This window comes from Cornus florida, unplaced genomic scaffold (genome assembly GCF_030987335.1).
Source record: "Cornus florida cultivar Cherokee Brave unplaced genomic scaffold, ASM3098733v1 CherokeeBrave_3.0.0_Hap2_Chr06, whole genome shotgun sequence".
NCBI lineage: Eukaryota > Viridiplantae > Streptophyta > Magnoliopsida > Cornales > Cornaceae > Cornus > Cornus florida.
In genome coordinates, this window is record NW_026775576.1 from 53,562,741 (window position 1) to 53,633,861 (window position 71,121).

Sequence of the window (71,121 nt, forward strand, 5' to 3'; positions counted from 1 at the left end):
TGAAGTGAGTTTGCAGAGAGTTATATGTGTAGACAAATAAAATTGCAATAAAACATTCACAGTAGGGAGCTTAGTTCAAATCGAAACCCTATTAAAACACAAAATCAAGCCAAAATAGATACACAAGTAATAAAACTCATAAAAAAATAAACCTCTATTTTCAGAACTAGTCTCCAGATGGAATAAAAAATTAAGATTGAAAACAGTAGGAAACTCAGTTCAAATAGAAACCAAGGGTTGTTATTTTGAACTGATATCAACACAAACAAGATCCCAAAATTATACACAACTTAAAAAAAAAAAATACTTATCAAAAAAACAAACCTGTATTTTCAGAACTAAGGTTTCCAAATCGAAAAAGAAATTAAGATTAAATAGGAAATCACGACCATCCAGAGGAAGAATTGTAAGGGTTGTCATTTTGAATTGATATGAACACAAAAATCAACCCAAAATTATACACAACATAAAAATCAGCTCATTGAAGTAACAAAACTGTAATTTTATAACTAGGGTTTCCAAATTGAAGACAAAAATAAACCCAAAATTATACACAACATAAAAAACAAAAAAATAAAAACAAACCTCTTCGAAGTAACAAAACTATAATTTCAGAAGTAGGTTTCCAGATCGAAGCATAAAATTCAACCAAAAATTATACACAACATAAAAATTAACTCATCAAAGTTACAAAACTGTAATTTCAGAACTAGGGTTTTCGGATCGAAGTACAAAAATCAACCCGAAATAGGAAAACAAGACCATCCAGAGGAAGAAGAATAGTAACGAAACATAAAAAATAAAAATAAATAAAAAATAAAAGGGATAAATTACAGTAACACCCCTAAGGTTTGCCAAAAGGACACTCAAAGAAAAGTTTGCCTATTTTTAGACAATGACACCCCCTAAAGTTTGATACATCTGCCAAAGACATCCCAATGGTAATAAATTAACATTTTTACCCTTTGACCTTTATAATGACTAATTTAAATGCAGAAATGACTTTTCTAACCTCATACCCATAACAAATTATTTCCTTCTCTCCACTCTATTTTCTCTTCCTCAACCCCCCAACACCAACACACACTATCACACATATACACACATACTGTCACACAAATGATGCATTCATACTTATTTGATAAATAATACATCAATTACTTGATATTTTTTTCGGTTAATAAATCTAATTAATTTGATGTGTTCTTTCAGTAGAACCAAGTTTTAACTTTTGTCCATGGTTATTAAATTCTCCAAATAACTTGGTGGGTTTATTTGATGATGCAATTTATTTTGAAATTTTCATTATTTTTATAGATGTAATTTTTCTGACTTTGGTTTTAAATTTTTCAATGTTTATGTCCAATCCCTCCAATCTACAGTGTTTGTCAAATTATGTGAAACCAGAAAAATTATATCTACAAAATATGGATTTTGTTTGTTGGATGTATTAGGACATCTGATATGATTTAGCCCTAGTAATATTTAAATACTTCACTTTCATTTTTTATGCGCGTGTGTGTGTGTATGTGTGACAGTATGTGTGTGTATGTGTGACAGTGTGTGTTGGTGTTGGAAGCTGAGAAAGACAAAATAAAGAGGAGAAAAGGAAAGAAATTGTTATGGGTATGAGGATAAAAAGGTCATTTTAGCATTTAAATTAGTCAATATAAAATTCAAAGGCTAAAAATGTCAATTTATTACCATTGGGGTGTCTTTGGTAAATGTATCAAACTTCAGGGGGTGTCATTGTCCCAAAATAGGCAAACTTTCCTCTGAGTGTCCTTTTGACAAACCTCAGGGGGTGTTACTGTACTTTACCAAAAAAAAAAATACACATCGAAGTAACAAAACTGATATTTTCAGAACTAGGGTTTCAGATTGAAGCACAAAAATTAACCCGAAATAGGAAAACAAGACCATCCAGAGGAAGAAGAATGGTAACGAAACATAATGAAATTAGTTTTACCGATCGTCAGCTGCAAGAAGGTCGTCTATAGTGGGAGGATGGTTATCATAGTGAATCGCCTCCGAATTGCCTCTAGGGTTCAAGCTTTCTCCTTCAAGATTTGTGGCAATATGTGGCGATATGTTTGCAGATATTGGGCCCAAATGCTTCCACTTAATGGGCTACAGTAAAAGCAATTTACGGCTACAATGATGAAAGCAACAAGAAGCATCAAAATGATGCTTCTGAAATTTGGCCCAATTTTTGAAGTGTTTCAATACTGTTTGAAAGCCTAGCCCAAATTACCAAACATGCTCTGGCCCAAAATTCTGCTACAGTAGCAAAGCAAAAAACAAGTAGCAAAAGTATCCACCGAGACCTAAATAAGACTCATAAGTTCTTTCAACATGTATGAACCAAACAATGCATATTAGATCAACGAATTTTTCTAACAAATAACAAAAATATACTAGGAGAGATATATTTTATATTTCATATTTAAATAAAATAGAATCATAACTTATTTCAACATATATCATGTGTGAATTGCATATTACATCAACATATTTTCCTAACACGTAACAAAAATATACTAGGAAATCGAGGTAAATTTTATATTTGATGTTAAAATCAATTAGAATCACAACTTCTTTCGGCATGTATCATGTATGAATTGCATATTGTAATGACCTGGTCATTTACCTTCCTTTCCTTTTTTCTTGAAATTTTACGAATAAATTTTTTCCATTTAATTTTCTTTTCTGAGTTCTATTTCTTATCGTTTAGTGTCATCTCGAGTGCTTGGAAATGGTTTCCGAGACTCTTTTGTTCGAATTGACAACTTCCTTTGAGAACCAAGTCATTTCCGCATTTTCACTTTTCGAGACACTATTCACTTTGGTCATTTTCCTATTTCGTCCTTTTCCCTATTCTGTCTTTTCCCTGTTTGTCACTTTGTTGGCAAAACCTCACTTTTCATGCTCGGAGTTGGTTTTTGACTTCACGTGTCTTCATCTTCAGTGGTTTCCTCGAAATACATATTTTTACTTTTGCAAGAAAGTACTCTGGTTACTCCCAGTGTCCATAGGGGCATGGATGCACAATTCTTTAGAATCTTTTTCTTTTCTTGGGGTATTTTTCATAAATATCTTTTGAAGATATTTTATTTCAGGGGTATCTAAGAAAATATCTTTTTTAATTCTGGGGCAGTTTCGCAGTTCACCCTGATTTGTAGGGGCCATTATGCAATTAACGAAAGTTATTGCAAAATGTCTCGTCTGGAGCCTGGATCCTTATACGGGATTCATTTTCACATTTCGTCGAGTCGTGGACTCTTAGAATTTCCTTCTGGTCATTTTGTTCCAGTTTCAGAGTTTCTGGACCGGGTTACCGCCTAACTTGTTCGGGGCATATCTCTCTGCTCGGGACTCAGTTTTTAATGCCGTTTCTTCCGTTGTTCATATTTTATCATTTTGAATCTTTTTTGTTCACGGAGTTTTGCTATTTGAGCGCGTTTGCTCAAATTTTACTTTTTCGGACTCGACGGGGCCCTTTCGGGGCACTTTTTGAGACTTACTATAAATAGGGGACTTAAAGAAGAAAATTTAGATTTTCTTCATCTTCTCCACCATCTTGGCCTGCAGCCATGGGAGCTCCTTGGCTGCCACCCTTTCTCCTTCTCCTCCACTTGATTTCCTTGGTAGAAATTCTTCGACCTTTACATTTATTGTTCCCCTCGACGTGCTCTACCATTCCCCCTTATTAGAATCAATTTCTGACCATTTCTTGAGTTTGGGTTTGAGGTCAAGTTGTGATTTTCATGGGGCTTCCTTCGGATTCATGTAGATCGTGTAGCTCATAAAAGCTGTTTAAGGCAACACAAGAAGGATTCTAGGTCAACACACCTATCCAAATCCTGAAACTATCATCCTAAGAAAATAAAACACGAGAACCTTGCCCTGAGGCTCACAAGGTAACTCCCGACTCCTCAAGGAAGGATTCGAGTCAATCCTAACTCATCATCCCATGACACTAGAAACAAAGATCTCAATGACATCAATGACGTCAAGACCATCATGAAGTCCTAAGAGATGACACTGACACCTCAAACACCACCATGACTACATCACGAAAAGACAAAAGAAAATGAGACAAAACGATGCCTCCGTGGCCTACGTCTCATCTCGCCAGACGGATACTACAACACTACGCTCACCTGATCCCTAACGAGAAGACTCTCCGTAAGTCAAGACTGTGACGCTATATGCGTAAAAAGGAAACGAGATTAATAATAACACGAGTTATTATGATCGAATGCAACTCGCTCAATAAAGGCATCAAATAATTTTCACGTCAATGTATGCAACATACAGTCATGCATAAGTAGATAAGCATATACAACACGCTAAACAGATAATGAAAAACTCCTAGGTACTTAAACACATAAACAAGTATCAACTATGATGCTTTTAAACACATAAGCATATAAGAGCAGAAAACATGTCATCACACCGAGCATGTTATCAAAGGGCACGTAAATATGTTATCAAAAGCATGTGAACATATCAAAGTACATCAACAAAAGCATGATATGCACCCAAAGCCCGTCGTCCAAGGTATTTAAACCCGGACGCTCTGATACCACCTGTGACGACCCTGGATTTTTCAACCCAGTGTGTCCTATGATGACCCGAGACGGATCCAAAATGCGGAAGCAAAAGAGGGAAGGTGACCTCTAGAGATGTACGTCATCCTTAAGGCACCAAAATGACTCTATATGAAGCTATAGAACTCAAATGAGCCAAGCAATGAAACAAGAATGCCAAACCCGAAAAGAAATGAACCAAGGGCAAAATGATCATTTCACACTAAAAAGGGTGCCACCGTGCACGCCATTGGAAAGACAACAAAAAATTAACAAGAATAGACTCAAGAATCACATGATTCAGAGTCCGAATGACAAAGATATCAAGTTCTGAAGTCGAAGGAAGGGAAACCCTATCCCGGTTCGAACCAAAAATCGACACTACCTTACTAAAACTTGAATACATAGAGCTACAAAAAGAATCTAAAGCTCTAATTGGTACCATTGGAAATCTTATTTCAACGCAATCAATTTAAACTCATGAACGGACCAATTCGGAGTTAAAACAAAGAAGATATGATAGATTGAAGTCGGAGGTGCAGTGCTGAACCAAGACACAAACACACACACACATGAACAGTACCTCAAGCACTCGTGCAAGGGCTTTGAGCGCTCGAATGGCACACGCCCAAGGGCCAAAACTCTCTACCCCATATTCGAGTGCTCATGCGACATCTTCAAGCGCTCGTTCTGCTAAAGGCTTAGCAGAAAACTAAGTTTGAAATATGATTTTGAGGACTTTCTTGGCCTTTTTTGGAAAAAAGTTGTAAAGTAACCCGCCTTAAAATCATGATTTCTAACCAACCATGCAAAAGAAAACTTTATTTTTCATGTGAAAACCCCAAAATGCCCTTATGCTCAGTTTAGGCTCAAAACGGCAAAAATGTGAATTTGCACCAAGCATACATTTGACCCCAAATGCACTTCTAGGCTGAAATGAATATGCACGCAAACGTAATAAGTGATTTTGAGCACATGGGAATGGTCCGCGGCTCTCGGAAACGACCGATGCAAAATCTGACCCCCCGACAGCCAAAAAGGCAAAAATGAATTTGAAATGGAAATTTTGAAAACCAAAATTAACAAATGATTGGAAATTACCGTTTGGCCTTTGGCCACACTTCATACATGATTAATGAATTCTAATGGATGAATCTCATACATATTGCACACTCCGGTGCAATATAACATACTAAAATGTAAAATTTCCATATATTCTCATTAAAGGAAAAATTTAACATCCATGACATATATGTGATTCCGAAAAAAGTTTGGCCATTGGCCTCATGACATATACATAAAATGAGAATCAAAAAGTGTGCTTAGGCGCACATTACAAGTTTAGAACTAAATATACACATTTGACATATAAGGTTACAAATGGCTTTTCAAGCCAACCTTCACAAGAATTGAACCCTTCAAGTCCTCAAATCATCCAAAGCATAATAAGAGCCTCTAACCTTGAATCCTGTACCTGAAATATGCCCCAGTAACTTTGGGGTGAGCAACATAAAGCTACTCGTACGAAATGAGCATGCATCGACCTAACATTTTACAATTTTATCACCTTAAGGTGAAATATATCAAAGGGGCTCATGCCACCTAACGTCTATGTCAAGATGAGACTCAGGGAGCATCCTAAACTACCCTAGATCGTTTCTAGCACAAATCACATTATCCATGCAATTCAAACCACATAGGAGCATGCTATACAAAGCAACAAGGTATAGATTCTCAAAGTTATCAACTTGAAATATAAAATGCGAAAACAACCAAAGTGGGTCATGCCACCTAATGTCTATATTCCAAATGAATCTATAGGATCATTCCTAAGTTACATTTGAACAATATAGCACAATTCACCATATCTATGCAATTTAACCAACATAGATGCATGCTATACAAAGCAACAAGACATAGATTCTCAAAGTTATCAACTTGAAATCTAAAAGTGCAAAATCAACTAAATATAACAATTTAGTATAATTAGAATTTCTAATACCACACATCAAGACATAGATTCTCTAGATTATCAACTAGAAATCTAAAATACGAGATCAACTAAATATAGCAATTTAATATAATTAGAATATCTAACACCACACATCAAGACATAGATTCTCTAGGTTATCAACTAGAAATCCAAAAGTGCGAAATCAATTAGTGGAAGACTTGGACATCACGCTCGGAATTCTGCCGAGACCTCAACGGCTATTCCGGGCAATAACCCGCAGGGAAGACCACCCTAAGTGCGCACTATCTCAATTGGGGAGAACTCATACCTCCCGCACTAGAGCCAAACTCTAGCCATAACATAGTAACCATGTCCCAAGTGACTCCAAAAATAAATAAGTTAACAACTTATATACGCATTAAATAATACACGAAACTACCTTTATGCACAAGTAGGTTGAAGCCACACAAGACATGCTCTAAATCCAAAACTACTATAGGATGACAAATGTCGAATCTTCAAAGCGCGATTCGTTACGCACTATAATAACATCACATGTCAAATCTTCAGTGTGTGATTCGTTACACGCTACAACAATATAATTCAATATTGAAACATAATCACATAAGTCTATTACAAGTCTAAAATTATGCTTCAAACATGATATTAATGTTAAACACATGATTTAATCAATAATGTAATAGAAACAGAAATTAATCAAATAACTAATTAATTTCCCTAGGTTTCAAATCTCAATCAAATGGCCCGCAATTTATACTTGTTAAACAACATAGCATGGTATCCACACACATTCACTAAAATCTCAAGTAGGCCAATGGTACAACAAGGTAGAATTTAATTATATCATGATAATTAAACTTTTAAATTTCAAAGCAACTTCAAATGGTCCATATTCAATATATACTAGTATACAAGTCCTAGTCATCATGATTACCAAGTTAAAAACTTAATTAGGCCAAGGGAATCATTAAATAGATTTTAATTAGTCATTTAATTTAAAATCTCTAGATTTTCATACTTGTCCAAATGCTCTCAAATTAAAGTATGTTAACAAGCATGCTAAGGCTTAATTTAAAAGCATGTCACAACTTAATTTCATGCAAGGTACGGCCATGGGAATTAATCTTTCACAAAGAAAAATATTAAATAAAAAGTGCAATTCTTATTCAATAAATCTCAATTTAATATATATTAACAAACATATTAAAACTAAACTTTCTAGCATGCCACAATTTAAATCTAAGTTATACATCATCATGTGAATTAAATCTTATATAAAGAAATAATTATTACTAACTTTCTAGATTTAATACAAGGCAAACATATAAGTTGTATAATCATGGGAAATACTCAATACAACACATAGATAGTCCTAAAACATCCCCTACCTCACTAGAGAAGTGTCTCCCTAGAATCCAAGGTAAACAAGCTCAAAATGATAAACCCTTCTGACGAGGTCGCTTGTAATACGCCAAACTGAATGTAGTGAATGTGTGGTTCAAGAAAAGCCTTTTATATCAAATTTAAATTTATAAAAACCACTACCAACACTACTACTAACGTAGCAAGAGTGAGTAGGGATCGTCCCAAGGGATTATACGTGTTGGAATTTCAACTTCAACTCTAGCGTACCAAATGATTGCAAAAGAGAATTGGGTTGGTTGATTACTTCTAGAAAAGAATTAATTAAAATGCAATAAGATAAAGAGTAAGTAAGAAGGAAAGGTCTTGGGGTGTAGAGATCACCACCAAACAATACTATTCCAAACTATAATCAAGTGACTAATGAGGGAAATGAATGTGTTGCGACAATGTTGTTTGTGTAAAAGACATTCAATTGGTAAGGGTGACTCAACAAGTGCAAATTGTCTCAATCAACATATGTGAGGCCACAATACATCTATTGGTAGAGGAATATATTGTCTAGACATCATGTGAAGAGAACAAAATATCAAATCAAGTCATTGAACCTTTCATTAAGCTCATAGTCCAAGCAATCCATAAGGATGACTTAGTTAAACATGCATTATCTAAACATCATGTGAGAGGCCACAATTTATCTATTGGGAGAGGAATAAATTGTCTAAACACATGTGAAAGATACAACATATCATAACTAGTCATTAATCCTTCATTAAGCTCACAATCCATATACAACACAATATTAGAGGAATATGCCATTTGGACTCACAAGCATGGAACATCAAACATCAAGAGTAGATTGTCCTCCCATCTAACATTATACTACCACTACACTAAATCTACACTACTAGTATGAAAATAAAGCTATCTAGACTAGGGGAGAGGCACAAACCATCAAGAATAGGCATAAACCATCAAATGAACCAAAATAGCATTCATTAAGCATATCATCTTGATAATCTCTAGATCTATAACATCAATACACATAGACATGCATAAAAAACACTAAATCTAGAGATAAGCACATGAATATCCTACTCTAGCATACATAGACATATGGATAGAATAGAATAGTCAATTGGAAGCATTAAACCATACAAACCATGAAATAATCAAGATTTATATATACATGAATATCAAGATGTATCATACAACACTAATCCCTCAATAATACACAAGATTAGAGTATAGAAAGCATGATTGGGGCTAACTCTAGCCCCAAGAGGATGTCTAGACACTCATAGTAGTGATGATCCAACCCTCAAGGGCTAACTCCATGGCTGCTCCTTGTTGGTGAAGATCTCCTCCAATGGTGCTCTAGCTTCCTCCCTTCTTCCTCTCCAAGAATAGCCTCCAAGATGATTTTCAATGTGTGACAAGAGACTCTAGACTCCCCTCCAAAAAGTGTATCATATTCCTTATATAAGTAGGTCAAATACACCCTATGATGAGCTGTGGTCGTGCAAGGCATATTCTCCAATGATTGGGTGAAGGACAGAATAAATGAGCTGGACTTTAACTTTTTCTCGCTGGAGGAAGTTCAATCGATCGAACCTTAACTTGGATCGATCGAAGATGGGTTCGATCGATCGAAGTGCATCTTGGATCGATCGAAGTGGTCTGACTCCTCCGGATAAGGATAAGGCTGAGATATTTCGAAGATATTTATGGGGAAAAGGACAAAAGTGGTTGGTAGGCGTACAGCTGTGGATAAAATCAATCATTTGAATAGGACAAAATAGGGTTCGATTGATCGAAGGTGATGTTGGATCGATCGAACTTGGAATTTCAGCAAAGGCCAAGGTTGGATCTATCGAGAAGTACTGTGATCGATCATAGATGTTCGATCGATCGAACTCTAAGTTGGATCGATCGAACTTTTCAGCTGCACAACTTTGATTCCTTTTTGCTCCTTTCTTTCTCCACTTTGCTCCCTCCTTTGGTTTATCTCAAGATTGCTTCAATTAAGCTCTTATTTGGCTGAGTTAGCTCAATTTTGGGATTAGTGCCTGAAAATATAAATAACACGTAATAAGTCTAAAGCGGCAAAGTAAGATAGATAAAGGTACTAGAATGCTTAAGCTTAACGGGTTTAAATGCGCACTTTTCAGTGCTCATCACCTTCTGGGGTTATGTAGAGGAGGATGAGGGGAATAAAAAGTGTTTCAAGTTTCAAGGTCTAAGATGAGTGGAAGGCCATCAAAAATCAAGGTCAAGGCCTAAGGTTTCAAGCTCCATCCATGAAGGCTAGGGTTTTCTTGTAAGGAATAAAATGACATAATGTGAAAATGAGTGAGTGGAGGAAATAGAAATCCTCCACTCACTATGTAATCCTACACCATGGTCAACACACACATCTATGGTCAATTGTATAAAAACTCCTCCTTAAAACCATAATCCTAAAGTGGCCCAAAAACAATTGCAAGACTTAATTTGGTGTATACACTTGTCACCAATCCATGGCTCCTTCCTAGGTTTAATCCTAAGCCTACAATTGTCAACCATCCAAGCCAACAAGTGCACCAATCTTAGGCCAACAAGTGGGTGAATCTCCACCCTCCACATGTCATCATCCAAGGCATTAAAGTGTCTCCACACAAATGTCAACAAGGGGACAATGAGAGTGTGACACTTGTCACACTTTTTGAAAATTGCAAAAAGGTCATTTTTGAAAATATCTTCCAAATTAAATTGCAAAATGGTCCCTAAGACGAAAAATAATTACTTTACAATAATTACACAAAAACACCAAAAGTTAAGAAAATTACAAAAAGGTTATGTGTCTATACCATTTACAAAAAAAGTAAGCATTTAGCATGCTTTTCTACAAAAGTGAAAATACACGTAGTATGGAATTTAAATATCATGGATGCATGCAAAACCGGAATCAAATCCGAACATGAAAAGTGAGGTTATTCCAACAAAGTGATAACCGAGAAAAAGACGAAAAATGAATAGTGTCGAAAAATAAAAAAATGTGAAAATGACTCGGTCCTTAGAGGAAGTTGTCAATCCAAAGAAAAGAGTCTCAGAAATCATTCCAAAGCACTCGAGATGACACTAAGTGATGAAAAACTGAACTCAGAAAGGGAAGGAACAACGGAAAAAAAATATCCGTGAAAATCGGAGAAAAGGAAAGGAAGGAAAATGACCGGGTCATTACAAAATTGCATAGATTTTATGCTTTGTTCTTGATTCTATGTATAATTCATATCTTGTAAGTTAGAATGCTCCAATCATATTAAGTTGCATAGATTTTATGCCTTGCTCTTGGTTTCGTGTATTATTTCCGTCGTGTTAATTGGTATGTACTAATCATGTTAATTGCATCGATAATGTAATTCTTGTTAACTTGTATTTAAGTATCCTCCTTATCGTGTTATACAGATTATAGTAAACCTTGTTTAATTACATTAATAGCGTGATTCATGTTAACTGTAAACTTGTTGTATTCATTGGATTGTTCCATTCTTAATTCATTTCATATATGTATATGTATCATGATTCTTGTTGATATTGCTCCATGGTAGCTTATGATGCTCCCTGAGTCTAACCTTTGACATAGACGTTACGTGGCATGATCCCTTTTGAACTATATCATGTTAGTCCTAAAAATCTCTAAAGAAATCGAGTCTATGCATGCTTATTCTCTACGAGTAAACTTGTTTACTCACCCCGAAGTTACTGGGGGATTTGATCGGGTACGAAGATTTGGTTCGTGATGCTTGCTGTTCAGTGGGATGGTTTCTAGCTTTTCAGTTTCTATTTCATGCAAGTGTTAGCATGAAAATGCCATTGTCATAGCCTTATGTATAAAACTTGTATTCTTTGATTCCATATATGTAAAGTGTGCATAAGCACACTCTTTTCATTGTATTCAACATGTATAAAATGAGGCCGGAGGCCAATATCATGTATTATGTATTCTATGCACTTTTATTTTCAAAGTCATTGTGAAAACATTGAAAATTTACAAGTCTTTACCTCATAACTTTTGCATCGGGTGTGGGAATTCCATTCTTTATTTTTCATAGGGTTTCTATGATCATGCATGAGGTGTGGCCAAGGGCCAAACACCATTTCATTCTAGGTTTTGCATTTGGTTTCATTTATAGTGTTTATAGGCATTTTTGGCCGTTGAGAGGTCATATTTTGCATTCTTGACATTTTGAAGTCGCGGACCATTGGGACGCGTCTTAAATGTCTTTTTACGTCCGCACGTATGTCCACATTTCACAAAACCCTTGAGTTTTAACTTTGACCTATTTTTGGGTGATTTTATGAATTTTCATGGAAAATTCATCCATGAGGTGTCATCTTAGGTTCCTCTTGGCTTTGGCATGTTTTGGAGGCTTGCATGACGCTAAGGAATGTTTTGAAATATGTCTTGATCGTATAGAAAGCATAGAAAGCCTTAGAATCGAACCTAGCATCACATACACCATTGCAACAACTTTTCATAGCAGCAGCAGAAGTTTCGGTCGGCTGATGAAGCTTCATCGGCCGGCTGACGATTCCCTCGAGACCATTCCAGTAGGCTTTTTAGGAAAAACCCTGTTTCAGCCGGCTGACGATTGGGGTTCGACCGACCGACCGACGGTTAAGTTTCAGCTAGTTGATGGTTGCATTTTGGTTGACCGATCCTCCCTGGGAACTTCTCCTTCCAGTTTCCTTGGACAGTTTTGTTACATTGACTTTAGAAGGTCATAACTCTTTCATTTCAGATCCAAATCAGCTAATTCTTGAACCTAACTTCAAGAGCATAAAGTTAGCTTTCCAATGGTATCAACCACTCATCAAAACTCCACCTATAGTGTGAGTTATTTCAGTTTTAGTAAGATAAGTTCGTGGTAACCCTTAAACGGCGAATGCCACTTTATTTTACATCATATCTTTTCCGTTCGGGCTCAGAATCAGGCGATTCTTGAGTCTAACTTTGTTCATTCTTCATTGTCTTTCTAATGGTGTGCACGGTGGCACCCATTTCAGTGCGAATGACCATTTTGCCCTTGGTTCATTTCTTTTCGGGTTAGGCATTCTTGCTTCATTTGCTTGGCTCAGTTGTGGTTAGTGGCTTTATGGGGAGTCACTTTGGCGTTTTAGAGATAACGTACATCTCTAGAGGCCCTTTTTACTTCTTTTGCTTTCGCATCTTGGATCCGATTCGAGTCATCACAAAACACACTGGGTTGAAAAAAATCTAGAGTCGTCACACATATAGCATCAGAAATTTTCCCTAACATGTAACAAAAATATACTAAGAGAGTTAAATTTTATATTTCATATTTAAATAAATTAGAATCACAACTTATTTCAACATGTATCGTATATGAATTGCATATTGCATCAACATATTTTTCTAACATGTTACAAAAATATATTAGGAGAGGTAACATTTATATTTCATGTTTAAATAAATTAGAATTATAATTTATATCAACATGTATCATGTGTGAATTGCAAATTGCATCAACATATTTTCCTAACACGTTACAAAAATTTATTTTGACAAGTCAATTTTACAATTCATATATTAATAAATAAGAAACACATTTTCTTTCAACACATATGTAAGAATAATTTCATATTGCGGCACATAATTTTCCAACACGAAATAATAAAATAGTTGGACAAATCAAATTTAGAACATTAAAACTAAACAACTACATAATTTTAGCATAATCTATATAATTATTCAATTCTTTCAAAACCCTTAAACCTCAAATAAATTTAAATTTGGATACTGAACTGGATGAAAATAAATTAATATAAATGCATTTCTAAAACAGAATTAATGTTTACCTATACATGGAGAAGACTGTAATACCCCTAATTTTAAAATGATAGTTTTGATATTTTAATTAAGTATTTTGTTGCGTTTTTTTAATTGTTTAATTATTTTATTTATGTGATATTTGAATTAATTGAATTTTTTTATTTTGTTTACTTGAATAAATGGACTAATTTGTAATTATTTGAATTGTTTGCGTTAATTATATTATTGGATTGAAATTTTTGTAATTAAGTTACGCTAGTTTTTTTTAAATACATTAATTTACTTACGGTTCTTTTGGACGTCACCTAAGTGTAGCCAACATAAATTTTAAACGTAGGTTTTGTTATATGGGCCGACTAGGATTAAAATTAGGGCTCTGTCTCTAATATTACAAGGATTAGGATTTTAGAGTTAAGCCTATAAATACAACCATTATGCTTTAGCCTAGGGTTTACGATCATAACTCATAGCACATAAACGTAAAGTTAGGTCCGTAAAAACAGAGGGTAGAAGGAACAGAGCACTGTAAGGGTTGTCAAGGAGAAGAACAGAGAGGACCAAGGTGGGGTTGTGGTGGATTATCCTGGAGCACTAGGAGGCATGACAGTAGTTCAGTGTTGCCGGAACATTGGACACGACGCCGGGATTTCATAACTGAAATCACAGGCAAGTTCTTTTCTTCCTCATTCCCTTTGGCTTGTGTTCTATGCACCTAGATAGTCTCTAGGAGATTAATTGGCCATTAACTGAACCATGCATGATTTGTATATGTTTACTTGATCATCTTTTATCTGTGAAAACTTATCAACAAAACAATTCTAGCATGTATGTTTTTATCGTCTCTGTTTTAGCATAAAACGTCGCCACTGTTTTCATTTTGTTTTGAATCTTACTGCAATAAATCAAGGCCTGAATTAATAGTAGATGTGATTAAGACCTTTAAGTTCAATATAGAGGAAGAACAGTAAGGTTGGAATGGCCGGAGACAGAGTGGATGGGCTGAAACTGAGCAAAACGGGGTTGAAAGCTCTCAGAAGAGGTAAGAGCCGGCTCCATGGAAGTGGGAGCCGGCTCCCACACTCACAGAGCCAGCTCCAAGGTCCTTGAAGCCGGCCCAAGCAATAAGAGTCCGCTCCCAAAGTCATGGAGCAGGCTCTCTTCAATTTAAACATTCTGATATTTTTTTTTTACGAATTGTTGTTACTGTTGGAGCATAGGAACTATTCTGATGGTTCTGGGGTTTTTACAGAGGGATTAGGAAGTTGGTTTTGGGTGTTATTAAGACCTTAAATTGATTAAAGTTGACCTCTGAGTTAGTGGGACAAACAGTATAAAATTAATGAACTTTTTATGTTGTTAACGGACGGAAGATAGATTAATTGCTTAATTAAATTTTAGCGATTTAATGGGATTTTGTATGTTTATAAAACTTATTTTAAATGCATGATAGGGTCATTCATTTAGTAGTTTTGATCTATGCATGCTCTGAATGCTAATTGTTGAAATACTAAATCTTTTTCTGCAATTACATGGATTGTTGTTTAGATTTCAATTGCTAGAATATTAAACATCTTTCTGCAATTATTTGAATAATAGTTTGGGTTGTAAATTACTTAACTATTATTTATGTGTTGTAATTTACATGGATATGGAGGATTGTATGCACCGGTATGGGACGGTGGCATACTAGGGATGGTTTAGCTCAAAACACTAACATAACCTACCGAATTAAAGGAATGGATTGTAAAATATGAATCCTATTTGTGTTTAAGTCAGATTAACTGACTAAGTTGAGTGACTTTATGGATTAGTTGGTTGTAGATAAGTCATATCGGCTGAATAAGTTGAGTGACTAATTGGACTGTGTTTTGTATGTCACATCAATGAATAATTGAATGACATACTCTGGTTTCGGACGGATTTTAGATATATGATTATAGTACCACGAGATGAGCTTGAGTCTCAGGCTTGTTGGTTAGGGTGCATATATGCAGTGGATGCGTAACTGGCTATAGTAAGTTGAGGTGTACCCTGTTAGGTCTAGGTACTCATGCCCACCTTTGGGTGCGTTTTCGCATGTTGCCTTCTATTCAGGTTGAGACCCCTATTATGGTCCAGTGAATGTCCCTTAGTGTGGATATATATATGTATGGACTAAATAGATATTGTGAGGTATCTAGGGTGTATCTGCGTATCGGGTCACTGTATGGACTGCACTTAGATTAGAACTTGTTCGTAAGCCTGACCCACTCTTTTATTCTTTTCAGGTACAGGACGGTTCTAGCCTCAGAGCTTGATCGTGCTTGTCGAGGACAGTCTCTTATTCATCTGCTTAAGTAGGACTTCTCTCGATGTTCTAGTTTAGTTTTATTTTTAGTTATTCAGTTCAGTTGGGATTTTATTTAGGGGTCCACGAGATGGATTCCCAAGTTGTATTTTTGGAGGTTTTGGAGAATGGGAGTTTTATTATTCAGTTTTATTTGGAGGATTTTATATTTCTTAATTCTTTCAGATTTGTAATTTAAATTCTTAAATCTTTATATTCTGTGTTCGCTTTAAAATACTTTAATTGTTCGATATTTCCCTCGGGTTTGGGCCTGGGCCTGGGCCTGATCAACCCGTGTCTCGGATTCGAGGGGTATCACAGTTGGTATCAGAGCACTCCAGGTTCAAGTGTCTCTAGGATGTTTCGTATTAAGACTTCTGCATAGCGTTTTCTCTTGATTAGAGCTTAAGATTAGGATTCGTTGTATTCCTTTACGGTTCGGTTGGAAAGTACTGATGTCAATCTTATTTTGTAATTGCAGAATGTTTGGCACTAGGAAAAGGATGTGGTCCGCAATGAAAGCAAAGAAAGACCCACGGAAGAAGAAGGTTACTCCAACGATTCCCCTACGAAGGCCAACCAAGAAGGCAGAATTGGAGACTAAGGAGTTGATTCCAATAGGTGTTGCTTAGGAGTACAAGTCAAGGAAGGTTTTAAGTGTGCGAGATTGGCCACCATACTGTGGACCTAACATAACTTCGGTAGTGCTTAAAGCTGAGCCAAGCGGGGAGGAAGACCCCGAAGAAGAATAGGATGGAGGATATACCTGAGCATCCGAGATGGAGTGCACCGGTGTTCAAAGATGAATGATTTTCTAAGAGTAATTTTAATTACTAGGAGTAGATGAGGTATTAGTAAAAGTGTAGTACGGATTTAATTACGTACACTAGTATTTCGTTAAGGAATATCTTACAATTATTCGTTTAACAGTTTATGGTTTGGAAAAGTTCTTAATAAAGTGAATTAGCGGTTTGGCTATCGTTGAATTGTATTTTGTGATAGCATTCTTTTGGTGATATATACACATATGGTTTTATTAAACTATATTGGAATGTGTATGTTGCGATAATAGATGATTATCACAGTGGAGTGATTGGGGTTTATGGAACAGGCAAACAAATAATTGCTTGTAAATACATGGGGTGGAGACAGGTTGATTACCAAGGAGGTTATAAGAAAACTTGTGTAAATCATTATGGTAGGTTTGGTTTAGAAGGAGGAATTCCCAGGATAGAACAATAATCTAAAAATGGGACGATTACGAAGCATTTCGTTTTACCTTATGTGTTTTGCTCTACGGAGTATTTAGAAACAGGGGATTTTCATAGATTGGTTGGTGACACACATATGCAATAGACCTCAGGATATTTTCTACCCCGTTGGGCAATACTGCCATTTCTCATGAGAATGATGGGCCTGTGACACTAGATACTGGTAGACTTGGATTTCTAGCCAATCTTTTTGTCCTGGATAGGCACACTTATGATGTGATACTTGAGATGGGTTGGTTATCACTACCATGCTCAAGTTATTTGTTTTGGATAGGTCTATTGTGTTCACCATACCTGGACAGGATATGTACGTCATTGCTATGCCACATTCTAACGGGGTAACTAATACTTATTTGTTTCATATGGAGGAGGAAACGGAAGAAGGGATTACTGTATCTTTGGATAGCATACCAATCGTATAGGATTTTTTGGATGTATTTCAGGAGATTCCAGGGTTACCACCTAGTCGCGAGATCGACTTTGTGATAGACTTAGCTCCAGCCACTACGCCTATTGTTAAGGCACCGTATAGGATGGCATCAGTAGAGATGCGAGAGCTGAGGGATCAGATTCAGCAGCTACTCAGCTAGGGTTTTATTCGCAAGAGTACTTCACCCTGGGGAGCACCGGTTTTGTTTATGAAGAAGAAGGATGGTTCACTTCGGCTGTGTATAGATTACAGGGAATTGAACAAGGTTACTATTCATAACAAGTCTCCGTTACCTAGGATTGATGATCTTTTTGATCAGTTAAAAGAAGCTACGTACTTCTCTAAGATTGATCTGCGGTCTAGAGATCATCAACTTCGGGTTAGGGAGCAGAATGTTCCGAGGACAGCGTTTCTCACTAGATATGGATCTTATGAGTTTCGAGTGATGCCGTTCGGTTTGACTAATGCACCAGCGGTTTTCATGGATTTAATGAATAGAGTCTTCAGGGCTTACTTGGATCAATTTGTCATTGTCTTCATAGATGACATTTTGATTTACTTGAGGTCAGAGGACGATCATGCTAGACATCTACGGATAATCTTGCAGACTCTTCGTGAGCACCAGTTGTATGCCAAGTTTGAGAAGTGTGAATTTTGGCAGCGGGAAGTGAAGTTTCTGGATCACGTGGTGTCAGAAAGGGGAATAGCGGTGGATCCAGCCAAAGTTTCAGCGATAGTTGAGTGGGGATGGCCTACTTCACCTACCGAGCTTCGGAGTTTTCTCGGTTTGGCGGGATACTATCGTAGGTTCATCCAAGGGTTCTCCAAAATAGCGGGACCACTCACTCATTTGATTAAGAGGGGTTACGGTTAGTGTGGGATGAACATTGTCAGAAAGCTTTTGATGAGCTGAAGACTAAGTTGACCTCTGCACCAGTTTTGTCTACCTCACAGAGCGGAATAGAGTATCTTGTCTACACGGATTCTTTTTTGCAGGGTCTTGGATGTGTTTTGATGCAGGAGGAGCGACCGATTTCGTATGGATCTCGTAAGCTTAAGTCTCACGAGCTTAATTATCCAACGCATGATTTGGAGTTGGCAGCTGTGGTTTTTGCCTTACGCATTTGGAGGCATTATCTGTTGGGTGAGTCCTTCAGATTATTTAGCGATTACAAGAGTCTGCAGTACTTATTCACTCAGCGGGAGTTGAATATGAGACAACGCAGATGGTTGGAGTTTGTGAAAGACTATCACTTCTCTATACAGTACCATCCAGGGAAAGCGAATATGGTGGCAGATGCACTCAGTCGCCAATCCGTTGCTAGTCTTTCTGTTCTATTCACAACTGAGTGAAATGCTTTGAAGACAGTGGATAAGCTGTCGGATGCTTTCATGGCTTGCATGGTAGTTACACATTTTATCATTCACAAGGCTTTGAATGCACAACTAACGGATCAGCAGTGCATTGACAAAACTGCAGAGATAGCTTCCGGAGAGGTTCCATTTTACTATGTTGGGGCTGATGGAGGTTTGAGGTACAAGGGCCGGTTGGTGGCACCTGCTGCTGACGAGTTGAAGAAAGATGTGATGACTGAGACTCACCATTCTGAGTTTTTTGTTCATCCGGGAGGAGACAAAATGTATCAGGATATGAAGCGCAGTTTTGATGGGCAGGTATCAAAAAGGACATTGCTATATTTGTCTCGCAATGTAGTACTTGTCAGATGGTCAAGATTGATCATCAGCGGCCGCCAGGAGCTCTACAGCCACTACCGATACTGGAGTGGAAATAGGAGAGCATTTCTATGGATTTTGTGGAAGGATTGCCAAATTCCTTCAAGGATCACAATTCCATTTGGGTCATCATGGACAGATTGACTAAATCAGCTCATTTCTTGCCTATTCGCACTGATTTCACTTCGGAGCAGTTGGCGAGACTTTACATTGCAGAGATTGTGAAGTTACATGGTATTCCGTTGTCTATTATATCAGACAAGGATTTGAGCTTTGTGTCAGGATTCTGGAAGAGTTTTCAGCAGGCTTTGGGTTCAGAGTTGCATCTTAGCATTGCTTATCATCCTCAGACTGATGGACAGACTGAGAGAGTTAATCAAATTATGAAGGATATGCTTCAGTCGTGTGTTCTTGATTTCAAGGGTGGGAGGATTATTTGCCACTGGTGGAGTTTGCATATAACAATAGGTTCCAGAAGACTATTGGGATAGCACCATTTGAGGCGTTATACGGCCGACCGTATCGATCGCTTGTTTGTTGGATGAAGGTTGGAGAGAGCAGATTTTTGGGTCCTGAGTTCGTTAAGGATACTTCTGAGAAGATTGCTCTTATTAGAGATCGCATGCACACTGTGCAGAGTTGGCAGAAGCGTTACGCCGATCGTCACATACGTGCTTTGGAGTTTCCGGTTGGGGATCAGGTGCTACTCAAAGTATCGCCTATAAAGGGTGTAATGCGCTTTGGGAAGAAAGGGAAGTTGTCACCGCTATTTGTCGGTCCATTCATGATTACAGATCGAGTTGGAGCTGTCGCTTATCGGTTGGCACTTTCGGATAATTTGGATTGCATCCACAATGTATTTCATATTTCCATGTTGCAGAATTTCTACGAGATGAGGATCGGTATCAGCATATTGATGTTGGGGAGATTGAGTTGCAGCCGAATGCAACTTATTTAGAGCCACCATGTTATATTGTCAACCGTCGGGATCAAGTCCTTCGAAGTACGGTTATCCCTTTGGTGCGTGTTCAGTGGAGTCATCACAATGAGGCTGAGTCTACTTGGGAACCGGAGGATGTCATTCGCTCGCAGTTTCCTGAAATATTGGAAGAAGGTGAGAGCGAATTCCGAGAATGGAATTCCTTTCGTTAGGGGGGGAAAATGTAATACCCTAATTTTAAAAGGATAGTTTTGGTATTTTAAATAAGTATTTTGTTGCGTTTTTTTAATTATTTAATTATTTTATTTGTGTGATATTTGAATTAATTGAATTTTTTTATTTTGTTAACTTGAATAAATGGACTCATTTGTAATTATTTGAATTCTTTGCATTAATTATATTATTGGATTGAAATTATTATAATTAAGTTACGTTAGTTTTTTTTAAATACATTAATTTACTTACGGTTCTTTTGGTTGTCACCTTAATGTAGCTGACATAGATTTTAAACGTAGGTTTTGTTATCTGGGCCGACTAGGATTAAGAGTAGGGCTCTATCTCTAATATTACAAGGATTATGGTTTTAGAGTTAAGCCTATAAATACAACCATTATGCTTTAGCCTAGGGTTTACAATCATAACTCATAGCACATAAACGTGAAGTTAGTTTTGTAAAAACAGAGGGTAAAAGGAACAGAGCACTGTAAGGGTTGTCAAGGAGAAGAACAGAGAGGACCAAGGTGGGGTTGTGGTGGATTATCCCGGAGCACTAGGAGGCTTGACAATAGTTCAGTGTTGTCGGAACAGTGGACACGATGCCGGGATTTCATAACTGAAATCACAGGCAAGTTCTTTTCTTCCTCCTTCCCTTTGGCTTGTGTTTAGTGCACCTAGATAGTCTCTAGGAGATTAATTGGCCATTAACTGAACCATGCATGATTTGTATATGTTTACTTGATCGTCTTTTATCTGTGAAAACTTATCTGCAAAACAATTCTAACATGTATGTTTTTATCGTCTCTGTTTTAGCATAAAACGTTGCCACTATTTTAATTTTGTTTTGAATCTTACTGCAATAAATCAAGGCCTGAATTAATACTAGATGTGATTAAGACCTTTAAGTTCAATATAGAGGAAGAACAGTAAGGTTGGAATGGCCAGAGACGGAGTGGATGGGCTGAAACAGAGCAAAACGGGGTTAAAAGCTCTCAGAGGAGGTGAGAGCCGGCTCCATGGAAGTAGGAGCCGGCTCCCACACTCACAGAGCCAGCTCCAAGGTCCTTGGAGCCAGCTCCCAAGCAATAAGAGCCTGCTCCCAAAGTCATGGAGCAGGCTCTCTTCAATTTAGACATTTTGATATTTTTTTTTTTACGGATTGTTGTTACTGTTGGAGCATGGGAACTGTTCTGATGGTTCTGGGGTTTTTACAGAGGGATTAGGAAATTGGTTTTGAGTGTTATTAAGACCTTAAATTGATTAAAGTTGACCTCTAAGTCAATGGGACAAACAGTATAAAATTAATGAACTTTCTTTGCTGTTAACGGACGGAAGACAGATTAATTGCTTAATTAAATTTTGGCGATTTAATGGGATTCTGTATGTTTATAAAACTTATTTTAAATGCATGATAGGGTCATTCATTTATTAGTTTTGATCTATGCATGCTTTGGATGCTAATTGTTGAAATACTAAATTTTTTTCTGCAATTATATGGATTGTTGTTTGGATTGCAATTGCTAGAATATTAAACATCTTTTTGCAATTATTTGGATAATAGTTTGGGTTGTAAATTACTTAACTATTATTTATGTGTTGTAATTTACATGGATATGGAGGATTGTATGCACCAGTATGGGACGGTGGCATACTAGGGATGGTTTAGCTCAAAACGCTAACCTAACCTACCGAATTAAAGGAATGGATTGTAAAATATTGAATCATATTTGTGTTTAAGTCAGATCAACTGACTAAGTTAAGTGACTTTATGGATTAGTTGGTTGTAAATAAGTTATATCAGCTGAATAAGTTGAGTGACTAATTGGACTGTGTTTTGTATGTCACCTCAATGAATAATTGAATGACATACTCTAGTTTCGGACGGATTTTAAATATATGATTATGGTACCACGAGATGAGCTTGAGTCTCAGGCTCGTTGGTTAAGATGCGTATATGCAGTGGATGCGTAGCTGGCTATAGTAGGTTGAGGTGTACCCTGTTAGGTCTAGGTAGTCATGCCCACCTTTGGGTGCGTTTTCACATGTTGTCTTCTGTTTAGGTTAAGACCCCTACTATGGTCCAGTGAATGTCCCTTAGTGTGGATATATATATATATATATATATATATGGACTAAATAGATATTGTGAGGTATCTGGGGAGTATCTGTGTATCGGGTCATTGTACGGATTGCAATTAGATTAGAACTTGTTCGTGGGCCTGACCCACTCTTTTATTCTTTTCAGGTACAGGACGGTTCCAGCCTCAGAGCTTGATCGTGCTTGTCGAGGACAGTCTCTTATTCATCTGCTTACGTAGGACTTCTCTCGATGTTTTAGTTTAGTTTTATTTTCAGTTATTCAGTTCAGCTGGGATTTTATTTAGGGGTCCAAGAGATGGATTCCTAAGTTGTACTTTTGGAGGTTTTGGAGAATGGGAGTTTTATTATTCAGTTTTATTCGGAGGATTTTATATTTCTTAATTCTTTCAGCTTTGTAATTTAAATTCTTAAATCTTTATATTCTGTGTTCACTTTAAAATACTTTAATTATTTGATATTTCCCTCGGGTTTGGGCCTGGGCCTGATCAACCAGTGTCTCGAATCCGAGGGGTATCACAAAGACTGTAGAAGGCGGGTTAACCAAATCCTCCTTACCACCTAAAACACCAACACTGGTTTCTTCTTCCTCATTATCGTTTTCTGTTCTTGCGACATTGCTAGAGATTGACTTCATACTTGTTTTAAGTACCGATTACGTTTTCAATTTCTTATTCGCTATAGTTTTGTTCTAGCCATTAAAATTTGAATTTTTTTCCAAATGTAAAAAATCCTTCTTAAACCAGAGCAAGAGATGATACAGCAGTTTCGATGGAATAAGAAGAGACAACAAGAACCAGAGCAAAAATATATATATATATCGAAAAGAAGACGTATTACACATTTTGACAAGAACCACAACAAAATATACCAGATAGGAAGGAAGCAGAATAGAGCATAACAACCAAAACAAAAATGAAGCAGAGGAGAAGATGAACAAGTTAATACGGTTTGTGATTTCTCTGAAAAGGTAAAGGTGAAGTATAATGGAATAAAATAATATTTAAATGATATATTGTATAACGTATAAGTAAATTTTGTATAAGGTTGTACGTGAGGTAAAAAAAAGTGTAGGTAACTTTATTACTTAACTCGCTGATTAGGCGCTGAGATGGAGTTAAGTTGGCGTTGATAAGGCAAGAGAGCTGAGGTGGCTTTCATCTTAGCCATTGGATGCTCATTCGACAGCTTCCAGTGAGAGGTACACTGGAGAATATTCTTTTCTTTTTTTTTGAATAATTTATCTTCGAACTATATTTGAGTTGGCCCAATTGATTCATTGGGCTCCAACTCTTTTTACCAATCCAAGTGTTCTTAAACTATTTTTATATAGATGACTAATCTAAATGGATTGTTTGGACATAGTTGTGTATGTGTGTGTGTGTGTGTATATATATATATGTGATGACCGTGTCATCTTTTTTCTTTTTCTTTTTCCAATTTCATTTCATTCTTTTCTTTTTTGTCTTCGCGTCATATGGGCACAAGACCAAGTTAAGTGTTCGGGGATGACTTTCGACTCTTCATTCATTTCATACTTGCATGTTTTGCCATCGTATCGTCATGGATGTATATTGCACTTGTATTCACTTCCATGCATTTATGACTTTTGTCTTGTAGGGGTACTTATGCAATTATCTATTGTAGATATTTTATTTTGGGGCAAAAATGCAATTATGTTTTGGAAATATTTATATTTTGGGGTCTTTATGTAATTCTTGGATCTTAGAAGGGCTACTTTGCAATTTAGGATTCTTATAAGAAATTGTAGGCTACATATAACCTATCTTCTTCTTCTTCCTCATTTTGTTTCTCTCTCTCCCTTTCTTTTTCTTGCTCTATTTTTGCTTTTATTTTTCTTCTTCATTCTCTCTTCATTTTGGCTACCATCCTTTCATCTTTTGGTGCCTCCATAGAAGGGAGAAAGATCGGGGACATCATTTGTAACAAAACCTTCGTTTTGTTTTAGCTTTGGAACATCTTCATTCTTGAATCTTCTAGGTTGCTATCATAGAGTAAGGTAGGGGGTGTAGTATTATTCTAACCTAAATTTTTCATTGTGCTTTGGAGTCTACTATGAGATATGTAGGTACTGTGTGAGTTGTGAGTGTTTTACTATGTTTTTTGTGACTTGAGTACTCATTGATATCATTTGTATGATTTACGTATTCTTCCATGATACTTGTATGCTTAGGCCTTAGGATGTTTATTCAAGAATCGTAATGGATTGTTATTATTTGGAGTAATAGGTGTTAGCATGCTTAGAATCTATGGTCACTTTACAAATGCCTTATTTTCTCATCTTCTTGTAATTCATGACATGTATATAGGGCATGGATTACTTGATTTCACCCCTTATATGCGCATGAAAGATGGATTATGTTGCATTGTTACATGGATTATTTTGCAGATTGGTTATTGATTTTTGGGAGATGCTTGGGACATTGTTACTTGAGAATGCTAGGGCTTGGCTCTAATGAGGGAGACACGAGTTTCTCCAAATGTATAATGGCCATTAGGTTTTGTCGCCCACGGTTTAGTAAATCGGGAATGACAGTTTGGCTAGTTCGTGCAGTAGGTATGCTTAGTAGTATCTGTGCGTCCAAGTCATCCCTATTATGTGATTTCATATTTTGATTTTCATGTTGACATCTATATGTATTTTGGTTTCATTGTATTGTTTTGAGCTTGGAATTATTTCATTGAGAATGTCGTATTTTATTCTATTGCTAGTTTTAGGATAATCCCTTAGTTTCACCCTTGATCTTTACGACTAGGAGGCATGTTCCACATTTGCATAGCTTATGCTATTCTTGCAGGACGAATGAAAACATAGTTTATTCTTATATGCATTTCCTACGGAGTAATGTCAATTGCTCACCCTCGTTGATTTAACATTTTTCAGTAAAGAAGTGTTCTTTATAGATGCTATCATATATTAGCTTGGATATGCTTTCGTCGTAGTTGTTTTGTACTCGTTTTGGAAAATGTGTTGCATGCAATATGTTAAACATGCTTGATGTAATCTCTTTTGGATATGTTGTATTGTGATTATGTATTATATTTGAAGAAGGGAAATGGTTCGGGAACTTATTCTCATCTTTTGAAGTTTCCGGATGATTTCCATTTCTCTCCTTCACACTTGTTGCCATTCATATGGACTTATGGATGTATGATCCTTAATCAATGCATGTGGGATTCCAATTTACAGTTATCATTTAATCTTGTCAAGGTTGCATGCTTTAGATATCGTTAAGCTAACACATATTGTTGTCGGACTCATTTTGATGTTGGGATGATACCTCATGGACGTATTGTGCATGTATTCTTCCTTCGTGGTTCACATTCTGGACTTGATGCGTCGGGACTAGGCTGGGATACTTTCTCTCAAGCTAATTTTGCTCCAGGGGTCCATCTGATCGGTTAGATGGGTCCATCTAACCGGTTAAATAAACCTGGCAGAATGTTGTTTTTGGTTTCCCCAGCCATCTGAATGGTTAGATGAACCGGTTAGATGATGCCATCTGATCGGTTAGATGAACCTAGGTAGTGCTTCCTTATCCTGGATCAACCATCTAATTGGTTAGATCATGGGATATAACCGATTAGATGGCCTTCCACTTTTCATTTTTGCCTCAGTTGTTTCTTCAAACCTCATTAATGACACAGGCCTTTACCATATCACTTGTACTCGTGTAAAACGACTGTTTTGCCCTTGACATTCCCTTAATGACCATTTTACCCTCAATAACCATACTTTCACTCTTTTTATCTATGCTTCTGCACTATGTTAATCGGGTTGTCGGGTCAGATTATGTCCTTTGGATTGATGAACCGAATCATGGGATTTGAGACGTCACAATATATATATATACACACACACACACCCCCTATTAAATGTAGGTAGATTTTTTAATACATTATTAATATTTTATATTATGTAAAATAGAAACAAAGTTACATCTTTACATTAAACAAGAATTACTTAATATTACTAATTATTTAAGAAAATATTATAAAAATATTAAATTCACTAAAGATTGTAGTCTAATGACACTCTCTCACATTATATAATAGAACTCTGAGAGTTCAAGTTCCCATGGGACAAAATGGATGTGTGAGTCTCAAAAAAAATAATAATAAATAAATAAAAGATAATATAAAAGTTTTATTTTTTAATTAACAGAAATTAAAGGAGTTAAGAATTTTAATCAGAATATACTCCATTTGTTTTCAAACCATTTACGTAGTAATATTTTAGAGTTAATTAGGATTCCTATGCGTTGTGCATAGATGGTAAAATGATAATATTATCAAAAAGGTAATGTTTAATGTAAGTTTTTTTTTAACTAAATTTAAATTAAAGGGGTACTCGGATTATTATCAACTAGACAATACTAAATTTGAAATTTGAGAAATATTAAAAAAAAATTAAACATATTTCAATGCGATATTATTATTTTGCCCTTAAAATATTTGCTGTGAAAATAATCACACTATCGTTTGATTCCAAGTAGACATTATTATCCAATTTCCTGTATATAGCATTTGGAAAACTAAACATCACAAAAGTTTGATTTTCACGAGCATTGTGTCATTGAGTTACATTTTAATTAAAACACTTATTTTAATATAGTGTATTTAAAATTTAAATGTGTATATGTTTTTTGTATGAAGCTTATTTCTTTAGCAATTAGCATAAAAATATTAGGTTATTGTTCATTGAAGAATTTAACGTTTTTAGAAAATTAATTTATAATTTTATTACAAATTAAATTATTAGTCACATGCCAAGATTGAAAGAAAAGAGTCACACAATTGACGTGTTTTTCTCTATCTTCTTCATTGAATCACACAATTATATTAAATTATTTTTATTCTTTACACATGAAAAGATGTCTCTGTGTTTCAGATATACATAAATGCATATAAATAAATTATTTATTGTGTTCATTGACTAAAGATGCTCTTTTTTTAATTGGTTGGTCACTTAGAAGTTTGTGAAAATTTGTAGATACAATGGTGTCATTTGAGTTGTCTTTTTTAAAACACGTACTGTATTTAATTGTGCAATTTAAAGTGTATCACTTATATATGTTTAATAATTAATACTGGTATAAGATTACGTTTACTATGTAGTTTTTATATTATTATTATTGTTTAATTATACTAAAAATTATTATGATGATTTATTTTTTGTTAAATTTTAAAAAATAAATTTATAGTTTTGTTACAAACATGATATTATTTGCTTTCGGTCCGAGTCCAAATGATTTTGTTCTTAAATTTTACTACAAAATGCCTCATTTGAAGGATATAAATTCTACATATATGTATATAGCACTTTTTCTTTTTATACCCCGTGGGATTGTATATATATAACTCGATGAATTAATTCTAATTTCTTACTTTTTACTCTATAAGAAAGTAAATTAATGAGTCTGATTTTCTTAGGGTGAAATAAAAAGTAAAATGCCATTAGCATTATGTCTAATATTTTTAGAAATTTGAAACCAAAACAAAAAAATGCATTTTAATTACTTTTGTTTTTTAGATCTTTCCCAATTTGGACCCTCCGCCACCACGGTGGCATCCCAACCGGGGCGGATTCAGAAATTTTGTTATGCAGGGGCACAGTAATATTGTACTCTATAATATATATTCAAAGTATAATATATATGTACATAAATTGATGATTATTATATATATATATATAATAGAGTGATATTTTTCCGATTCCGCAATGATGAATTGCTTACTGGGTCTCGAAGATGGGTCTTCTCCATTACTGGCGAATTTCTCCTCCTCTCTCTTCAACCCTTTTTCTTTCTCTTCTGTCTCTCTAAACTCTCTTTCATCAATTCACACACACACACATATAAATTTACCCACGCAATCAATTGTGAAATCCTCCTTGCAAATTTAGTCCGAGAGGTGATTGCCACCTCCTCTGGCAGGTGCCTGTGAACTGACCCAAAATGGGTTTCTACCGAGAAGAGAGAGAAATTATGTTTTGGGTGTTATATATAAATGTATATGTGATTTGGTAGCTGCTGATAGATCAGAGGAAAGGAGAAAGGTATGGTGGTGGCGGCAGTAGATGGAGAAGGCAATGGCTGGAGAAAGTGACGGTGGGAGTAGGTGGAAAGGAGAGAGGCAGGTGCTTCTGAACAGACCAAAAATGGAGAAGAATTCATCGTTCGGGTCAACTTCGTCGTCTCTGCCACTGGCGAATTTGAGGTCGATTCGGGTTCATGTGGATGATCAGAAGGTGGTGATCTTGAGTGAGAATGGGTGATACAAGAATGATGGGTGAGCAAACGAAGAGAGCTATAGTGATAAAAGTTACTTTTTACCTACGCAAAGTAAATAAAGTAATAAATTTTTACTTTTTCTTTTCTTCATGAATTACTTTCATAAAGTTAAAAAATAAAATTATATCAGTAAACATAATTTACAATTGATAGTAGAAAACATAAAGTAAAAGTGTTTGAACAAGCCCTAGTAAGTGAATCATTGAAACAACGGACAAATTTTCATTTCTTTTAATAAAACAAAAGGGTAGAGGAGGGTCACCATTAAATAATTTTCAAATATCAATTTTGTCACTATATCTTTGTCAATGCATAAAGCAAGAATCATGTCACTATTTGGTATCCATACTACGATGTAGACAATTCATCTCTTTATGTTTTTTTTTTTTTTGAAATGTAATTCATCTCTTTGTTACAACATAAATGAAAAACAATAATAATCTGGTGAAGTGTATAGACATAAAAGTACCAGAGGGTAAATTTCACTCACTTCGGTTAAGGTTTGTCGAAATTTCTCATAGATTCCTTCTAATTTTATGATTTTACGTATTTTCTTTATTAGTGATGGTCGTTCAACTTGATAGCAATAATATTATTTTACCATTTTACTCGTGAAATATTTGTTGTTATTTCATACATTATAACAGCAAAACTAACCTTCTATCTATTTCTTTTTGCAGGTCGTTAGGAAGGCAAACTGAAATTGGTGCATTAAGTATCCTGAAGGTAGGGAAATATGTTACAAAAATCATAACATCAGGTAATGTAAGTAGGATTAAATTTACCCAAAGTAATATAACAAGGGAGGGAGATGAAATTAATTGGGTAAATTACACTGACCTACCCAAAGTTTCGTCAATATAATTGACTTCTCCTCTTGTTTAATCTTTCTTATCGAACTTGTAATTATATTTTTGTCTTTACATATATATATATATATATATATATATATATATATATTGTATTTTATTAAAATAAACATGTCTTCTAAGAGTATAATTAAAATTTTAAAATAACAAAATTACTGACATTTTTCGTGTTGACTCTACTTATTGTCAACAAATGAAAAGTGTGTGTTATTTATCTATAAATATCAATAGAAGTAAATATAATTTGATAAATAAAACGATAAATCAAAGTGTATTTGAGAAGTAAGTGTAAAATTTTGAGAAGAACCTGACACTCTTATTGATTCCAACTGCTAAATTCCAGGAGGAATTAAAGTTGTAATAGATAAGATTCTAAGAATACAAATCCAAGTGGAAGTAAGCATTTAAAATGACAAGGACCTTCACATGATCCAAACTTGGACCAACGGCAATTACTGAGTTAGTTAGAAGCCAAAAAGAGCCATTACTTTAATAATTTAATATTTTAGTAGCTTCAAGAATAAATAAAATAAAATAAAATAGAAAAAGAGAGAAAAGAAAAAGAGAGGATAAATCATGGACACTAATTTTGATCCACGTTGACTCAAACTTGTAGGGTACCCACTTGAACTAAAATTTAAGGGTTAATTTGATGGGAATATTCAAAATTGAAACCCATCTCAATTTTGGAAGTTGGTTTTAAAATTGAGAAATTAGTAGAAAGGATTTTAAAATTACCATTTGTTTAAAGTAAAATTAGACGCAAATAAAAAAAATTAGTAGTAAGTATCTTGAAAAAATAAATCAAAATTTTAAGTCCTATTAATTCTACAATCCACACGCTGGCAACTCATTTATTACAGCAACTCATTTATTACATTGGGGAAATAAATGCATTAATTGAGGATAGTGGAATCAGATCACTTCCGATATCTTTTTATTTATTTATCACGTGTCTGTTGTTATGTGCATTTAAACATTAACTTTAAATTCACGATATTACAAATTTTAATTTAATAGGATTATAATTGGTGGTGGAGACAAAAATTAAATTTAGAAAGCGCAATGTAAAAAAAATTAATAATTCATATTCACAATAATAAATATAAATTTTATAAATCAAGAGATAAAGAAGAAAAATTATTCAAAATAATATGTCAATTAATGAGTAATTTAAGAAAGATAAATAGTTAACAAAAAATTTAAAAAGGAGAGAAAAATGAAAGAATTTTAAAAGGGAAAAAAATTGGAGTTTGATTCAAAAAGGAAAATTTGACTTTTTAAAAAAGAAATAAAACGAATTTAAAGAGTAAAAAATAGAAGAAATACAAATTTAGGAGATAATTTTACAAAATAAACATTTTAAGGGGACATTATATGAATTTTTTTATATATACATGTAAAAATATATATAATTTAATACATATATTATAATAAGCGGGCGTGTCCCTGGACATACACTAGTTCTGTACGATAATATATTGTTTGAATATAAATATTTTATTGTTGCACTTTTGTAGTCTTGTTGTATGGTATTTGTGACCCTCACAATATTGATGTATTAATTAGGGGTGCACATGGTTCGGTTTGAACTGGTTTAAAAGGTTTTTGAAATCAAATTAATTCTAACGAATTCATAAAATTTGGAATCAAACCAAACCATTTGACCAAATGAACAAAACCAAATCGTGAAAAAACGGTTTGGTTTGGTTTGGTTCTACGATTTTTTTTTTTTTTTGTTATATAAGTATTCATATTTCAAAATCTATATACACAACAAAAAACCAAGTTACAACATATTCAGAACTATTAATATATTCAAAACTTTCAATGCATTATTCTCTATCACTTCTGGAACTAAAATGAATAAATTTAAATTTAGAATTACTTGTAACCTAATAAATTTAGAAATACTAATTCAACAACAAACATTAATTCACAATTCAAAATTCAGCTACTATATATAAAACAAAATAAAAAATCATCTAATAAATTGATAAGACCTAATAGAATTAAGAGTAGACTATAGGATTGATTGTTGTTACAAATTTATAAGTGATTTTGATTGTATGATTATATTATATTTAATGTATAATTTAACATATATATAATATAACGGTTTTTATATATATAAACTATGACCAAACTATATTTTTACGGTTTTACAAATTTAAACCCGTGACTAAACCAAATCATTAGTAAACCAAACCAAACTGTACCTTTGATCAAATTTTTGTGCACCCTAGTATTAATGCACATAATGACACTCAAATTAGGGAACTAGATAGGAACAAGGAATATAGATATAATCGGATAAGTCTAATCTCAAAAAATAAGAGAGGAATATAACATGGAAACGTCTAAAAATAATAATATATATTATTTTTGCTCTTAAAATTTTAAATTAATCTATAATATATCTTAAATTACATTAAATTTTTTTTTTTATAAAAATAATAAATATAAAATATATGATAGTGTTATAAATTAAGTCACATAATTATTTTCAAGGGACGTTATTCTTATGTTTGGACGTGTCTCACACTCTTAACACTCTCTCACTCTCATTGAGCACTCTCTCACTCTCATTCATACTATATGTAATTTAAATTTTATCACTTTTACATTTTAGCTTTAAAATTTATTTTGCTCTTATTGTTACTTTCTAAGGTGTTTTGCAAACCAGAAAATTAAAATATTCAAAATTAAAGATACTTATGTCTCGACACTATCGGGAGAAGTGTGCATTACCTACACTTTGAAGGACTTAAAAGTAATTTACGGACAGTCTTAGATTTAATCCAATGACTGACTATTTAGACGCGACTAAAATCACGGGCATGTTCAAGCGTGGACTTCCGGGAACGTAAACTTGTCGAGAGACACGTGTGCTCTTCTGACAGCTCTTGTCAGCAGTCCAGCAATGCCCTTTCCCGTAAATTAAAGCAAAAACAAGGACATTTTCGTACTTAGAGGTTAAAAAGTGACAGGAAAAAAAGTACGCAACCACACGTGAGACCCACTTGCCTTAGAATCGTAGGAATTATTTAAGGTTTAAGCAAAAACCCAAACACAAATGAGTAGACAGAGAGGGATAGTTTAGAGAGAGAATTCTACTGCTCAAAAGTGCTTAGAACACAGCATAAGAATCGAGTTGGGCGGCCTTTCCTTCCCTTCCTTTCCTTTTGCTTTAAAAAAGCACACCCACCCTCTTTCCTCCCCTCTCTCTCTCTCTACATATATATATATATATATATATACAGACATATTCTCAACTCTATCTCTAGAAAAATCATTCAATCTGCCTGCATCTGATCCAAGAATCTGAGACCCCCCAAGTTTCCCATTATTTATTTGCTCTGCTTCCTTAATTTACATGATCCGTGAGTAAAATTTCTCTTTTTTGTCTTCATTTTTGCTTTATTTGTACTTTGTTTGGCTTTTTGTTTCTTTCAGACTATGTTAGGGAGTTAGGGTTGAGCTTGATTGTGCTGACATTTTGGTTTGAATATGGATAATTGAAAGTTTTCATTTTAGTATTTTCTCACATATATATTTGTTGTCTGTATGGCTTATCATAATTATTCTGACGATTGTCTTTGAAATGGTCCTATATTAAGCATGATTTTGTGTTAAAGATTATATTTTGCCTCTTGGGTTGTTTTTGTTTTTTGTTTTTCTTTGAATTAGTCCTATTTGAAGCATGAATTTATGTTAAAGATTCTATTTTTCCATTTGGGTTATTTTTGTTTTTTTGCTTATGTGGTGGTGTTTACTTTCAAATTTTCAGATTAGTTGTTTAGTCTAAGAATTTGGGTGGTTAAACGCTGACCCCATTGCAATTTTAGGTTAGGATGTCATTTTACGATAACAATTGAAGTACTGATAATTATAAAAAAAAAATAACAATTGCTGATATCAATAGTGGTTCATCTTTCTGATTTTGATGATCCACAGAGTAGTTAGATTGACACTATGACGAGGGTAGGGCGTGATTTTGGTGATACAATGAAAAAGGAGGCAGTTCCGCCGGTATCAGCCGACGTGATATTTGCTTCTAGTCGGTTTCCAAATTACAGAATAGGAGCTAACAACCAGATTGTGGAGATGAAGGAGGATCCTAAGGTATTAACCATGAAGGAGGTTGTTGCGAGAGAGACTGCCCAGTTGCTGGAACAGCAGAAACGCATGTCAGTCCGTGACCTTGCCAGTAAATTCGAGAAGGGGTTAGCTGCTGCTGCTAAATTGTCCGAAGAGGTTCTGCCCTGCAAATTTTTACATTTATTTTCAAGTTTCATGCCTTAGTTTTGTTTGTACATTTACACGAATGTTCAGTTTATTTGATTCTCAAAGTGGTTTGCACTACCAAAGCATAAGTCTTTGGGTCCAAATTCCAATGTAGTGAGAATCAAGAATTAAAATGTTAACTTCTCTTTTTCTTATTGCTAGTTTTCAGCAACCTAACCAATATAAGTAAAATGGACATGGACCCAACTTAGAACATTAGTTTCCAGTAAGAGTGGATGATATTTTTACCACTGAAAGACTATTAATTTGTGGGGTTCAGGCAAGACTCAGAGAGGCAGCCTCGTTGGAGAAACATGTGCTTCTCAAGAAGCTCAGAGATGCGCTGGAATCCTTAAAAGGCCGTGTGGTGGGTAAAAACAAGGATGACGTAGAGGAAGCTATTGCTATGGTTAGTTTCATTTATCTTTATCTTTTAAGTATGATTAGTTTTATTTTTTTCCCAATTGTTCTCTGTGTGTGTGCGCACCCCCCCCAAAAAAAAAAAAAAAAATTATATATATAATAATAATAATAATAATAATAATAATACAAAATGTTCTTTTTAACTAACTTATGTGTTATTACACATAAAACACATAAACTTGTTTTGTAATACTACTGTTCCTTACTATATTAAGTTTATTTGAAAGGGAACAGCTGTTACCTTTTAAACTTACAAATGCTGTTGGTTCTTTTGGACTTCGCTTGTAGCTCAGCTAGTTACTTCTTTCAAAGACTGCCTGCATATTGTATTGGTTGAGTAACATATTGTTAACAGCGAGAAGTATTACCTGGCATACTTTTGACACATTTTGCAACAGGAAATTGATCAAGTGACTATATTTTAGAAGTTATTTAAGCCAAAAAAAAGACGAGGAGGCCCCTAAGGGCCCTAACAAAATGGAGACAGCCTACAAAGGCAAATGTAGGGATTGCACAAAGTAAAGTTTGATTTGTTTTTTCACCCTGGAAGACTTGGGGATAACCTAATGGTGGTTTGTCGCACATCGACCCAAAGTTTGCACTAAAAGATAGTGGTGTAAAGTTATGATGAATGTGACCAAGTTTTACATTTAGAAATTGCCACTACTACCTTTCACTAAAAATATAGCTAGGGCAAGTAGGGATCGTCCCAAGGGATTAATGAGTCGTACTAGATTGAGGAATCAAGATTAGGGTTAGTAGGTCGAGTGATCAAAAGATTGGTTGGTGGTTGAATTACACTAAGATGCAATTTAAACTAAAGTAAACAATAATGCAATAAAGAGAATAAAAGAGAGAGAGAGATCTTGGGATTTAGAGATCACCACTAAGCATAACTTTTCTACACCATTAATGTATGATTAATGAGGGGAAAAACATGTATTGCAACAAAGTGTGTGTGTGGTTGTTTCAACAAGCATGGATGACAAATTAAGCATATATTGTCTAAACAACATGGTGGATAGCACAACATATCAAATTAAGCCATTAATCATTTCTTTAAGCTCACAATCCAAACACATCAAAAGGTTAGAGATATATTTTACTTGCTTTCATAAGTATGGAACATCAACAACAAGCATGGATTGTCCTCCCATTTAACATCTAAACTACAACTACACTACAATTAAGTTAATGACATGAAATTAAACTAATTAACTAAGGGGGGTACAATCCATCAAGAAATGAGTATGAACCATCAAATAAATCACAAGAGCATTCCATTAAGCACTATGTTTTGACAATCTCTAGATCTATAGCATTAATACACATAGATATGCATCAATAACACAAGAAATAGAGACAAACACATGAACATTTATTCTAGCATACATAGACATATGGATAGAATGATCAATTGGAAGCATTAAACCACACAAATCATTGAATAAACAAGATCTATATATATAAAAGTGTCAAAACATGTATCACAATACAAATCCCCTCAAAAATACATAAATCAAGATGTAAAAAGCATGCTTAGGGCTAACTCTAGCCCCAAGAGGATGTCTAGCCACTCATGGATGATGTCTTCCAACCCTTAAGGGCAAGCTCCATGGAAGAAATCTGCTCCTTGGTTGATGAAGAGCCTCCAATGGTGTCTCTAGCCTCCTCTTCTCCTTTGCTTCCTCACTAAGAATTCTCTCCAAATCTCCCCTCTAAGTCCCTCTCAAAAAGTGGCTCATATTCCTTATATAGGTAGGTCAAATATCACCCCAAATGAGCTGGGCTCGTACACCAAATATTCCTCCAATGATTGGATATGAGACAACTTTTAATGAGCTGGAATTTGGATTTTCTCGGGATTTGGGAAGTTCGATCGATCGAACTTGTGGTGAGATCGATCGAACATGGTTGAGATCTATCAAATTGAAGCTGGATCGATCCTCTATGGCGGCGCCTTTTTGGATAAAAACAAATCTGAGATATTTTGAAGATATTTTTGGGAAAAGGACAAAAGTGGTTGGTAGGGTGGTACAGCTGGATAAGATCAATCATTTGGATAAGGATAAGATGGTTTGATCGATCAGAGAATGAAGTTGGATCGATCGAACTTTGAGATCTTTGAATAGGGACAAACATGGCTCAGATCCATCTGGAAGTGCTGAGATCGATGAAAGTTGGATCGATCAAACTTTTCTTAAGATCGATCGAAGTTGCTGAAATTCCACATTTTGCTTCTTTTTGTTCTACTTTACTCCTTTCTTTGATTCATCCCAGAATTGATTCATTTCTGCTCTTATTTGGCTGAGTTAGCTTATTTTAGGTATAAGTACCTGAAAATGGAAATAACACGAAATTAATCTAAAGTGGGAAAATAAGATAGATAAAGGTTCTAGAATACCTAAGCTTAAGGGGTTTAAATGCGCACTTTTCGGCGCTCATCACCTAATAAAAAAGGGAGAATCTCTTTCTTTTTCCCTTTGTTTTTCCTGGGGTAAAGTGGAATCTTTTTTATATAGATATAAACAATATAATACAAGGCTAACAACAAGGGCATGCCCTTGCAATACAAGAAAGAAAAACAAGGCCATAAGGAAACCAATGGCCAAAGAAAACAAGACTAGAAGACTACTCAAAGAAAGCACAAGCTAACACAAAACAGCAAGGGAGAAACAGCAAGAAGCTATAGTAAAGCTTGTGGATGAACACCAGCAATATCAACAACCTCCCACCAAATCAACCTTGCAACTTCCTCAGCAGTTCTTGAAGTACCGTGATGATATCTAAAATTCCTCTCATTCCATATGGACCATAGGGTAGTAGAGAATAATCTTCTGCAGATCTTGTTTCTTCAAAGAAGCGGCAGAGAAATGAGTACCAAACCAACTAGCAAGGAGGTGAAAGTGGTTGAAGTGCTGCAGGTTCCAATCAAGCAGGTGACTTAACCATAGCCACACCTTCCTTGTAAAAGGGAAGACAGCAAAAAAGTGGTCAGTAGAGTTTTCAGCTACTAAACATAAATGGTAAATAGCAACAACAGTGAGGCCTTTGAGTCTCAAATTAGATTGTGATTGGATCTTGTCATGAAAGATCAAGCAACAGGTAAAGGATACTCTGGGCCTGCAACCATTCCAACACAAGGAGTGCCAATAAACCTCAGGTTTGTGAAGCCTGACTGAATTCCACACTGCCTTGAAGCTGAACTTACAGTTCCTTCAAGAAATAGAATCAGTCCCTTGTTGAAGTTGTATAGAGAGAAGAAAATTATTAAACTGCCTGATCACAGCTGAAGATGGAGGAGGAAGACTCCAGTTCCTATTTCTGATCAAAGCAGCAACCATATCATCTCTTGGAATCTGCAGTTCTCATAAAGTCTAGAAGGGAACCTCTGAAGCAATGTTTGACCTTGGCACCAAGGATCAAGAAAAAGCCTAGTATCAGGACCATTGGCTATATGGAAACAAATGTTCTCAGCAACAATATCTTTCACTTCCAACATTGATCTCCAGATAGCAGACTGAGAAGATGAAGGATTAGCCGCCCATAAGTTGTTTATCTTTTTCTGAACCATGCAACCCAAAGACAGTCTTTGGATCTCAAGAATTCCCAAACAAGCTTGCAGGTAGAAAAAAGGTTAATGTCCACCACTTTCCTAAGCCCAAAACCAACTTCAAGCTTTGTAGAAGTGACATAATCCCAACTAAGCCGACCCGCTTTCCTCTGATTATCCTTAAAGCCCCACACAAAGTCCCTCATTTTCCTCTCCAGAAGCTTAACAGTAGCAGAAGGAAGTTTAAAGACTTAGCACCAGAAATGTGAATAAGAACACAGCACTGATTTAAACAATTCTAACCTCTACTTATCAAAAAAAAAAAAAAAAACAATTCTAACCTGCCTGCAAGAGAGAGTTAAGGCCATTCCAAGTAGACAGCCTACCAGTGACCTTATCAATCAAAGCCTTATGAGAACCATGCTTCAAACCATGACAAAGCAACCAAGTGAAAGAGAGACTCTATCCTCCTCTTAGTCCTTACATGGTTAGAAAAGAACAAACTACTCTTTACTGCATTGATGGTGAGACCAGATAAAGATGCAAAGTCATTTAAAACTTTAGAAATATGCAAAGCAGATCTAAAACTGCAATGAGAAGGTCATCTGCATAAAATGGATGAGACACCTTCATGCCAACCCTTTAAGCAGCCCTTGGGACTTCAATAAGACCTGCATTCAGCTTATCATTCATCGTATGTGTAAAATACTCAGTAACAAGAGTGAAAAGAAGAGGAGAGTGTCCATGCAGGGACGGAGTGCAAATGTAATATTTCATGGGTATATTACTGAAAATGAACAAATTATAAAGGTAGATTACTAAAAAAAAAAAAAATTCAGTGGGGGCAATTGCCCCCACTACTGCCTTCAATTTAGATCTGTCATTGAGTCCATGGTTCTCCCCATGGTTTTTTCAAGCCTGTAAACATTGAAGGCAGTAAACATTCAATTACCCACTGAATCCATCTGCAACCAAAGCCCACAACCTCATAACCTGCTGCAAAAAAAGCCCCACCGCACAAAATCACATGCTTTTGTGAGATCAACCTTCAAAGCAAGCTGCTTAGGCCCCCTTTTGTTAGTAAAATCTCTGATTAACTCATGGAGCATGATGATGTTGTGCTGGATAAGCCTACCTTTAATGAAAGTGCTTTGTTTTTGCCCCACCAATCCAAGAAGGCAAGTAGATAGTCTATTGGCCATAAGCTTAGTAATCACCTTATAAATAATATTGCATAAAATTATAGGCCTAAAATCAGATGTCCTTGCAGCATGGTCCTTCGTGGGGATAAGAGTGATAAAAGTACTTGAAACCTCTTTGCAAAGAATTCCAGTTGTGAAGAAGTGATTAACAGCAGAGGTCAATTCACAACTAATCACGTCCCAGTGCTGTTGAAAAAATCTAGCAGGGTATACATCAGGACCAGGGTGTTAGGGAAATGGATATTTTAAAAAAATATAAGAGGGCTTTTCATCAAATGATCTTGATCCATCTCTAGGAATTACTTTAATGCAAGAAGAAGATGATGATACATTCATTAGATTTAGTGAACTTACTTAGAGATTTGTGAAAACCTCAAATCCATCCAGAAAGGGAATGTTCTCGCTTATGAAGATCACTTTAGCTCCTTTCTTCCTCATTAGATCACCACCATCAACATGATAGTCTTGCCTGTAGGAATCACCTATATAACCTCCATGAAGACTTTGGAAGCATAGCTTGTGGGAGCCTTCATTAGATGAGAACACAAACCCTAAAATTCTAGAGAGTGAAATATTTATCTTCACACACTAATGATGCCCAAAAGCTTACTAACAATACACATCATATATGTATATATAGTCACATGGTGAGTCAAAAGTAATTCTCAATCTCTACAATTAAAGTGCTATCATCAGTCTAATGGGCCTCCAATATCAAGTTGGGCTATAGGTGACAATCCTTTGGACTTACTATTCTCTTGGCTCAAATGAATTAATAATTGTTGACCTGGTCCATTATACCATGGACCTAATTCAATTAAAATCTACTCCATTAAAAGAAATTAATTGACCTCCAATCAAATAGTAAATAACCACTAAGTCAATGTTGCACTTTGACCCCTCTATGCATAATTAGTTATCGGATAATTGTAGCCATCAATCCGGCTACACAATTAATATATTTATTTTGGTTCCATGATTATTTCCCCGGCTTGATCACAATAAAACATTTTTTTGACAAAAATAATAATTTAGTAAATAAATTCATAAAAATCATTTAGTCTAAAACACACGAAGGCCTTCGAATTTACTTTTTGATCAACCATAATCAATACAAAGTAAATACTACTAGCAACGATGCAAATATTAAGAATATAATCCTCTAACTATTAATTACATAATTACCCAAAGTGCTGGTTATTGGATCCTGAAGGCTCCGCCGAACAAATCAAAGTAATTACTAATTAATAAAAAAGTCTATATCTCTCTCATGCTTGAGAGTCAAATGGTATGACGATGATAGGGAGCAATTACAAACGACGGCTCTCGCAATATATCTCAACCTATCGTGGATTCAGTTCAAGTCTTAAATTAATTAAGAGTCCATCCTTAATTACTGACTACGAACTATTTATGATTGCTATTTATATTCTTGTATTGATCGGCATCACATACATATAAATTTGTCTTGCAACCAAGTGAACATATTCAATTCCATCATGAATCGAAAACATAATACATTAGTATTCACCAATTGTACAATACATAAATGTCATTTTAGATAAGGAACAATGTCTATACAATCCAAGTAAGAATTTGCTATACTAGGGCATACAAATCCCAACACAGGGGACTTATCAGTACCCATGGACATGACCACCTACTTAACCTCTTGCCGAAAAAACACAATCTCAAGCATAGCAGCTTCTGAGGCTCTCTAAGAGTACCTATGCTGCAACAATTGCTGCATAGGAACAACAGAAGTCTGGGGAGCAAAGAGGCTTTTATAGTAATCAAGCAACAAATCCTTCACCTTCAGTTGATCTGTAACCTAGACACCATTATTATCTTCTAATGCTAAAACAGCATTAAAAGACCTGTGTTGAGAACTTGAAGTAACTACTGATAGAATAACTTGGTTGCCCTGTCAATATCTCTTTCTTTCCAAATTGCCCAAAGAAAAGTTCCTCTTCAATTAGCAAGTTTTTATGCCACACTCCAAGATAAAATCTTCATGGGACTATTAACTCCCAAATATAGATTTTGTACCTGAATAAGATTTTACCCAAAGCAAGTGAAAAATACAATTCAATATTTATACTTCTCAAGAGTGCACGTTACACATTGGTTCACTAAAGGAAGAGAGCAGATCAGGCCGGGCTACTAAAATGCCACCTCAGGAACTTCATACTGAGCTCAGGCCATTTGTATGAGGTGGACATTGGTCTGAGTTACTGCTCTTTAATTTTAACAACTCATCAATTGAGTTATTTCTATGACGTGTTTTCTATTTTTAAATGCAAAGTTGAGCCCAAGACCTCTGGTAGCATCAGATCTTTTCTTCACTCAACTATCCAAATTCTTGATCAAAAACCAAATTCCATAATTAATAGTTCTGATGAATTAAACAATAGAATACAAAATAATGTTGAAAGTCAGAAATGCAGTTGTAGTTTTGGTTGGAAAAGGTTGTATGCTGGCCAAGCTTTAGGCTCTGTCTGAACGACATCTTCACATGATCTCTGCAGAGCCTCATAAGGATGCTTTACCGGTCCATATTTCCGGTTGAAAGGGAATTAGAATTATTATGATTGCTACCTTGGTCAATTATCAACATTCCACTAGAAGTAAAGCTGTTAAACTTCAAACAAATAATACTTTAAAAGGGTTAAAGGTTTTCATGCACCCTTGAAGTGATATACCCTATTGTGCTGATGAACACCAGTAAAGTATTTATTTATTTTCTTGAGGGGTGGGGGTGTCCACTTCTCTGTTCTGACCATCAGAATGATGATGTGATCTATCTATGAAATGCACATCATAAACTTCAACAATATGTCATATGCATGAATTTCTTATGAAGTCAATGTGTGTATACACGGATAAATTTCTCTTTATTTTGGTATTTTTCAACTTATCTCTTACTTTCCTTGAAACTTGTTCTCATGATAACAATGGTCAGGATTTGAATTCATAATTTTTTTCATATTTCCTATGCTCCCCGTCTCCAAGTGGCTCTCACTCTTGGGTATGCCATAATTATGGTTACTTTCTCCAGGTTGAAGCTTTAGCAGTTCAGTTGACTCAGAGGGAAGGAGAGCTAATTCAAGAAAAGACAGAAGTGAAAAAGCTAGCAAACTTTCTTAAACAGGTAAAGGGAATGTGTTTTTACAGCTTTGTGCATTTGTGTTTGAAAATTAGGTAATGTGTTTGCATTCTGTAAAATCTTAGACTAAAATCTGGCATTGTGATTTGTGCATTTGTTTGACCGTGTCTTGATGAATGGCTTTTGCTGAAATTTATTCATTTGAATTTCGGCAAAAGACGTGTATACATTCATAATTAAACCTGAATCCGTTCATATGAAATCCTTCAATCCAAATGGAGCCTTAAAGAATTTATTTGTGTAAGAGCTCAGGTGTAGAAGGTTTGAGCTTAACTGAAGGCTTCTATGTTTTGGTATCAGTATTTTTCCTTGGCACAAGTTATTGAATATGATGCTTGAATACAATTGGTCCATAAAAAAATTTATAGTCAACCTTCCATTCTTCTTCTTTTTCTTTGAATAGATAATTTAATTTTCCTACTTTGAATGACAGTTTATAAAATTGTACCTGTACTATATTTTATTGTACTGATACATATCACTCTTATGAAACCATATTTATGGCTTGCTTGACTTACAGTTGCAAAAAATGAAGTATATAGCTAAAATATATGCACAGAAGATTCATGCCTTTGAACCTAAAAGAATTAATGTTGCTCTTGCCCAGCTTTTGTGATTAGTATTTCTTCTTCTTAAATGGGTTTATTTTTGGCATTTGGATGGGACTTGGGATATATATCATCTAAGAGCTAGATTGGATGTAACTTGTATTCCATGAATATGCATTTGCAAGTCTTGTTATTTTCTTGGTATTAGAAGAGCACTGGATGAAGATGCATCCTTCTCGTGTGGCTTTTGGCTAGCTGCGCAAGTTTTTGTTTGTCCAGACTTTTGAGCCAAATGTCCAATTTTCCTCTTGTATAATTCCTTGTTTGGTCTTCAAAAGGGAGCAGAGTTAAAAACTTTTTCTGCGTACGGACATTCCTTCTAATTTATTGATTTGTTCACTGTAGTAGTGGGTAATTCACTTCAGGAAAGGTTATCATATAAAATTCTGAAAGATATACAATCAAATTCCTTTTCTCTGGAGCATGCTTGATGAAATAAGTTATTATGTTCTTCATTGTTTGTGTGGTTTCCACATTTCTACCATATTGTAATTATTCTATGGAAAATGCTAAACACTCCGACTATTTAGCCGAAACTCCTTTTTATGCCGAGATAAAAATATAAAAGGTGGGATGCCATTATGTGGGGCCCATGCAGATACAAGTTTATTGGCTATGCATGACTCATCTTGTTTAGTTAGGCTAGTTTTTTGGAATGCATAGCACTACTCTTCTCTTTATTGGTGTCCTTCACTCAGCAAAGCCTATTTTATATGATAGAATGAATTAAAATTGCTTGGACTTAATTTTTTTTATTCTATATGACATTTAAGGTTTTTACTTAGTAGTTTTAATTTCTTAATTACTGTGGATTCAAAAAATTCCCAGTGATTTACATTTGCTGCTGTATTTACAGTGTGCAAATTTCTTCCATCCCACCACTACAAATCAATATAATTGTTAATATTGTCTGCTGTTGATTCTTAGTCCTTTCTGTTGATTGTTATTTCTTTTTCTTTTTTCTTTTTCCTTCCCAAAATGAAAATTTTGATACACTCAGACATATTCTTTCTTTCTTTCTAAATCCCTGTGTCCACCTTCAGGCTTCAGAAGATGCTAAGAAACTTGTTGATGAAGAAAGAGCTTTTGCTCGGTCAGAAATTGAGAATGCTAGAGCAGCAGTTCAAAGAGTGGAGGAGGCTCTCCAGGAACAAGAACGGATGTCCCGTGCTTCAGGGAAGCTGGTACATTGATTCATTTGATTTTCTTGTCCAAGTTCGCATTGAATCTTGCTGTCTGATGTGGCTATGATCTCTCCCATTATCTTCTGGTTTTCAATATTTTAAAATCCATGTGTTACTTTCTTATCTCAGTTATCTTTCCTTTTTTTTTGCCCCCCCTTTTCTTTTCCTCTATTACGTAATGAAGAGACTCTTCTTTAAAAGTAACTTTCCGTTAATAAATGCATAGAGACGCACCATCATTTTAATAACACTAGGCTGATGAATCATGTCATCTAATTAGCTCTATAGGTAGTAAGTTCTAAAGGAATTTATTTATTTGTTGGGTTAAGGATAAACATAAGACGAATGTTTACTTCCAAAAAAAAAAAAAAGACGAATGTTTGATGCAGCATAAATTGCCTGCCTCATCTTGAACACATATTGCTGCATGATTGGGCAGTATAGATAGGTTCCCCACTAGTCGGGTATAATTTTCTGGAATAGATATTTTTACCCCAAATAAGCATTATTTGCATAAGAAACACTGCATACAAGGGAGAAAATATGTCCAATCTGATGGAAAATGTTCAGTTCACTTAGGTGAGGAAGATACTTTCATGGTCTATTGGTTATTTTTTAATCTGAACTTTTCTTCTCTTTAGGCCTTTTTTTATTCAAAACCTTTCAATCTTGTGCCAAGTATACATGCTGTTATATATCTTCATTTTACTTATAGATCTTATGATGTTGTGTTAAAATATAGGACTTGGATGAACTAATGAAGGAGGTTCATGAGGCTAGACGTATCATAATGCTGCATCAGCCTAGCAAGGTATTTCCTTTTGTTTTTTTACTCAGTATTGTGGAGTTATCTTAAGAAAAATTCTAATATATCTACATTGTATTAGATGTTTTATTTATCCTTTTCCTCTTGGTTTTCGATTTACATTGGCTGTGCCACCAATATTTTTTTCTTTATATATATATATATATATATATAAATATATGGGGATTATTTGTTTTGGTACTATAAGTTTCCCCATGGCCCATAACATGGCCCATAATATACTTTTCCTATTTACCTACGGGAAACAATTTTTCCAATTAAACTTATGGTTCAAACTTTTATCCAATGACAATGATTTCATCATGGAATGTTTAGTTACATGGTGTGGAATGGTAATCCATTCCAATGATAGCAACATTAGTTGCGGATTATTTAACTGATGGATTAATTCTTTGAGAGTTGGAATAACTTTCTAAGGTTATGACAGAACTCCAAGGACAATAACATGCCCTAGTGGAGCCGTGGAGGTTCTTACATGTCTAGTGTCAATGGTAAGATTGTCATGGACTTTGTTTTATAGTCTGGAGTTTGAACCATATAATGAATAATTACTCTTGTATCACCTTTTCAGTAGTAGTGTCCCTTCATGGTTTATCGATGCTAGATCATTTATTCAGACATATTCTTATCATTATTGTTTTTCTTCAGCATACATATTTCTAATTGTTTTATGTTAAGATTTTAAAAATTAACTATACTTATAAAAACTTGTGACAAATTTATTGGTATATATTCCTTTTTAATGTGTATTTTGGTCTGGACTCTGGAGAGGCATTTATGTTTATTGCCTTGTAACTATTTCGTGTTAATGCATGAACGATTATCTGATCTAAACATTTGTTTAATTAATAAAATAAAAAATGTCGTTTAGGGTTGTCAAAATTGAAGAGAGAAACAGAAAATAAAGAACACAAGGATATTGCGTGGTTCAGCCACTAAGGTCACATCTGGGGCACGAAGAGCCCAAAGAGGGCTACATTACCTTTATTATATTCTCTCTTAATATTGTTTACAATGAGAACCTCTATTTTAGGTGAAAGAATACAAGTGATAAATATGGAAAATACATTGATGGAGGATTCCTAAAATCAATCCCATAAATCACTCCAATCAATATTCTATCATAACCTAAAATCACTCCTATAATATACTCGTATCAATATTCTGTCAAGGAGTAATTTAAGGGTTCCTATAATAATATTCTCCAACAGGGGTCAAGACCATAGTTATTATTTTTTGCCTCCATGTGGACTGCTTTGCAAGAGTCTATTTAAGCGGTGTCAGAGGTGAGAAGCATTGATGAAAGTATCTGACTTTCTGGTAGGGTTTGTCTGATGTTTAGTTGTGTTGGAATTACTGCTGCAGTTTGTAATTGAACTTATTTGTGGATTGTTTTGTTTAGTCATTAGCGTTGCTTGTATATTCTGATTGCAAAATCTAGTACTAAAGTATGCAATAAATTTCCTTGGAAATTCATGTAATTTAGGTTCGGATTTTCTTACTGACCTTAAAAGATTGGAGACGGAGAGTAATTGATTGAGAAGTATCATCTTAGATCTTGGATTTGTTGATAAAAATCATTGAAACAAAAAATATACAAGAATTTGTTGTTGCAGGAGCAGTTATTTGTTTGTTTTTGGTAGATGTATCAAGGAAAGAGGCCAAGTTTCTTTAATTATCTCGACTTCAGGAAACCGAAACCCATAAAAGTATTATTTCTGAAAGATAGGACAAAGACCGAAACTCTAGGCTCTGATATAGTGTTATTAGCGTAAGGTTCCATGATCTCGAGCTAGAGGGGAATGAATTGGTCTTGAACTCGATGGCTATTTTACCTAACCTTTTACCTGCTTTTCAAAATTTAAACTAATTGCCAATAATTTAAAACTTAAATTGGATTATAATGACAATCTATCAATGCATCATGCCATAAACATAACACATCCATCATATAAAAGGTAAAGCAATAAAAAGCATGCACAATGGACACCAAGATTTTTACTTGGAAACCCTAAAGGAAATATCCTCGGGACCTAGTCCAGTGAGATCACATGTGTCTTGCTCCCTTAGCTTCCTGCAGCCAGCTACCAGCTGAGAGCTGCTAACTGCTGGCTTCTTTGCTTGCTTGCTGAGTAGTTCAATCCACAATATGAAAGAGATGTAAAACTAGATTAACAATTCAAAATCCCAGAAGCTCTAGTTACACTTGACAAAAACTGACCCACCAAACTCTCACTTATAGTCCCTATGCACAGAGTCTGCTCCTTCAATGGATTCTGCTCCACTCACATTCTGCTTCTTCAATAGCACTTTGATCTCCAAACCAGTCGTCCAAACCAATCCCAGCTGAGTAGGTTGATTGTGTTCCAATTCAGCTCAAATTTATATGCAGAATTACTGTTGAATGAAAAATTACATTATATGCACTAAAAAATAACCTCACTATGTGATACTCCATGTATAAATTCTCTGAAATAAATGAGTATTTATCGACAAAATAGAGATGCAAAAGGATTAGAGTTGCATAGTTTTAATTAGAAATAAAACTGCTTTTCTGGATAGGTTGAACGATTGAGATCACATGTTGATTGATCAATGTGTGTCCAGTAGCCCTCAGTCGACGTCGATTGATTGAAGTTCCCTGTCCAAATTATATGCAGAAAATTTTAGATGCAGTAGTTTCCTAAAACTCTTAATGCATATGAAAGAGGATTTCACCAGATCAAAATACGAATTCATTGATGAATGTATGAAGTACGAACCTTAATTTGGTGAGTTCACATATGCGTGTCAACTTACTTTTGTACTCTTGGCTTTTAATATTACCATTCTGTCCTTGATTGTAGCTTTATTTTCAATTCTGCCATTGGACAAGAGACAGCTTACTTTACACTAACTATAGAATTTCTAAATAAAACCAAAAATAACGATTACAGACTCAAACAAAAATTTAAGATTTTAGACTCTTGTTTTGATAATGAAATATGTCCCCTTAAATCGTATTGACCTAACACTAACTCTAAGGCTATCTGAAGTATTTTCTTCCCTTTAGAGGTTATGATTATATTTTAGTATTATATTACTTTCTTAAACTTCACGTAACACTATCTGCAGTAGATATTACCTTCAAGATATGGCAAGTACTAATTTATATTGTATATTTTTTAAGAGTAATGAAACAACTTTATTCAAGTTTAAAATGACAACTGCTGAACCAGTCTACCTTCCAATTCTGGCTACTGAGCCTATTTTTTGATGATACGTAGTTGTTATGGTGTCTTTTTTTGTTCTTCAGGTCACTTTAAGTCAAAATACTGAAGCCCTAAAAGCCATAAGGTGCAAAAGTAAATGTTTTAATCAAGAAGTTCTAATTGGCCTATTGCGGACACCACGAGGATTTTAAGAAGCTGCTTCAGGAAGTGGTCACAGCTCTATTGGAGAATAGGTGCTTCTTCGAGCCGTGTAGATATATGCCTTCCCTTTTTTTTATCTCAACAGCTAGAAAGAAACTCCCAAACATGCTGAACCAGTTTTAGGGTGAGCCAGCTAATTTACCATGGGTGATCAAGTAACTTTTCATTAAACATCTACTAGAGCATGTAACTATTTTACCAACCAGATTCCTTTTATGGGTAAAGTGCAAGAAGATGTTTCAGTTGCTTCATATGTATAGCTACTTGCCTGCCCCACATACTTTCTTTTCTTTCCTCATCCTTCCATCTTCTCAAAAGTTAGATGTGGTATGAGAGGAAAAATATCGTCTCCAGCACAGATTTTGCACTGGTGGTGCTTTTGATACAGATACCTTGAGGTCCATTGCTGAGTTCAGTTAACACAGGAATTCCATTCCCACCTCCCATAAGGATAAGGTTCAATTGCACATTTCTTGTTGAGCTTCCAAAGTTGCTTGAGAACTCTATGAACTGAAGTTTATTGCATTCAAAGAGTGCATAGCTCTATGTAATCTACTACTCATCTCCTTATAAGGTTCAATTGCACATTTCTTGTTGAGCGTCCAAAGTTGCTTGAGAATTCTATGAACTGAAGTTTATTGCATTCAAATAGTGCATAGCTCTATGTAATCTACTAGTCATCTCCTTATTATCTTAGGATTACAATTCTGAAGTTAGAATGTTTGAAATTTCATATAGCAAATCTAGTCTCAACTTGCTTAAGGTCATACACAAAGGCCCATTGAGATACCCAAGTCCCATCTGTTGACAAATCAAATCCATGGGCTATCACTACATTCAGGCCCCAATAGTATGAAAATTTTAAACTACCCTTGATTCAGAAAAACATTTAGAAATCATAAATTACACTAAACATGCAGCAAATTAACCTACAAAGGAAGCACAACTAAGATTCTGGAAATCAAAACTTGGTTACACAAGCATGCCCATTTTTTGTTATAATGTTTGATGTCAAGAAACCACCAATATTTTAAATGAATACCTAAGATTCCTATTAGATGTCAACTCTAGTGGCATTGTTATCAACATGTTACAACATGAGGGTGAACGGAATATCTTTTGTTTGCACAAGGTTACTGTTATACTTGTTTAGTTCTATTCAATACCTATCTATCTATCTATCTATCTATATATGTATGTATATGTTACATAAAAGTTATTTGTTTTTGAGTGAATTAAAACAAATTTCTAGGTTATGGACATGGAGCATGAGCTTCGAGCATTAAGGATTCAACTGGCAGAGAAGTCTAAGCATTCTCTTCAGCTTCAGAAACAAGTTTGTTAATCATCTTTATATCTTTTATCTCTACTTTTGATGACTTGTTTATTTAGTTCTTAATTCTCATGGCGTAGTTTAAGTATATATATGCTTCATGTGTTGGTAATTCTTTGTGAAAACATCTTTCTAGCTGCAGTGAGGATGTGAAGTTCTTACTATTTTTGCTACGTGAACTCTTAATCCATTAATATTTAATTGCATTAATATTAGCTGATGTTCCAGGGTTCTTTGAATAGATTGTTTATTTGGTTGGCTTTTCAAAAGGATAGTTTATGTTCTTTTCCCTTCTTACCCCACCTCACATGTCAACTCTCTCTATAAAACGATTTGAGGTGATCTTTTTCATTCTTCACTTCTTCTCCTCTCACCTGTTTATTAATTTAGAGAAAAGGGGGAAGGGGGAATGATGGAAAAGGTTGAGAAGAGGTATGTGTATCTTGAATGTGCTACAGTGTGAGGTCTTTTCCTTACCAAAGAAGTATTAATAGATTTCTTAATCCTTACAAGATGGGTATCTGGGGAATCAGGATGAGGGTTGTAGGCTAGATTGAAGCTGGGATGCATGACATATTTTTCAATGGAAGCTACAAGAGATATTACTTGAAGAACACCTATTTGATTTTGTTGTGGCTAGTTAACGGAAGTGAGAAATTGTATAATATTGGTGCTGTGAGGACATAAAGAATTTGAGAATTGTAGTTGTTGTGGTGGTGGTGGTTTGGGGGTGGGTGGGGGGTGGGGTTTGGAATTAATGTTCAAAGTGAGCTGGAAAAATCACTTAAGACATTTTACAAATTTAAATGTGGGTTGGCTAGTAAACACAATTTGCAAGGAAGGAACAGTACGACGACACTCAAAGCACAAATAGTGACATCTTTGACTAACAGAACATTACATTATACTTGTCCTATTGCTGTTGAGCTGGATCTGTAAAATTCATTGTCTTAGGCGCTTCAAATAGTGACATCTTTGACTAACAGATCATTACATTATACTTGTCCTATTGCTGTTGAGCTGAACATGTAAAATTAATTGTCTTAGGTGCTGTTTGATAAATTCTGAATAAATAAGTGTCTTTGATACTGCAATTTGGATATAATAAAATCTATTCAAAACGGGGTAAATTTTTAAGTGAAATTGAGCACTGAACACTAAAAATTCAACAACTATTGAAGGCGTACAATTAGCATTTAAAACTTAAGGACTTAAACTTCAGCTCTTAAATTTAGCATATTGAGAGGCTGAGGGCCTATTTGGTCCTTGTTTGTTTTTGTGGGCTGTGTTACCCTTTTTGAACGTTCTCTAATACAATCTTACTTATAAAAATAATAATAATTTTTATCAAACAATACCTTAACAAATGATCACTTGATTATGTAGGAGATTGGTACACCGTACATTCATGTAGGAAGGTACTATGCTTCGGTTGAAGAGAAGATATTTCTGCAAACTGGAACTTGTTTTGTTAATTACCTGAACTAATTTACAGATAGACAGTTGTGATTCGTGAATGACAAATGAAATAATTAATTGTAATCCAACCATTTGAAATATAAAGATTACATGTGCTATCCTCATATATAAACTTGTTACTATTTTAAATGCTGAAAATTTTGTATATTTGCTAAATGGATTCCATTTAAATACCTTAATATATTATATATTATCATAACTTGATTTGTATTCAACCATATTTAGGGATACTGCTCATTTTTGGGACAAATTGCCTCAGTTAATCACACAAATCTCATGATCTAGAAATTACCTCATGAATTTGTATGAAATAGAAAATCTTGTACATTACAATTTTAACTTTTTGAAAAAAATAAATATGCTGGAAAACTAGGCAGTTATGTGATTTGGCAAAATATTCAAACAGTATGACCATGTATATTCATCTAAATAACATTTTGATAGGTCAGATATATTTTGATTATTTTTTTATTTTTTCTTTATAATTTCATTTTCCTTAATTTATTTTTGACAACTTGATTAAATTAGCTACATGTTATTATGTTGAGGTCTTGGGAAATGCCTTTTTTTTTGCCATTAATATCTTGAACTCTATTGTCACCGTCTCTGTTAGCTGGCGATGAGCAGGAGGGGTGAGGAAAACACATCCCGCTTATACGAATTAGATGGTCCTGAAGCTTTGGGTTCGTATTTGCGGATCCAGCGTTGCTCTGAAAGGGCTCTAGAACTTTCAGAATGTTCAATTCAGTGGTATCGCTTAACAGCTGAAGGTGGCAAAAAGGAGCTTATTTCAGGTACATGTGGATTAATAATACTACTCTTTTAGTGTCAACATACTCTGAGCTGCTTGGTTAGATGTTTTACTAGCTGTATATATTGATTTTATTGACTTTATTGATATCTCATAGAATGTTATGCAATCTGATCATCGTTTTACTTTATTTGTATCTAAACTTCCTTTCTGGAGTAGAAGAATTTATGAACTGTGAGATTGGTAATTGGTACTGTTATCCAATGTAAAATTTATAACTAGCATTCTTTCAATTCAATGATCTATTTACTTCCTTTTTCTATAATAAAAAAAAAAAAAAAAAAAAGAAAAGAAAAAGAAAGAAAGAAAAAAGTTGGGTTGGTGTACTGTTGATGAGTTCTTATCAGTTTACTGCTGCTGCTGTCATTAGTATCATTAGATATGATAATAGGTTCTTATTTTCTTTTTCATTCTTGTTAATTTTCCGATATTGTCTAGGAATTTTAATTTCCTTCTCTTGTTCGTAGCACAAGGTAAAATTTCTTCTTTCATTGAACCCTACGGATTCTTTGGTTGATGATTTAAATGTTTCTTTTTCGATCATTTTGTAAAATACCAAATGCCAGTCTATGATGCTTATTTATTTAAGAGAAGGAATTTTTATTCTTGCCTTTAGATGTTTGAATGGCTAGATAAAATAGGAAATTTATTAAGCCCTTTCTAACTTTTTGTGGTTCTGTTTTGTCGTGTCTTTACCTTTGATTTTGATGTCAAGTTTCCACTGTTTCAGGAGCCACCAAACCAGTTTATGCTCCGGAGCCTTTTGATGTTGGTCGAATTTTGCAAGCCGATATCATTTCAGAGGGGCAGAGAATCACAGTGACAACCACCGGTCCCATTGATCCAGGTTTGGTCTAGATCCGGGATTCCAACACAATTTTACATCAGAGTTGAATTATCAACTCATGCTATTCCTATAACCTTCCATTTTCAAAATTGTCAATTCAAATTAGCGGTTCATTATGCCTTTATGCGAATTATCTACTTGTCTCTGTTTACAAATTCAACTGAATAAAATTTGTGCTGAACAGCTGCAGGGTTGGGAAACTATGTCGAATCTTTGGTGAGACGACATGACACAGAATTCAATGTATGTATTGCAATATCAATCAAAGTTTCTTAGTCATTTATGGCAACATGATGACTTCAGTGTGTATCATAAATTTGGCCATTGTTCCATAACTGTTGAAGTCTGTATATATAGCCAATATCATTGTTTATAGCTTATAGTGATGAAATTTGTGAGAACATGTTGACACTTGGAAAGGACCGATCAGGCCTAGGTAGCCACTGAGTTTGCCAAATTTTTGGGGTCCCAATCTTGGCCCAACCTGAAATTGAACAAATTCTTCTCGTGAGCCGTCATAAAATCAAATAATTTACCTATGGCAACTTGCGAATCGTGTGATGCAAAATTAAATGATTCACATATGGCTTACCCCTACAAAGATAGAAAAATTTGTATATATGTTTGTGTATATCAATATTCACTCATATGTGAAATTATAGTGGACATGACGAATCGAATTCCATTGACTTAATTCCACTATTTAAGGACAGCATGTATCAGAATGCATCTACAATTTTAAGTTTTAACTGAAACTTGTTAGAATACCAGGTAGCCTCAAGCTTAAGCTTTTGGAGAGAATTTTTTGTATAAAATGGTATTAGAGTCTTGGTCTTGTTTTGACTCAAGTTTCGACTTTTGCATCTATTTTCTCATTTTGCATTTGTACTTGCATCTGCTTGCCTCGTCATTTGCGAGACAGAGTTGCACATGATTAAATTTCTGACTTGTGAGAGCTTGATATACTTTATTGGACACAGTGCCTAACAGTTTAAACTTTTTGAGGAAGTGGGTTAGTTGTCGAATATGACAATTATGGTTTCAAGTGGTCTCACGCTCAAGTTTATCCATTTGTAATTGTTTTATCTCCATGTAGGAAATGAAGTCACACATGAGGGAGTATGTCAGAGCTTAATATTCGTTGCAAGTCCATTCCTTAATAGATTGAGCTTTTATGGCAATTGAAAATTTGATATTATAATAGAGTTTTGGTTCTAGGAGGCATTAGGATTCTTGTCTTCATATCTATATTTGTTTCCCCATTTTGCACACGTGTTTGCTTGCTTCTCCATGTGCAAGATGGTGTTACACGAGGAATGGTGTGAGAACTTGATATACGTTTATTTTTAGTTTCTTAATCAGTTAAACTTTCAGGGAAGTAAGTTACAACTATCATCCATCTTAACATCCTCATTTCCGCTACATGAATTATTTGTTCTTGTTCTTTTTTAGCGCCAACACTTTACCCCAAACTCTAGAAATATTCATATTATTTTATATTTTTTACTCTAGTAATAAAATAAAAATAATGAATATTTAACAGTGTCCTTTTATCCTTGTGTTTGCTTATTTGACACATTCGACGCATGGATACATACTCGCATCTGACACACGTACCCAAATCAATGTAACACAGATCAGAAGTGATAAACTGACCAATGATATTTTAGTTATCCTCCTGCTCATATGAGAAATGAAATAACATCCGTCGTTTGGGCGACAAATTTTCTGATTTATCTTAGAATTGTATGTTATATTGTGAGTCATACCAAAAAGGAGACATGTATTGCAATTTCTGTGAAGGTGGAGATAGTTTACACACACATATACACTCTGTGTTCTACTCCTAAATGTAGGTGTTTTGAGTTGGATATGTTTTGTGGTTGTTTTGGAGGTTTCTTTCTATCAAACCATGTATTTTCTTAATCCTGAAATCCAGTGTTGGTGTAGAGATATGCTCTAAGAGTCAAAAAGAAGGGGGCAGTGTTCTTTTTGTCCTCAGTGTCAAAAACCATATATGTCATTTGTATTATTATTTTTTTGTACTTTCTTAAATATATTATACTTCATGTCATATGTCAAATTATGTTATGTAAATCTTTTTCCAAATTTGCAACACTTCCTCAAACTACTGCCATTCTTTTTTACAGCTTCCCGCCGCGCGGGCAGAAGTCCCAATGCTAAAATAATTGTCATATCCCAAATCCCAATTTAGTCCTTAGAATGTGACTTTTTCTCTCATCAATTATCGGTACTATACCTGACGTTTTATTATTGTTTTCCCTTGTTGAGACATGCATATTCTTATGTTATTTGCAGGTTGTCATTGCCCAGATGAACGGGGCAGATTATCCATCGCAATCCATCCATGTACTTCATGTGGGAAAGATGAGAATGAAGCTCTGTAAAGGAAAGGCAACAATGGCTAAAGAATATTACTCCAATTCAATGCAGGTAATATGGCGTATTACTTAAATGCGATTAATTAAGTTGAAAAGAAAAAGAGGGGAAAAAAAAAAAAAAAAAAAAAAAACATTAGGGTGTATCCCATCGAAATAACTGTATGCCATGTATCTGTTATTCCTCGTTATTTCGAGTCCCTGATAATTTCTCTCTAATGGTAGGGGAACCATGCACATTTTATTTTCTGACCTTGCTTACAGTGAAGTTTAATAATAAAATGGTCCTTGAGCATCAAACTCTTTAAATATAGTGTGGTTCAATGTTTACTTTGGGCCACATAATTCGACAATTTTCCTTGCTTTTCTCCAATATAATTAATTAAATAACAAGCTGAAGTGAGATGGTTTGAGTCATGTCATGTATTTATTCTAAATACTAATGTTGTCCATATGGCTGCCTTGAGGAAGGGATTAGCTTCATTTGTAAATAGAAAGTTACGTGCCAACGTATGGTTTTTTCACAAATAGTTGACTTCTTGATGCTATATTTTCCCAGTTAAATTAAAATGCATTAAAAGTGCATTACCCCATTTATATCTACCTAACCTTTGGCATTATTCTGAACAAGGTGGCTGTTCTCATACCTGGACTCAACAATGTCAGTAAATTGACATGTTCTCAGTTGTTGTCCACTATAGATTTATTTCAACCCTATCTTATGAGACATCGCCTTTCTTATAAAGCTTAGGCCAGTGTAAAAATGTTGATTTTTAATATCTTCGGCTTTCGACAAAGATGGATTAATATCTGGGGACACTCATATTGAAATTGTTATTTCAACCTTTAGCTATGCGGAGTTAGAGGTGGTGGAAATGCAGCAGCTCAGGCATTGTTTTGGCAAGCAAAAACCGGGCTTTCCTTTGTATTAGCATGCGAATCAGAGAGAGAGAGAAACGCAGCCATTATGCTTGCCAGGAGATTTGCGTTCGACTGTAACGTAAGTCTTTTTTCTATCCATATGAAAAAAGGAACCATTTTAATATTTCTTATTTTCTCTGTAAAAGTGTTCTTAGTTTAAATTTCTTGAAATTCCAGATCATGCTTGCCGGACCAGATGACAGAGCTCCTCTAGGAACCTAGAGGACCTACCCGGTTCTCGACTCACAAAATGTAATTATATTGATTTTTCCTCTGTATCATGTATCTGTAAGTTGTGGCATTGCATGATTCTGATTTGAGTTTTCACCCCTCCCCACATTTTAGTCTTTTTCGACAATAGGCATCCTTTTATTTGCCGCTTTACCTGATTGTAACAAGTTTTTGTTCGTGTATTTGATATGGTTATTTGCAAATCTGTGGTCATCCAAAATACGGTTTCATATTAAGTTGATTGGTAATTGATTAGTTGCTATAAGAGAGATACATCATTCAATTACTTCTGCCCTAAATGATATAGCAGTTCTTAATCCCCTTCATTCTGTTTTTATTGCCAAGCAAAATGTGGCACATTCTATGTATTGAGAAACAGTATTATGATATCAAGATCTTTGGGGATTTGTTTTTCTCCTACTCTGCGCCGAAAGCTCAGATCAGTTTTAAGGTTAAAAAATTATCGGTATCGGTTCATTTTTTATTAGTTTACTCGTAATTAAATCGTAGTCGACTATGATATGGCTTGTTCATGGATATTTGCTGAAAATCAGAGGCAACTCGTTACGAATAGGTTTTCGGCTTAGCCTTATTATTATTATTATTATTTATTTATTTATTTATTATTATTTTTAGCTATTTTAAACTCACGCAACACTTATTTTTTAAAAAAATAAAAAAATAATTCAATTAGGAATAAAATGCAACTAATAAATAAATTGATAATAAATGAAGAAAGAATTGGTACTTTGATAGTAGTTGCTCTATGTATATGACAAGGGATAAAACATTGTTTACCATTTTTAAGAAATGTTCAGTTGAAATTGTTACTTTTAGTGATGGTAATATTTTTAGTGTAAGTGGTAAAGGTAAGATTAAATTTCTAGACAAGTATTCCGTTTTAAATCTTCAGGGATAATTTAAAAAAAATTGATCATGTGCTTGAAAGAACTGTTTGATTTTTTACAATATATAACCCGCTGATTAAACTAATTTTTAAATTCCTCTAATATTTTAATTAAACATTTTTATAGTACTCCATAAGAAAGATGTTTTAAAGGTACGATTCTCCAAAGTATTCAACTAATATCGCCATCACATATGTTTCTAAAAGGTAAAATTAAATTATATCTTTGATGGCAGTGTAACATGTATGACGTGCCATGCAAGAGTTGTTCATCTAAAAATCAGAAATCAATGAATGATGGGACATATAAAAAAATGTTTTATTCATGAAGGGTGGCTTAAAAAAAAAAGAAAAAAAATATAGGGAGGGAACTTTTGGACCATACACATTCTGCGCCGAAAGCACACGACAGTTTAAGGTTCAAGATTTTTCTGTATATGCTAGTGTAATAATTTTCGGGACGGTTCATTTTTATTAGTTGACTCATAATTAAATCATAGTCAACTATGATATATCTCCTACTTTTTTGTTCATGAATATTTGAACAAGTATACTTAAAATCAAAAGTGTGTCGAGTCATATCATTGTTATTATTTGAAACTTGCACATTTATTTTATTCTTGTCGAGGCTTGAACCCTCAACATTCTAATTAGTAAGATTTGGAACTTTATTCAAGGTACTTGGAGGCTAATGCACTCAACTTGTTCTTTGTTATGACTAAGGAGGGAACACCCATGCAACAGCATTTGGCAACCACTTGTTTTTCTTCTCTTTTTTTTTTTTTTCTATGGACTGCATAAATCTTTTTTATTCCTCTATGAATTCTGATTACAAGAAATTGTAAGGTGGTTTGGACAGTTTTGATTTATGATTTTCTCATCTCTGACATAAGCAAACTGCCTTTCTTCTCTCCAAGGGCAACAATCTTGCCACCTGATTGTGCCCTTCAATTATTTCTTTCTTCTACTCTGTATGTCACAGTAATATAGAATTGTGGAGCTCTGATTGAGGTATGTGTCAAATGTCTTGATTTGTCAGAAGGTAATGTTGGTATCATATTAATTGGATCAAATATTGATAGAATTTACTAAAATAAATCATTTTTACTTAAATAACATAATACAATTGATTGATGGCATAAATAACAAAGTATTAAAGATACATAAAAGTTTTTCTCGTAATGTTCGAAGCAAATTTTATTCAATAAAATTCCCTAAAGCTCGATATTAAAAGGCTCAAAATTTGATAGGTTTTTTTTTTTTTTTTTTTTTTTTTTTTTTTTTTTTTTTTTTAGCAACTTGAATAAATAGAGGCCAACAAAGAATTAAAAATTGGGATTTGTCAGCTTTTAAAAAGGATAGAGTCTCTCTTAGTTGTCCACCTCCGTGGCGAGCCACACTTGGCTCAGTGAGGGCATTATTAGTAATTTAAAAAACTGTAATTTTGATAATTCTAAAATGACCCCACTGAACCCCTAAAAATACCACAAAAACTTTTTAAAAACTTTCATAATTCAAAGAGATCCCCCATTTAACTCACTAATCACTACCCAACAAAATTTTCAAAAATTAAAAAAAGACCCAACTTTTTCCTCCTCAATTGAGTCTTACAATTTTTTAAAAAATAATAATATTAAAAATAGATCCATCCTTTTATGTATTTACCTCTTAAGTGAATTCCTGTCCCCGCCACTTTACCTCAATCATTTATACATACAAAAACCTACTTTCGAAAACACTCAAAGCACAACTTAAAAAGGTTCCAATATTTTTTTAAAAAAAATTTCACAACCTCTATATTGGCTATTAGTATGGAGTTCTAATCTCAATTATTAAGCCCTATCTCCACAATAGGGTTTATGGGATTCACACTATAATAGATTAAACAACATTTTTATTGTAAAGTATTTTTTAACAAAATAGATTACATACACAATCACATTGCTAATCACATTATTTGGAATGAGTGAATGATATATTTACATTAATATATAGTATTATTATATAATTTTCAACTCTTACAATCTCTGTTTTGAATACATCCAAACTTTCAGAGTATAGAATAATTTTGATAATGTTATGCGATCATATTAGTATCTAATTTCAGATTTTTAGAATAATTCTACAATTTTATATTCTTGCAAGAACTCTATGAAATTTTTAGTATCAATACTCGAGTGTTTAGCGAATTAAACTAATTTTTAGTTTCCTCTAAAATCTCAACTAAACACTCTAGCTTGCACTAAACATTTTGTTAGTACTCTTATAACTAACATATTTCTAACAATACTAGTCTCCAAAATTATCTGAAAACAAATCATTCATTTATATCATTGATTCCAAATGTTAGGTATATGATGTGTCATGAGTTGCTCATCTACAAATGAAATGAAAATTGAATGAATGCTAGAACTTACATAAAAATGTTTTGTTTATGAAGGGTGACCAAAAAGAAAAGAACAAAAGAACCAAAAAAAAAAAAAAACATATACCTATATGTTTGTCTCATAGGTGGTCTATAGTTTGGACGGTTTTGAATTATACTTTCTCATTTCTAACTAACAATCTCGCCTGTTGATTGTGCCTAAAATTATTTTTCTCTTCTACCCTGTATATAGCCGTAAAACTAGGGATGGTAAAATGAGTCACAATCCATCAACTCGTTTATATTCGCCTGCTTTTTAATAATTTTTTGTGAATCATATTTAAATGGGTCGAAAATAAGTTGGGTAATTTTTAAGCACATAAATTGAGGGTCAAGATGGATTGAATATGTGTCAAATGTCTTGACTTGTAAGAAGATAATGTCGGTATCGTCCGTTGTAGTGATGATATGATATTATAAATTTATTAAATACTGATACGCATGATAAGATTCACTAAAATAAATTACTTTTACTTGAATAAATGATATAATTGGTTGATGGCATAAATAACAAAGTATTAAAGGTACAGAAAAATCTTTCCGGTAATGCTGATGCAAATTTTATTCAATAAAAATCTCTAAAGCTCGATATTAAAAGGCTCAAAATTTGATAGTTTATTTATTTATTTATTTTTTTTATCAACTTGAATAAATAGAGGCAACAAGAATTAAAAATTGGGATTTGTCTGTTTTTAAAAAGGATAGATTCTATCTTAATTGTCCACCTCCGTGGCGGAGCCACACTAGGCTCAGTGAGGGCATTATTAGTAATTTAAAAAACTGTAATTTTGATAATTCTAAAATGACCCCACTGAACCCCTAAAAATGCCACAAAAACTTTTTAAAAACTTTCAGAATTCAGAGAGATCCAATCCCCCATTTAACTCACTAATCACTACCCAACAAAATTTTCAAAAATTAAAAAAAGACCCCACTTTTTCCTCCTCAATTGAGTCTTACAAATTTTTAAAAAATAATAATATTAAAAATAGATCCATCTTTTTATGTATTTATATTGCTTCAAATTTTCTTACCATATTATTATTTATGGTGTCCCCTCTTAAGTGAATTCCTGTCCCCGCCACTTTACCTCAATCATTTATACATACAAAAAAACCTACTTTTGAAAACATTCAAAGCACACCTTCAAAAGGTTCCTACAATTTTTTTTTTTTACAACTTCTAGCTATTAATATGGAGTTCTAATCTCAATTATTAAGGCTCATCTCCACAATAGGGTTTATCGGATTCACACTATAATATTTTTTGGTTTTTTTATTTGAAACATAAACAACGTTTTTGTTGTAAAATATTTAAAAAAAAATATAGATTACATACACAATCACATTACAAATCACATTATTTGAAATGAATGAATGATATATTTACATTAATATATAGTATCATTATATATGCATTACAAAGAGTTCCTATTTTCAACTCTTACAATCTCTATTTTGAATACATTCGAGCTTTCAGAGTTTAGAATAGTTTTGATAATGTTATGCGACCATACTAGTATCTAATTTCAGATTTTTAGAATAATTCAATAAATTCATGGCACAGTAAGTTCATCATCCACTATTATGTAATTACAGTTTTAAGTTCTTACAAAAACACTCTGAAATTTTTAGTATCAATACCCATGTGTTTAGCTAATTAAACTAATTTTTAGTTTCTCAACTAAACACTCTAGCTTGCACTAAACATTTTGTTAGTACTCTTATAACAAACATATTTCTAACGATAGTATTCTACAAAATTATCTGAAAACAAATCATTCATTTATATCATTGATTCCAATGTTAGGTATATGATGTGTCATGAGTTGCTCATCTAAAAATGAAATGAAAATTGAATGAATGATGGGACTTACAGAAAAATGTTTTGTTTATGAAGGGTGACCAAAAAGAAAAGAACAAGGAAAAAAAAAACACATATACCTATATGTTTGTCTCAGAGGTGGTTTATAGTTTGGACGGTTTTGATTTATGACTCTGATTTCTGACTAACAATCTTTTTTTTAGTTAAAGTTCTGACTAACAATCTTGCCTCTTGACTGTACCTAAAATTATTTTTATCTTCTACTCTGTATACAGCAGTAAAACAAAATTGTGATATAGCACTGTTTTAGGTTGGTGAGTCATGCATTAGCAAATTCTTATTCAAAATTCTGGTTATGTATTTATTTAAAAAATATCATTCCTTGGTTATGTATTTATATTGCTTCAAATTTTCATTATTATTTATGGTTATCCCCTCTTAAGTGAATTCCTCCTCTCTCTCCGCTGTTTACCTCAATGAAGGGCTGAGCGGAGTCAGGATTTCAATTCGGGAGCATAGTGCAAAAAAAAAAAAAAAATTTAAAATTTAATAATAATAATAATAATTTTAGTTAGTAAAAGAAGGAAAAAGAAAGAAAAATGACTTAATTATTTAAAAAAAAAAATAGAATTAGAGCATGATTGGAGTAAGTAAAAGAAGGAAAAAGAAAGAAAAATGACTTAATTATTTAAAAAAAAAAAAATAGAATTAGAGCATGATTGGAGTAAGAAAATTTTATTTTTTAAAGAAAAATAATGAAATTTAAAGAGAGAAAGAGGAAAATAAGGAAAATTTTTAAAACTAAAATAGTTTTAGGGGGCATTATATGGGAAAAAAATTATCTCCAGTTACTCTCTCACTGGATTGGTCTAGTGAGGGTCCGAGGGGTAAAAAAATTGACTTGGTGGTTTAGTTAAATTTATATTTATCAAACTTCTAATATTATTTAATGAATTGACTTTCACCTCATGGGTCTCAGTTAGTTGAAATTTGAACATCCTCAAAAGAAAGAAAGAATGAAAACCCTAAAAAAAATAAGAATCCAGAAAAACGACCCAAAACAAAAGAAGAACTGTAGAAAAAAGATGTAGAGATATACATAGAGAAATATATGCGCTAAGGAAATCAAGGCAATTAAAATTAAATTAGCAAATATATAATATAAATGTGTGTGTGTGTGTCTATATATATATATATTTTTTTTTTTTTTTTCTCTAATATCTCAATTAAACACCTTACCCTCAACCATTTTTTTAGTACTTATAAGAAACATATTTCTAAGGATACTATTCTCCAAAATTATCTGAAAACAAATCATTCATTTATAGGGAAAAAATCGTCTCCAGCTTACCTCTCACCGGAGGCCATCCAGTGCTGACATGGTAAGGTGTTAAATTCTGTATTTACCAACTTCTTTGACATTTACCATGTTTGTATAAATCTTTATACACAATATATATTATATTATTTAATTGAGTGTCGGGTCCCACATGTAAAATTTGAACTTGTGTAATGAATACTCTTTTAAATTTTCAGATAAAATTTGAAACTCCCCCAAAATCTCTCTCCTAGATTGCTCTTCCAAACAAAACACAACATCTCTCTCTCATCTTAACCATGAAATCTGATTTAGGGTTTTGTACCACATATGAAGATTAGCACAACCAAACATCTTCTTTTATACTTCTTTATTTTTATAATTTTTTTAGATTGATTTGATCTTTTATATATTTGGATCGTTAAATGAGGTTTTTTTTTTTTTTTTTTTTTTTTTTGCAATTTTAGGTTTAATTTGGATTAATGGCAAAGATTTGTGTGAACGAAGTGTGCCGTCAACCATGACCCACGTAGGTTGATTTTGTTATTGGCTCTATGTGTCCTCTCGGCGCTCATTAGCGCACGCCTTCATCGGTAAACCATTTCAGGTCCAAGTTAAAGTCTGCGACACTTACTACACCGGATTCGAGACCGACAAAACCTCCTACATTGCTGGTATATATACATCTCTCTCACACTCCTATCTTTTCATCAGATCTAATTATTCTACTATTTTTTCTCTGATTTAGATATATGTACATATAAATACATTTGGGTCCTTTTTATTTTGTTAATATTTAATGTTCATAATTTTTGTTATACACTTGGCTTAGAATTATACGACTGTAGAGTACACAAATATATATATATATATATATATATATATATATATATATATATATATATATATATATATATATATTGGTGTTTATGATTATTGTCGTAGATTTGGATTAGTTTTTTTTTTTTTTTTTTACAAACTCCTAGATGGGTTTTTTTCGATAAGTTTGTGTATGGAGTATTCAATATGTATTTTTAGTTTTTTATATTTGATTTCCTTTTCCTTCCTTATTGTTTTTTTTCCCTTGATGAGAAAAGTTTCTTTAATTTTAATTTTTTTAAAAAATATAAGTGACAATGTGTGAAAATAGCAGTAATAATATTATATCTATATTTTTTCAAAGTGAATGAACTTTCAATTTCTAGGCATTTTAATTCCCGGACTATTTAATAAGTTTTAAAATTTGATTATATTGCTTATACAATTCCGTCCTACTGTTCATGGTTTATAACTTTAAATCACATGTCTGTTATTTTCATTACAAATCCTTTTGCATATGGAATGGGAATAATTGTTTTGTAGAGATAGGGAAGGGAAATAATTTATCAATCAAATTTGCCACTCTATGTTAAATATTTTCATTCTTTTTTCAGGTAAAATATTTGAATTTTTTGACATTTGGCAAAGGTTTATGTGTAAAATAGTTTGTCAAAAATTGATGAATAAATTATTTTTGTTAGGTTTTAATTTTTTTTTTCTTTCATAAATATTTTATGACAACATGTGGTAAGATAGTATTTGTGTGGAGATTCAAAGTGATAGTAATAAACTTCTAGGAATTCAATTTGTGGGTTGAAAATTTTTCAGAAAACTTTCAAACTTTTGAGATTGTGTTTTTTAATTTTAAAAGTATAGTTTTATGTTTATTGCATAACAATTTAAACTTGGATTCAAATTTTTAGAAATTAATAAAAGTTTCGTGTTGCATTTGTTTAGTCTGGTTCCTAAACATTATAGTTTTGTGTACTTATTATACACATAAATCAACCTAAATATTGTTGTTAATGATTTTTGTTACACATAATTGAACTATCTTTTCTAATTATTTTTTATATTTTTATACTTTTATCTTTAGCTATTTACTTATTGATGTTTTGGATATGTTTATAAGTGACCTAGATATTATCTAAATCTTTATTTATTTATCTATTATTAATATTAGGGGTGGCAAATTACGACATGACACGACAATACGACACGAACATGACATGACTTAAAAGGGTTTGGGTTTGGCATAAATGGGTTTAGGTCACAAAAGGGTCGACACGATTAATCCGTTTACTTAACCGTGTCGGGTTAGGGTTGAGAGGTTCAACCCATATAACCCGTTCATGTTACTGTATAATTGTGAATATAACCTATATAATATGTTACCTGTTTAAACCCAATTACAATTTATCGTTAAGTCATTTTAACATAAACATTTTCTGTGCCTTATGATTTTTCTTTTTATTTTAAATATTTGGATTAATTATGACAATATTTTTTTTTTCTATTATTTAGTATTTGATTAAATATTAAATGTCTCATTTTGATAAACAAGTCATTAAACGGGTTAATACGTTTACCTGTTTAATAAACAGGTTGGGTTAGTGTTGAGAATTTTTGACACGATTATTAAATGGGTTGGGTTTGGGTTTACCTATTTAGTATAATGCCCTTACATCGACACGATACGAACACGACCCACGAATACGAATTGCCACCCCTAATTAATATCAGCAAGAGATACACATAATCTTGCCCTTATAGGGACTTGAAGATATAGTCTGATAATTACATTTATATTTCAACCTTGAATTACTATGACACCTAATCATGTTTATGAACTTGACTCACTATCTATCTTACTTCATTTAGATAGTGCTCATGGCTGACTTAATTTAAAGGGCAAGTGGGAGCATAAAATCATACAATAAAATAGTCAAATACGCCTACTTGCCATCAACAATGACTTCTATACTTAAGTAGTACATTGATAAAACTCCTTTCATGATACTTACTTTCAAGAGTTACATACAAATACGTTTCTGAAGCCTCTTGATATGTTGAAACTAGTTCCCTATCCATCTTGGTTTCATTTTCCCCCCGTACTAAGTTTATGTCTTTTCATTTATATCTAATTTTTTTTTAAATTTTGTTCCTTTTTTTTTTTTTTTTAATTCATTGTTTCTATGTATTGCAATATAATAGTTGCTTGGTTTATAGTTTTTGTTCTACCACAAGTCCGATGAGAATGAGTTTGTTGTAGGCGTTTAAATATATATCATCAACAACAACAAACAAAGCATTTTCCCAATTACTTGGGGTCAACCATATGAATCCTACTTTTCTATTCCACTCCAGGAGTTAAAATGTATGATTTATTTAATATCTTTTAGATCAACTATCTTTATTTTAGGTAAAAATTTTATGACTTTGTTTGACAAATAATATATATACTCTTTTTTTACATGTTTCCTTCATTAAATAGATCATTTAAAAAAAAAAAAAATTATATAGCCTATTCTTGACATATAGATTTGGTTCTTTTATATGTGTAGCAGGTGTGCAAAGGTTTTGAGGTTCCAAAGGCTAACCAATTTTGCAGGCAACCACTTCAGAGGGTTTCGGATATTAAGCTTCATTATGGACCTGATGAGTGAAGAAATTATACATCCTTACGACGATCGTGCTATATAAGTTCTTCCTTTTTTCTTTTTTTTCTCCCACATAATATTTTCTTTTCACTCTAGGTTTCAGTATTCAGATGAAATATAATCAATATGCAGTTTGCATTGTATAAATATTGTCTTTTTATTAACGTTAAATCATTACAATGTTGTAAGTCAATGCATTGTATGTTTGTGTTAGTTTTCAATAGCATTTCCCTTGAGTTGTTACTATTTCAAATGAAATATATAATATATTAGATTTGGTTTGATTATGTTTAAAATCAAGAAGTTGAAGTGTATTTCTATTCTTCTTTCCCAGTCCTCCCCTCGGTAAAGAACTTTTAAAGTTATAATGGTCTTGTGTTATGAGTTCCTTTTTGCCAAGTTCTCTGTTTAGGTGAATTATTAGCAAAGAAAAATGAATTATTAGTAGAGAGAAATAATAGTCTTTCCGGGAAAAAAAAAAATGACAATCTTGCAATGAATTTACACCATACACAATTGTTAAATCCGATTTTAGAAGAGAGATAGTTATTGTCTTGAAGTGCAAGATGCTTAGGTGGAGGGTATATAATGCCAGTTTTGTGGCTTTTGCATTGCAATGTATTGAGTGTCGACACCTTGAGATGAACTTTGAAAATGATTTATATAATAATTGAAAGGAATAATCACCAAACAATATTTCATTATGAGGTGGGCTTCTCAAATCATCAATCACCAAATGGTGGAACCCTAAATGTTTATTCAACATTGATCATTAAACGAAGATATATTACGGTTCAAGTATGTAACATGAATCAAAAGTAACAACAATCAAACATATTTTTAAAATGATATTATAATTTAAATGTAACATGTTTCAAACATGAATTATACGTGGCATCCTAACATAATCATAGTACATATCACATGTTAGTACTAATATGTTTCAAACTCAAATTATCTGTATTCTCACAATTAAGTTGTAACATGTATCACTTGTTAATTTTATATGATGTATACAGTTAAACGGAATAATCATTAAATGAAAAATCAAACATGGTAGAAACATGTGTTTGATTTCCTCTTGACTTCGGTTTATTTTACGAATCTCATATAATAATAATAATAATAATAATAATAATGAAATAATTTGTGATTTATATTAAGAATGTGTTCCTATATTATATGAAATTTAATTGTGATTTATATTATAAAATCATTATGATGAACCACATGTTTGGTTTCCCCTTGAATGAAATAAATTGTGATATTTATTAAAAATGTGTTCCTACACTGCATGAAATTTAGTTGTGATAATAATTATGAAATCGTTATGGTATTATTCTAAACACGTGTTTGGTTTCCCTTGACTTCGGTTCATTTTATGACTCTCATATAATACACTAATTAAAAAAAAGTTATAATTTATGTTAGAAATACGTTTTATTTTTATTTTAAATGATATTATAATTTAAACATAACATGTTTCAAACATAACTTATACGTTGCATCCTAACATAATCATAGTACATATCATATGTTGATTTTATGTGATTTTATTAATATGTAACATGAATCAAATGTAGTAACATGTTTCAAACTCAAATTATTTGAAACCTCACAATTAAGTTGTAACATGTATCCCTTGTTAATTTTATATGATGTATCAAGTTAAACGGAATAATCATTAAATGAAAAATCAAACATGTTAAAAACATGTGCTTGATTTCCCCTTGACTTCGGTTTATTTTACGAATCTCATATATATATAATAATGAAATAATTTGTGATTATATTAAGAATGTGTTCCTACATTTTATGAAATTTAATTGTGATGGTAATTATTAAATCGTTATGATGAAACACGTGTTTTGTTGTGCTTGAATAAAATAAGTTGTAATGTATGTTAAAAATATGTTTCTACACTATATGAAATTTAATTTTGTTTGGTTTTCGTTTTAATGAAATAAGTTATCATATTTGTTACAAATAAGTTCTTATATTTTAATTCAAGCAATTCCTTAAATCAAATTTATTACCATTAGAAACGTAATATATATGATTATATGTATCAATATATTTATAGATACAAGAGAAAAAAAAAAGAAAAAAAAAAGCCTAATTATGTTTAACATAAATTAATAACGAATATTAACCAATATCTAAAATCATTTATTTCTCAGTTGCAAAGAGAAATTGTTTATTGATGAGTACTGAAAGGTGCGTATTTAAACCCCTCAAGCTTAGGCATTCTAGTACCTTTATCTATCTTACTTTACCGTTTTAGATTGATTTCGTATTATTTTCATTTTCAGGCACTTATCCTAAAAATAAGCTAACTCAGTCAAATAAGAGTAGAAATGAAGCAATTCTGGGATGAATCAAAGAAAGGAGCTAAGTGGAAGCAAAAGGAAGAAAAATGTGGAATTCAACATCTTCGATCGATCTCAGATCAAAGTTCGATCGATCCAACATGATTAATCTCAGCACTTCAAGATGGATCAGAGTCATGATGCATTTTCAGAGATCTCAAAAGTTCGATCGATCCAACATCATTCTTCGATCGATCAAACTACCTTATCCTTATCCAAATGATTGATCTTATCTAGTTGAACCACCCTACCAACCACTTTTGTCCTTTTCCCAAAAATATCTTCAAAATATCTCAGATTTGTTTTTATCCAAAAAGCGCCGCCATTGAGGATCGATCCAACTTCAGTTCGATAGATCTCAGCCATGTTCGATTGATCCAAGTTCAAGGTTCGATCGATTGAACTTCCTCCAGTGCGAAAAAGTTAAATTTCCAGCTCACAAAAAGTTGTCCTTTATCCAATCATTGGAGAATATTTGTTGTATGACCCCAGCTTATTTTGGGTGTCATTTGACCTACCTATATAAGGATAAGGATTATTTTTTACATCATAACACACCGTATCACATCATATCACATCATTCTTGGTAGAACTCTTGGAGAGGAAGCTTAGAGGAGGAGGAGGCTAGAGACACCATTGGAGACTCTTCATCAACCAAGGAGCAAATCTCTACCATGGAGTTAGCCCTTGAGGGTTGGAGAAGCACTACCATGAGTGGCTAGACATCCTCTTGGGGCTAGAGTTAGCCCCAAGCATACTTTCTACATCTTGATTTTGTGTATTATTGAGGGATTAGTGTTATAATACATGTTTTTGCACTTTTATATATATAGATCTTGTTTATTCAATAATTTATGTGGTTTAATGCTTCCAATTGATTATTTCATTCTATCCATATGTTTATGTATGCTAGAATAGATGTTCATGTGTTTGTCTCTATTTCTTGTGTTATTGATGTATGTCTCTATTTCTTGTGTTATTGATGTATGTCTATGTGTATTAATGTCATAGATCTAGAAATTGTCAAAACATTGTGCTTAATGGAATGCTCTTGTAATTTTCTAGATGGTTCATGCTCATTTCTTGATGAATTGTGCCTCTCCCTTAGCTTAATTAGTTTAATTTCTTGTCATTAGGTTAATTGTAGTGTAGTGGTAGCATAGTTGTTAGATGGGAGAACAATACATGCTTGTTGTTTGATGTTCCATACTTTTGAATGCAAGTAGCATATGTCTCTAACCTTGTGGTGTATTTAGTTTGTGAGCTTAATGAAAGGATTAATGACTTGCTAGATATATTGTGTTTTTCACATGCTATTTAGACAATATATACTTAATTGTTAGATATATTGTGTTTTTTACATATTGCTTAGACAATATATGCTTAATTGGTCACCCTTGCTAATTGAATTAACCAAACACACACACATTAATATTGCAACACACATTTCCTACATTAGTCACTTGTTAAGGGTGTAGAAAAGTATTGCTTGGTGGTGACCTCTAAACCCCAAGAACTCTCTCTCTCTTACTTATTCTTTATTGCATTTAATTATTTAGTTTAATTTGCTCTCTAATATAATCAACCAACCAACTATTTGTTTAATCACTCGACCTACTAACCCTAATAGTGATTCCACAACCAAATTCGACTCCAATCCCTTAGGACGATCCCTACTCACCCTAACTATATTTTTAGTGAAGGTAATAGTGGATTCTATAAATGTAAAACTTGGCCCTCATCTTAATGCACACTCTTAAGCTTATGGTAGGACGACGACCATTTATCTATTTACATAAATATATATTTCTATAAATATTGTTCTCTCTCTAGATTTTCTCCCTAATTATATATATTATCTATTTTATAATTTTTTTTATTTGAAAAAGAAAGAAGGAAGATGAATGGAGTAGCAAAATTGGAAACATGGATGATGCAAGATCGGAGTTTTCGGCACCGACAATGTTTCCTGCAGTGAAATCTAGGAGAGGAGGAAGGTTGAGATCAGGAAGGATGAGATGGATATTGGTTTTAGCCTTGGCGCCGCAAAACTCATGCGCCATTGCATCGTAGGAGAGGACTCATTGTCGTGCTCAATTTAATCCATGAACTGGTATTAAACAAAACAAAGGGAAGATGCCGAAAGTAAAATAC

At 33.6% G+C, this 71,121-nt stretch overlaps 2 protein-coding genes across 4 annotated transcripts in view; one reads left to right on the top strand and one right to left on the bottom strand.

The window, feature by feature from the left end:
- The window catches only part of LOC132311539 (uncharacterized), a 7,628-nt gene extending 6,538 nt beyond the window's left edge, over positions 1-1,090 (bottom strand). The window contains exon 1 of one of the 3 annotated variants that reach the window (XR_009483040.1): positions 1-1,090. This exon is cut by the window's left edge and continues 1,094 nt beyond it. The gene's annotated coding sequence lies outside the window, so the exon portion shown is untranslated. The other 2 variants (XR_009483041.1, XM_059809463.1) reach the window with 2 other exon arrangements.
- A 31,949-nt stretch (positions 1,091-33,039) lies between these two features.
- On the top strand, positions 33,040-56,931 carry LOC132311540 (stomatal closure-related actin-binding protein 1-like). The gene is made up of 13 exons (XM_059809464.1): positions 33,040-33,345; positions 33,920-34,219; positions 34,530-34,658; positions 42,486-42,578; positions 44,245-44,385; positions 45,128-45,196; positions 49,877-49,960; positions 52,050-52,230; positions 52,978-53,094; positions 53,279-53,337; positions 55,414-55,548; positions 56,344-56,493; positions 56,592-56,931. Exons 2-13 carry the CDS (start codon positions 33,938-33,940, stop codon positions 56,634-56,636), a joined length of 1,485 nt encoding a protein of 494 aa, XP_059665447.1. The 5' UTR covers positions 33,040-33,345; positions 33,920-33,937; the 3' UTR covers positions 56,637-56,931.
- Positions 56,932-71,121: the final 14,190 nt, after the last annotated feature.

What these genes read in the sequence shown, in the direction of transcription:
- LOC132311540 (XM_059809464.1), top strand. Translation starts at nt 33,938, where the DNA reads ATGACGAGGGTAGGGCGTGATTTTGGTGATACAATGAAAAAGGAGGCA. An exon ending in CCCGTGCTTCAGGGAAGCTG is followed by an intron (nt 44,386 to 45,127) that starts GTACATTGATTC and finishes GTTAAAATATAG; the next exon opens with GACTTGGATGAACTAATGAA. An exon ending in CTCTTCAGCTTCAGAAACAA is followed by an intron (nt 49,961 to 52,049) that starts GTTTGTTAATCA and finishes CGTCTCTGTTAG; the next exon opens with CTGGCGATGAGCAGGAGGGG.